At 34.3% G+C, this 72089-nt stretch overlaps 1 protein-coding gene and 1 pseudogene across 1 annotated transcript; both read right to left on the bottom strand.

Moving 5' to 3' along the window:
• Positions 1 to 18719: 18719 nt before the first annotated feature.
• LOC140804581 (acyl-coenzyme A oxidase 3, peroxisomal-like) lies at positions 18720 to 26457 on the bottom strand. Its single transcript, XM_073160639.1, has 13 exons — positions 25830 to 26457; positions 25194 to 25311; positions 24974 to 25081; positions 24691 to 24863; positions 24510 to 24609; positions 21519 to 21593; positions 21268 to 21398; positions 20704 to 20839; positions 20507 to 20626; positions 20245 to 20391; positions 20060 to 20164; positions 19861 to 19962; positions 18720 to 19217 (listed from the first exon to the last, which is right to left on the bottom strand). Exons 1-13 carry the CDS (start codon positions 26294 to 26296, stop codon positions 18966 to 18968), a joined length of 2034 nt encoding a protein of 677 aa, XP_073016740.1. The 5' UTR covers positions 26297 to 26457; the 3' UTR covers positions 18720 to 18965.
• Positions 26458 to 26875: 418 nt separating this feature from the next.
• LOC140804909 (UDP-glycosyltransferase TURAN-like) lies at positions 26876 to 33171 on the bottom strand (annotated as a pseudogene).
• Positions 33172 to 72089: the final 38918 nt, after the last annotated feature.

Consider the following 72089-nt stretch of genomic DNA (forward strand, 5'->3'; position numbering starts at 1 on the left):
CTGACATATTCACGAAAGCATTAGATTTCGAGAGATTCTCCAATCTCAGGAAATCTCTCAGCATGTGTTCTGCCTGATCATTCATAGATGTTGCCCCAGATGTTATAACATCTCGGACAACACCTAAGCTGCATGTGCATTTTTAAGACTTAGGCATACTGCATTTCATTCATACAGTGATATGCTGTGTTGAAACTATGTGGCAGAAACTTCTGATGCATGTACGATCCCTTATTTTCCTTTAAATCTTCGCACCTATACATTTGAACTTTGTCACAAAGAACTTGGAGACTGGCCACTTGACTCTAACCAATGTGTCAAGTCACCTAAGAAAATTGAAAAATAAAGAGACGGGTCTGTGATTAGAAGGAAAGATGGTAAAAGCTACCTAAAAGAGCCCAATGAAGGCTGTGCTTTTAGTGTGGGAGCTACCCCTTCTAAAGATTAGCACAAATATAGGAGAAAATGGAAACAGCTACCTAGGAGAGTCCAATGAAGACCGTTCTCCTAGTGTGGGAGCTACCACTCCTATGTTCAGAACGTGGATAAGTCACCAAGTGTGAAGAAAATTCAAATTTGTTTTCTGGAATTATACTTGCTGTCAAGAGATGTTGCCAACATTTGTATCAACACTTCATCTGTACACATACCTCATATTTGCTCTCATGTTTCTATTTATGTTACATTCTGTTTTAGGCATATGTAAGTCATGCATAAACATCTCTCCGTGAGTATTGTTGTGTCACAAGGATATTAATACTTCAACAAAGGAAAAATTCGATGAAAATTCTGACTGTACGAAAATGTCGAATCTATGCGATTCTTGCTGTCGAGTGGAGTTAAATTCGATGTGGGTTTAATTCTGGAATATTTGAAATTGGTATTGCTCAAAATTAATTCGGTAATCACTGGACATGGCTAACGGCTAGTGGTTCATATCGCCTAATTACCGTTCGCATTGTTACCGTTGGATCAATTAGTTACTAATTTAGTGTTGCACTGTGATTTCATGATAATCTTATCCTCTCTACACCGCCTTTCTCACTCGCATCCCTTTAAACCCTCGAATCAGTTTTATTTGTACTCTCTTACTTTTATCTATAATTTCTCTCTAACAACGCCAATTTAATTTCAAATTCACCGTCCATGGCAGGCAAGGGTTATGATCCTCATGATATTCGAAGTGAAATGGGACACACAGAAGATGATGCCCCTCACGAGCCAACACCTACCACGACATCCACTGGCGCAACGCCTCTACCGCTGGTGGTTTCGGCTGAAGAACCAATGCCTCTGGAAGTAATTGCCCCTGGTGAACCAGGGAATGCCTATGATGTTGATAATCCTCCGATTATCCAAGTGTTTGACCCTCCGCGTCAACCAGTCCGTCGTTCCAAAAGACAAGCAGGGTATAACCCTGACTTGACCACCTCGAAGCGATTTCGTCGCAAAGGAGAGGGACCCAGCCGACCATGTCTGGTCAGTAAATTCCCTGCTCATCCCGCCAATGTCTCGGCTGCCAAACTCACTTCCTTGTACTCAGTACTTCACAAGGTCGCAGCACGCAACTGGACCCCAACCACTAACACCACCGTAGTTACAAAGTCTCAGGCCCTAACTCTCTATGCCATTGGCAACCATACTCATAATTTTGGACGCATTGTCTTTGGTTTGGTTCTACAATATGCTAATGGGGGTCTCAAATTATCCAAGCTCCTGTTTCCCTCTCTTATTTACGGAATCTTGGAAGCACAAGGGTTCATCAAGGATATCACAGAACCATTTACTCAGCCTAAACAGTTACTAAAAATTGTTCCAGCCCTGCTTCAGGGACCTCGAAAGATTGACCTCCCCTGGTCTGAGTCAGCTTCAGAACCGACGCCAGGACCCTCTCAAACCGCATCTGCCTCGGTACCCCCTTCTACTAAGCCTTCTACATCCGTTCCCTCCCCGTCTGGATATGTGAAGATATCAGTCACTGGTGCTCAGCGTTTTCTTGATCATGCCCTTAAGAAGATAGAACAAGCCAAAGCTGATTTGGCTTTCTATGAGGATGTGGCTATTACCATCCAAGTACTGTTGGCAGTCGGCGTCTTTCATGGACAAAAAAGAGGAGATGATGATGCTGGTGCTGGTCCCTCTGGAACTAAGGATGACAATGATGAAAATGAGGAGGATGATACTGATAGTGATGAGGTTGATGAATGAGGGTTACTGTTGTAATGAGATATCGGCTCGCTCTTCTACTATTCTGCATTTTCTCGTATTTTACATTTTCTCGTTGTGACTAGGTTCTTATGTCTTTTACTCCTTGTGTAATCAAAGAATTGAGGCAGGTGTTGTTCTGAATGTTGCCAACATTATTCACAACACTACTACTAACAGTATTTTATTTAGGGGGAGACAAACAGTCTTGAATTCAGGGGGAGTTGTTTTGAGCTGCCAAAGGATAAATGGGATTGATCTCGTTTTGTCCAAGAAAGGAAAAAAGGGGGAGATTGAAGGGAAATAATATTGTCAAGTATAAAAGAATAATAGAGCTAAATTATTTCCCTAACTATATCTTTTGATTTAAATTAAGTATGATTATGTTATGTGGTTTTGCCTTTCTTAGGATAACGAGATAATTATGAAAATATATTTGAGCACACAGTTAAGATCTTATATTTATGCGGATGATTTGATAAGATATGATATCAATGTTTAATAGAGTTTATTTCTAATAAAACTCTCACTTTCCTTGATTAATAGGTTTCCTTGTGAGATAAGGCTCCCATATATATATATATATATATATAAAAGGAAAACCTAGGACTGAGGTGTGTGGCCGTTCAGTATCAAGTATAATACACGCTCTTTGCACGCAAAAATCAAAAGGGAAGAAGAGTGTCAACGTTGCTGCTGCTGAGAAGACTGCCGATAGCAAGAGTTGCCTTGAATGTTGGGAAAATCTGAAGACAACATCTGTGCAGAAGTTTGCTGAAGATTGTTCTCGTGGATTTCCTTTTTGGCATCACGTTTTGCTTTCTTTTCTTGATTTTTATTTTGGTCGTTTGGTTTTAGAAAGCATTTGTTTTCTCAACACGTTGAGAAAATTGATTTTGGTACAATAACTAGTGATAGGTTTTGTGTAAATAATGTGGTTTTCTAGTGATTAATTTTTGTCATAAGGCACCGCACAAGTATTTATACTTGTGCATATTTAATCGTGTCCATCTATTTATTTCAAATCAATTTGTGTTATAAAAGTTAATTTTCCGCTGCGTGTAGATGTTGTCCGAGATGTTGTAACATCTGGCACAACATTTAATTCTGATAAAACACGAATTTACTATTTTACATCATATTCAGATATTTTCATTATTTTCAATATCTGTCGGACAAAATAAACCTAACAAGAGGGATAGCCTCTTTGATTTCCCTTCAACAAAACAAATATGTTGAGCACTACAAATTCATTAAACTGGAGGATTATGTGAGATTGCGTCTGGTTTTTGCGTGCTTGTGATGTATGTGCTGGTTTTGATCGATAATTTCCACATATGCTTAGTTATTCATGTGAGTTTCTGCCATGTCTCGCTTATGTATTGCGGCTAAAATTTAGAGATGTTGGAGTCAGACTTTATTGTCGGCAGAAGAATTATTGGTGATAGACAAAGAATTAATTATAGACATGCTTTGTTGTAAATTACGTAGTGAAGTATTAATGAAGGTTGACGAAGAAGAATAAAAAAAACGTGGTTTCACACCATGAAGTTCTGCTATAAATAGATGCACCAATTAATCATTTCCTTCCTCGAGTAATATATCATCTTATAGTTTGAGTGTTTAGTTCTATAATATTTATAAGGTGTTTGTTCTCTTATATTAAAAGAGTGTGTGTTCTCTTTGAAAAACATAGCGAGTGATTGCACACCATAAAATATTATAATGAATTTTTTTTTATTATGTTCATGGTTTTTGACTATAATAATTTTTAGAGGTTTTCCTAGTAAATCTCGGCATCCAATTTATTCTTTATTTTCATATTTATTATCTCAAATTGACACATGTGAGATCAACATTTATAAGATAATTTGGGATCATGCGACATGACAACGTAAACGAATTTATTTTTAAAAAAAAGTCATTATTCTCATTCCTTTGCATTCTTACATTTGACACAACAAAAAGTATACCCATCATTCTCGTTTACTCGGCACTCTCCGGGATTCAATCCTAGCCATGCTAGTTTTTGTGCTCTACCTTAGATGATTGGTCGACAAAGGTTGCGACGGCTCGAACCCGGAGCGCGGCATTGGCAATTCGAAAACATTAAACATCAAAAGACGTCTTTTTAGGAACATGTACGTTTTAACGTTCAAATGTTGAATCATTCCTTGTATAATGGTTTCTTTATTTTAACACATTCGCACTGAAATATTATGATTAATACCTGGTTTAGTCCTCATATTTTGGTCCAAAAAAAATTGCCGATTTAGTCCCTTTACTTTTAATTGTCCTGATTTGGTCCTCTTATTTTTAGTGTTTGACCCATTTTAATCCAAATCTCAATTTTACCCTTGATTATATTTTAATTACTTTTTTTTTCATTTTTTCCATAGCTTATCATGCTTCAGTAAAATAAATAAAACATCATACATTTTGACCAAAATGTTGTCGGGTTGTGTCTGTCGAATTTTACAGACTTCTCCTCACAGCCTAATCATACAGTTGAAACCAAATCGATTGCTGTAACAGATTTCTTCAACACCATCTAATACAACTTTGTTTCGTTTTCTACCTCAAAGTGTAGAGTAATATATTTAAATATATTTTTAACCATATAAGTGTTCATATGACATTGCATGCGTTAAAATTATTTTGATGTTGTGTTAGTACTATCAGTGCCTCGTGGAAAAATGATGAAATTATAAAAAAAATCAAAATAAAAGATAACAGAATAAAGTTAAAATTTGGTAACGTGGAGAAAAAAGTCTCAAAAGAGTAAATAACATAAATTATATTTTTTCTTATATATATTTTTTAATTATTTTTTATTTGAACTTAAACAAAGGACCCATTTCTGACTTACCTCTTGAGGTTCTATGAACAATAGATACAACTTTGTCTTTCACTAGTAAGTGCTCCTGTCTTTTTGTGGTAATTTAGTAACATATCACATGTTTCTAGTGTTTCCAGAATCGGATTGGAGCAGTCAGTTCGATTGGTTTGACACGGAGCGCGTTGCGGGTCCGGGCCGGACATTGTCCCAAAATCACTTTATTAGTAAAATCGGTTAGACTGGTTCACAATTTTTTATTTTTTTTATTTTTGATTTTTTTATATGTATGATTATTTGGATTTTGAACTTTGTTAAAAATATAATTTTAAGAGTATTAGAACTTATTTTATTTTTTAAACATTGAAAATTATGTTTTTTTATAATTTTATATGCACATATAAGATGTTTAGGATTTAAAATATAATATTTATTATATTATATTTTTACTTTATATAATATAACAATATTCTAGTTCGACTGTCCGGTGGAACCAGTCCAACCAGTTGAACCGCTATTTTAAAGTGGGTCGGTTCAATCATCGGTTCGGTTATGAAAATATGCCATGTTTCTTTATTTCTTTCAGATAATATTTTGTTTTTGAGGTCCAGAGGAAAATGCTTTTTTTATGGTCCTTCACCAATTTGACTTGTTTCTGCAAGATGTTGTCACTCAGTTATTTTCAAAAACCTTTTCTCGGATTCTGATTCTTTCTGGTTTGTTCATTCTGAGCATATCTCTTGTTACCATCTTCCTATATTACATAATTTTTGGCGACTCTCTTTAGTCCCAGATAGCTCGTTGTTCCATATAAGATTTCTTTTCTTTTTAAATATTTATTCTCAAACACTGTAGTTTTCCCTATCATGGTATTTGTAGGACCGAGTGCTTACCGCTTTATCAAAAGCTATAGCTAGTAGTAATGGTGCAACTCAAATCTTTTAAACCGCACAACAGCTCAAGCACCACGGTTCGATCGCTTTATCAAGCAAGGACAATTATTTCACCCAACAATCTCCCTCCCAATAATTGCACTCCTTACAATCAATGGGAATCGAACCCGTGACCTTGGCTCTGATACCAATTGTAGGACCGAGTGCTTACCGTTTTACCAAAAGCTATAGCTAGTAGTAATGGTGCAACTCAAATCTTTTAAACCACACAGCAGCTCAAGCACCACGGTTTGATCGCTCTATCAAGCAAGGACAATTATTGCACCCAACAGTATTTAACAGAAAATAACATTAACTAAATTCGGGAAAAATTTGAATGGAAACTTTACTTTGTCCATCTCTTTGAGACAAATCCATATTCAACATGCTTTTTTTTGTGAAGATGTCATATTCAATGAGTGAGCATCAAGGATTGTTTCACTTACTGGAGGATTCTTAATGAATTTATGAACATTTATATATGGCCTCCTGAGCTTGATGAAATGGAAAGCCTAACGTGAGCCTTTTTTCAGCCGGTTCTTGTGCTGCACTAAAGAAGTATAGCTCTAGAATATCCCATCTAGAAAAATAGTAATTATTCGTCCATGTTTAATAAACATCTTTCTAGATCCATTTTGGTAGTGTTGGTATCCCTAGGAAACAGGGTTATGATATAGATCAAGACAAGAGCCCCAAATTTATACAATGACTTGACCTCCTTAGGATGGGTATTGGGTTTCATTCACATTCTTGGATATTTTCCTTCTATATCAACCCGACTTGTTGGTGTGCTGATTCCTGCTCTAGTTTTAAATTTCTCCAAATTCTATTGATATACCTGGAATAGAGAAATTACAAACTCATTAGTATCAACCTTAGATTTTCTCTTGTGTTTATGAAGTCTAAGGTTGATCTCTCCCACTTTAATCCTCGAGGTGAAGTATAGACTATCAACTTGAAATAAGAATTTGAAACCTCAATTTTTGCTTGTGCCGACTCATCTAACGATGATTCCGATTTAGCACTTGTGCTAGAAGTACTTGAATCCCTTGCTCCATTTATAGAGCTTTGTACTCAATAACTTTTATTTTGATAAGCCAGTGATTTCTCAATAGCCTAAATGATAGACTTTGCAATATAGACTATAATTGAGTATAAGCCTATAAAAAATCAGTAACGCGATAAAAGAGAGTGTTCTTATCAAATTGTTGTAGCTTACCCGCAACTTTTACATTTAGGACAAGCTTGTTGCACTCGTTTTGAAGCATTTCAAGGTGTTTTCTCAAATACCTATACATTTTCTTGATGACTCGACATCAACATTGTCTATCTCTTGTTAGAAAATCTGCAATAATATTTTCATAAGATTTAATAACTAATTGTAGTAACCAATAATTTGAGGAACTAAGTGCAAAAATAAAATTCTAATGGACTATTTTCGAATTTACCAAATTTTAGGATTAAATTTTGAGTTTTGAGAATTTAAGGTTTAAAGAGGCTAAGCCGAAAATTTTAGGTGGACAAAAATGCAAATTTCGAAGAGTTGTATGGCCAAAAATGTAATTTTTGAGAACATTAAGGGCCACATTGTAAATTCTGGAATTTTTGAGGATTTAATTCGAGCTTTAGAGGAATACTTGGGTTAAATTAGTAAATTTTCGATGTTATGAGAATTGATTTTGGGTTTAATAAGCTTAAAATTATTGAACTTTATATTACGAGAAACATATAAAATGAAATTAGGAACGCCAACAACTTATGAGTAATTGTGGAATTTCGAGATTTAGGACAAATTGATTAATGTTTGAGGAAATTAAGAATTAATGTTGCAATTGATAAGAAACTTGGGGACTAGTTTAACAGTAAATGAGAATCGAATGATTTAAATGACAGGAAATTTTGTTGATTTAGGTTTGAGGGGATATTTAGAACCGTGAGATATCTGGGTTATGATGTTATAAATAATAGTAATCAAGGGCATTGTAGGATGAATCAATACTAGGCTTGAAAAACTAAGTGTTAATAGAATAATGCTGTAGAAAATTTAAGAATTTATAGTGGTAACAATTTAAGATAAAATTAATCAATTGGTCAATTTACAAGATTAGACATTAAGTCAATTTATTTTTGGGGACTTAAGGTTTGACATAGCATAAATTTTAATCACGATCTTAGGAGTTTAAAAAAAAATTATATCTTCACTATAGTTAATTTTTTCTAAAAAGTTGGGCATGACTGATGGTTAGAGTATTTTGTAGACGCAAAGGGGATTTTGTCCGAACACTATTGATAAACCAATCTGATTCTGATTTCGAATTGGGAAAGATTAAACACAAGCAAAATATCCAAAGGGAATGGGAACATGTGAATAATAAGGCCTATTTTTTTGTTGACCCTCATAAGTAAAAACGGAAAGGGAGAAATCGCTAAAAAAGATAAATCACTATCTAGTACAGACCTCTATTTCCCCTAATCCATACCCCCTTTCCCGATTATCTCTGAGGGGTAGGAGGCTTGGCTAGGGGTTATCGAAAAAAATTCTTTCTTTGTAAGAGTTGAGGTAGACAACTTGTTTTGAGAAATTTTTTGAAGTTATTAAGAAATTTGGAACTAAGCGTATATGTGTGTTGGAGTTATACTATCTATTACTAATTGGGTTGAGTAAGATTGAATTTCAAGTTTATGAGATAAGTATTTATACAAAAATTTTGGGTGAAATAAACAAAAAGAGAATTAGTGATTTATTAGAGTTAGCCTAAACTTATTAACCTAATGACATTGTTTTAGGACCTATTAAGAGTTTTTAAGATATGGTAAAAAGTCGGGAAAGTTTCGGTTTAGTTTTGATTCGATTCGGGTTAAAATCGGGACCTTGGTCCAAATTTTAAAACGAATCAGTTAAGTTATGAATTTGGGCTCGATTTTACGTTTAGGAATACTTTTAAAAATGTTTTGGATTATTTTAAGGAGTTTGGTAAGCTTCGGGTCAATTTTAAAGGTCCACGGTTTTATAGATGGATCTATCGAATAGAGCTGATACGATAAAGCTGATAAGAAAGTCACAACTAATGAACTGAATTCAATTAAAGGAAAATGTATACGTTTATGATGACATGAGATGTCATGATTTGACACGAGATGATTTTACACGACACGTTTACGTTATACTTTTAAGTTCATAAAATATATGTGGAATATGATATTTTTCACTAATGTGTGCTATTATGTACTTGTTATCCTGGTACAAGTGTGTTGAGTCCTTAGACTCACTAGACGTGTGTGATACAGGTGAGATTAATGATGAGGGGACTGGAGGTGCCGAACTCTGAGTGGGCAGACCTGGTGCGGTGACACGATCCGAGGACCACATGTTTTCCGCATTATGTTTATGAGATTTGAGAGGAGATGAACATTTTATGTACGCTGAGGACGTTACGATTTTTACTCCGTTACGTTTACGTTTGATGTTGCTCATTTTAAAATGTGAGATTTTTATTGTCAAATAAAGACGGTTATTTAAATGTTATTTTGTAATGGCGAGCTTTAAAAATAAAATAAAAATTATTTCCGCACTTTTAAAACGAGTAGACGTTTCAGTTGGTATCAGAGCAAGGGCCCTGTATAGGGTTGTGTCACCGCCAGCTTCTGCCGCTCAGCCTTCAAGCCTCGAGTCTGTAAACTTTTATAATTTAAATGTTTTTAATAATATCACCTGTATGTTTACACGATATACATTTTATGGGACATGTTTATCTGTCATTATGTTTTGAGATTAGATGCTTTAAAAAATTTTATGCATGTTACGACTTGAAATGAGAAATTATATGATTTTCATGCATGCTGGTTTTGTAGTGGAATTGGACATGATTAAGATTATGGCTAATTGGGCATAGGGAAAGGTTGAGAATGAATTGACTATATTAATTTTTGGGTTAGTAGTACTGATTTTCTACTCATGAGTCATAAGTTAATCTTGAAAATTATGAATGCTTTTGGGACTTGTAAAACTTCTAAGAAATTATTGATGGTTCATGGTTGCTAGTTGAATTAATTTTTGAGGACATATAGGGATTAATGATTCGAAGACTACGACGATCTTTGGAAGTATAAAAACGTATAATTTATTTAGGATGCATGCTCTACCTAGTTGGATTTAAGGATTGAATAAATATAATTTTAACATAAAGTTTGTCATCTTAATATTCTAGCATTCTCGCATTTAGATTTAATTCTATTTTTCGAAAAGCTATAATATGTGTATTCTAAACTTTCCAGGTAAATTTTTTAGCAAGTAAAAATAATTATCATTTTTCAAAAACTTTTTTTACTACATGTAATTCATTTTCGTTGATGTGTCATTGTATGACCTCTGTATATGAGAATAGTCTACTACAATATCTGCATAATTGTTCTGTTCTATTTCTGATGTAAGCTTTGTAAGAACTACTGTTCACCTAATGATCACTAATATATGCGTATAATATAATACCATCTTCATTTAGAGAAATAACCATTTTTGAAAATTATGCACCATATCCACAATGTGTTATGGCAGAACTATTCCTGACTCATCTATTTTTACTCTAAGGAATTCAATTTTTCTCGTAGCGATGACTGCCTTATTTTCAGATAGGACCAGTCCTTTCTATTTTCAAACTTTAGAAAAAAAATATCAAAATGTTTAACATGTTCATACATATTTTTATATGCTAATAAAGTATTATCAATAGAAACAAATATAAAATCTAGATAATCTTTCTATAAATTATCTATCTTTCTTTGAAATATATAAGGTGCATTATCCAATCTCATTGATAATACTTCCCAAATATAACGACCTTGTGGTATGGAGAAAGCTGTGAAATTTTTATTTTCTTCTTTCTTCTGAATATGATAGAATCCGAACTTAAAATCAAATTTAAAGAACATTTTAGCATTACCTATACAACGGATTAAATGATCTTTAATATATATTCAAGAACCAAGCTATTGTAGCTCAACGATTATCCCCTTAACCGATTAATTAAATCGAGTTTGATTTTCAAACCAAGTAGAAGACACTCGAAATAATCCTTCGTAGAAATCGATTAAATATTTTGTTAATCATTTAAAATATATGCAAGTTGAATGAGTAAAAATATTTTGGTTGAAACATTTTATCAAACACTTGGTATCTAATATTTTGGTATTTGAAGAACACATAAAATGCTTTAACAATGCATCTTTAAAACTATGGAAATGATAAGTAAATGCAATAAAAAAAATAAACACGAATTTGTTTATTGATTCTTGGAGACTTCAAATGCTTCTACGTCACCCCTTCTTCTCCTTGGGAAGGATCCACTAGAAGACTTTGATTTATACAATACCTTATACAAACCCGCTCCAGAAGGGCATATCCCAACTAGAACTCCTAGCACTCAAAATTGCAGGCACCATCTCACAATCAACATATTGTTTAATGTCTCATATGTAAAAACTACAAACACATTATTTTATGTCTTTGTGTGAAGACTCACTCAACTAATATTTGAAGTTCAACTCTCTTGTATATGTGTGAGTGATTGTATGTGAAGAATTTATCTTTTGATAGTGTACATCTCAAATGTATCCTCACACAAGGGCTTGTGCTATCGACTAGCTGATTTCTTCATTCTAACTGCTCATGCTTTGAATTTCCTTCAAAAGCTTTTGTTTGATCTTCAAGATGTTATATTTATAGGTTCCAACAATGATATATACGTTAGATACAAGAATATGACCGTTTGAAAAGTTCCTGTATTGTTTCTGATATTGCAACAGTCAAATTCGGCTTGCTGGACATTTTCTCGAGTGGTAAACTATGGTCAACTAGTTCCGTTCAACTGGTCTGGTTCAGTTCAGTTCAGTTCAGGTGGTCTGGTTCAGTTTCAGCTGGTCCGGTTTAGTTCAGTTCTGGTTTGGTTCAGTTCTGGTCTAGTCCAGTTCAGCTGGTCTGGTTCAGTTCAACTGGTCTGGGTTAGTTCAACTGGTCTAGTTCAGTTTAGCTGGTTCAGTTCAGTTCAGTTTCATCTGGTCAGGTTCAGTTCAACTGGTTTGGTTCAGTTCAGTTTCAGCTGGTGTGCGAAATCAGCCTAATTGATTTCAGTTTGTGCAGAACTAGTAGATTCATCGTCATTTATCAGCATCTTAAGCTTCGATTCAGTCTTTGACTTCTGTATGTGATATGTAGATCACCGTATTATATTTAAAACGTATACTGAATTGCTTCATTCTAATAACCAAGCTGAGAGATATGACCAAAATAAGGCAACTGGTTATACCCAATTGATTGTTTTTTCGTGTAATCAATTCGGTATATCAGTGATTAGTTAGTCCTTGATAAAATCTGATTTTTCCTAACTAAAGTGAAATACAACTTGTTACAAATTGTGTTTTCTGATCAGTCAATTTGGCGGATTGTCATTTGAATCATCCAGCTGAGATATATCATCAAAATACTGAAGCTCTCCAGAAGTTCAGTTTGGCTATATTCAGTTTCAGTTTGCTTAATGTGTTTGCAACTTCACACATGAGTAAATATGTTAGAAATACAATAACAAGTTTTTTTAACATCAAAATCAAGATTGCGAACATGAAATATTCCAACATAATCCTCTACTTCCTTAATTTTAAGGATGGGTTGGAGTTGGTTATTTTCCCTCCATGCCAAGAAATATTTATCATAATTTTATTTGATCATTCTCTTGACATATTAGATAGGCTAGTAATAGTTTGCATTTTTGTTGACATATTTCTCATTGTTGTCATTTACGACGTGCTTAGTTGATACACTTTTGTGTTCTTTTGTTGTAAGATGAATTTTTCTGCTCTTGGGATAAATATGAGCTAAGAAATGTGATTTTATATCACATTTAAAGTTGTCAATATCAACTTTGTGAAAGATTGAAACAAAAAAAATTCAGAAGTGGATTTTCCACAAGGCGTGATCACGCCTTGTGACTATTCTTCTGTTGTATATAAAACTAAAGCTGGTAAAAATTCGAGGAGTGAATCTCGAAATTTGTGAAGATTATGCCAAATGTTAGAGTTCTAATCATGGATTTTGACTTAAAAGTTATTTTTGGATAGAGAAGTTGTTATTGAGATAAATAGATATTAGATAGAGTTTGCCTTTTTCTAGATATTTCAAACATTAGGTTTTCTTTTAGTTGATGAGCTTTTCTCTTTGGCTCAATTAACCATCTATATGTGAATAAGAGAAGGATGCATACACAATTGAAAAAAATAGAATTTCACTCTTTTCTCTGTCACACTCTTCAATGTGAAGAACAAGAGAAGGCGCAAGAATTTCCTATTTTCTCTCTACAACTCTAGGCTAAGTTTTTATTTCTGCTTCAAGGGATATTTTTCCTATTTCAATTTATCACCGTGAGACATTTTGCACTTCAATTTAATATTCTTGTTTGTTCAAGTATTTGTTGGTTTATGATTTATTTATATGAAAGTTGTACGTTAATTAATCTGGCAATTTAATTCGATATATAATTTTATACTAATATCCATGAATTCAGTGATTCATAATTGTCATGAACGATTGAACATGAGTAGTACTAGATTTGATATGTTGTACTATTATAATATATTTAATATAAATAAATCAACGAAACTGGATCTATCGATTGCAACTATCTCGGTTGTTAGATTTTAAGATTAACTATTTTCACAAAACGAAAATGCTATTTTTAATTAATATGGATGCTATCGTGCCCATTATTTATTGATAAGTTTTGATTGAATGTTAGGTTTGGTCAATTAAATAAAGAAAACACAATGATTTTAGCGGCTATTCCTGTAATTCTAAGGTTAATTCCTATAATTCTAAGGTTAATTACTTGTAAATGCATGAATAAATAATATGTTAACCGATAAACATTGATTCAATTGAATAGTGGAATCTTCTTGAATCAGAGCTTGGTAACATTAAATTTTACATTTAATTAATTATTGCTCTTGATTAGTTATTTCTTCTTGCATGTTATAATATTTCTAATATATATAATATTTAGTTTTTATAAAACAAAACCCCCATTTTTCCTCGAAAGAAATAAATATCTCGTTACCTATGGATTCGACTCTACTCACTATTATACTAATTTAAATAGATAGTATTAATTTAATTTTGGTGGCTCAACGACAGCACACCAATAATTCTAAGGATACTTTTGATTCAAGCTCTACATGTTTCTGATGTAAATCTATCTTGATGAATTTCATTTCTTTTAGTTGGAGGTTTTGTTTTGTTCTTATTTTGATAATTGTTTCTCCAATCCTTCTAGAATCCTTTATTTTTTAGTGTAGAAATTTTTCTACAACATCACGCTTGCTGCAAAACTTGACTGATTTTTTTATTTTTTTTTTGTAAAATGCATATCTTAGTCTCAGGTCTATGATTTTGTGATCACATGATGTTGTGAACACTAATCTTCTAGTATATCTTTCTTGTGTATATGAGCTAAATATTTGTAAGAAATTGTTTCCTAACAAGATGTCCGCTAACAAAGTGTTTATCCTCACATTTGATTATGATTTCTGCTTCTTAATCTATTTGCATAAGATTAAGATCCGCTTTAAGAAATCCGGTCCAGCTATTTGATGTAAATCCTTGTTTCGTTGTACAAATTCCGGCTCCTGAATCAATATTGCAACAAAGTACTTTGTTTTCTTTTGTTTGAATAACATTCTTACGGGGATGTATATCTAGAATGTACTAGTTTTCATTGCATTTTCCCTATCCGCTCTTCTGTCATGAATTTTATTCCATTCTCAAATCATTTTCAAGGTTTGTGTTCTCGAGAAATCTAATCCAAGAACCAATTAGTTGGGTTTTTTTTCTTGGAATTACTTTGATATGAATCTCCAAATATCCAATGCTTATCATTCCTTAGTAGGTTTTTATCATGAGTTGTTTCCAAATAGTATATGATATTACAAGATAATTGATTTTTTGTCTAGTAATATTAAATAGTATCTCTAATTCTCTCTATCCTTCCGGACATCTAATCTTTCCTATTATTGAAAAGCTTTTTAGTTCCGATTGAGTTTTTTGGACACATTTTTTCCCGACATGTGACTTGTTATTCTATCTCTTTGGAAATGTAGTATTTTTGGTTCCATCCAAGGACTTTGATTTCTTTGTAAAATCGATTTGTCTTATATCTGGATATATGTTTCTGTATTAAAGAAAACTAATGGATAAATTGACCGAACAACTTTTCCAAATATTTGTGGTGTTTAAATTAACTCAATTCTAATAAACAATTCTGAACTTTGTATAATAAAAAGAGCATATGAAACCTGATAGCTAATAGAATGTGCTGTATTATATTCTTCAATCAAATTTTTCCTTGAAGTTTTGATGCAACATCAAATATTGGATGAAATCTCGATCTGTCATGTTGTAGGCAGTTATTGGATAAATTTTTCCTACAATTTTCCTGCACATAGATTCTCTGAGATATATCTAAATAGGGAATTTTGAAGATTACCCATTCAGTTATAACATATATCAATATCAATAGGTGAATCCATTCATACATTAAAATTAACTTTTATCATGATCTGGACTCGATCTGACTCTTTTTGATTCAAGAATTCTTCTTCTTTATATATACTTTCGTATGAGAGAATATCTTCAAACTATTATACTTGAAACATATCTTGATAATAAACCACTTCTTCGATATTTGGAGTTGATTGAAAGAGCCTTATTAATATTCTATCATTTTCTGGACAGTTGGTCAAAATGTGACCTCTTGCTCCACATGTCCAGCAGTTACAATCTTTATAACTTTTATTAGCTCTGGTGTGAGCTCTTCTGAAAGTTTTTCTTGTTGGTGTTCGTCTTATGATTCAAGACGAGTTTGATGATTTGGATGAGATTCTACTTCGTGATGATCCACTTTTTTTGTTCAAATTTTAAGATATAGCTTTTTTCTAGACCATATTTTTCTTATTTTACAAGAACTACTTCCACTTTTCATACTTATACATGAGTATGGGATCTAAAATTCTTCATCTTCTGCTTTTTTCATTTACTTCTGATAATTGTTGGAATATCATTTTTTCTGTAACATAATGGAGTATATTTGTCAATAATATTTTGTAGTTTTTTTGTTATGATGCCAAATGACACTATTCTGCTAATTTTCCTTTACAAAAAGAGGCTACAAATGTCATTTAATTCAAGACTATACAAACTTGAATATATTTATTTTTCTTTTCTATATATCGACTTTTGAAATAATCCAACCCTATAAATTGTGCCTTAAATAGGGTGACCATTCTTCCGGCTATCTCACTAATAGATTCTCTGGCTATGATAGACTATTTGATTTATGTCGAAATAATGTCCCAAGTGCTTTTGACTGATCTCACAATACTCATTTCTAAAAATTTAATGATTCCTTCTTTACTGAGATCAAGAGTTCATGATGCTCTTCTCATAGCTGATGTCCAGTTGTCTATAAGATCTTATATGTTTTTGAAGTCCAGTACATCAAAATTGAGCATAAATTTGTAAAGATGTACGAGTTTTAAAACAGTCTTCCCATAGTGTGTTTGGTGCAAATGAATTTGATTTCTTCCTAACCGAGTTCCCGCTAAGTGTGATTCCCCTCCAACTTGGAAGTCAGTGTGGTTTTTTCCTATGTTTGTATTATGGGATCCACACTTTCCCCTATTGGTGGTTCTTGGGAAATATTCCTTGGGGTAATCAGGGATTAATCGCTCCCAGTTATGTTCATTTTCACATTTACGACTTTTAGATTTGTAAAAGATTCTACAAGATCTTGAAGATGATTGAGACTACTAATTTACATGGTTGTCAATATGTTTTTTTTTATTTCCTGATATATTTTTGATAAGATTGATCAATTTTTCTTCACCGGTTAGAGATTTTTGCACCAATTTTGCTTTCTCCTTTTGGTGTAATAAGGATTATGTTAGTATCAAAGATAGAGTTTGATGGGAGTGAATAAATGCTTTAAAATTTTCTTTAAAACTTGAGTTGGTCATAACACTTATTTGTTGTTAATTTATTTCTAGATCGGATAGATGCATCTAGACATTAAAAATGGTTTCTCAAGTGCAAAAAGGTTAAATGAAACAATCTTTTAAAACAAATACCAGAAAAATAATATCAAATATACAAAAGTTAAATGACTGAAAATAAAGAACACAAAGTAAATGAAAGTTTGAAGGCACTTTTACGTCTCTCCTTCTTCCACTCAAAGAAGAAATACACTAAAAGATTTTTTATTTATACAACTGCTTGTACAAACCCAATTCATTTAGGACTTATCATATTCTTAAATTGAAACTCTTAGTATCTTCTATACAACAAAACTCAAAATCTATTGAACCATTGGTTAAGACAAATACAATTCTTCAATTAGGCTGCTTCAACAGCTAGAGTTAATAAGACATCATAATTTGATCTCAAATGATCAGATTTGAATATTGTGTGTGGTATAGAGCAGCTTGAAGATAGATAAATAAAGAGTGCTCAAGATATTTAATGACATATTGAGTGAGCTTCAATAGTCTTTTTCAGTCTTGAATCATGTCTTTAAATAGATGAATTCCTTCAACGGTCATACCTTCATCAAACAGATAGTTGTAGTGATTGTCGACACAAAAACAAGTTGTCTTTTGTCTTCTTCCGTTTCATAGTACACAATAATTAACGCATGTTCTAAATGGGTTTTAGAATCTTCTTCTTTGAATTTAAAGTATATCAAATGAATGTTAAATATGCCTTCTTTAATGGTTTATTAAATGAAGAAGTATATGTTGAACAACCACCTGATTTTATGAAACATATACATCATGATAATATGTTAAAACTAGATAAAACATTATGTGGTTTAATGAAAGCTCATCAAGCTGGAATAATACATTGTTTAATTTTTGGTTGAGACAAAACTTTATTTAAGCTCGCCAAAGGTGAACATACTCTACTTGTTCAAATCTATGTTGATAATATTATCTTTGACGCTATTAATCTAAAATTGTGTGAGAAATTCTCTCCAAGTTAATGCATGAAATTTTTGAAATGTCCATTATAGGATAATTAACTTTCTTTCTTGGACAGCAAGTCAAGCAGCTAGACAACGATATTTTCATCAACCAGTACAAGTACACAAAAAGAGTTGTTAAAGAAGTTTAGCTGGGGTCTTGGCCTACCTGGTGGTCCTTTAATTTTCATAAATATTGGAATAAAACCTGAAAATAATAAATATCAAACATATGTTCGGATCCATAATGTTGAGTAATATATCATTCTCAGACAATTTAAGTAACACAACAACAACCACAATAATATAATATGTTAGAATTTTTCAATCGAGGCTCTCATACCATTTTCTGGGCCAAATCTAACTTTTATCAAACCAGGGTTATTTTGACGATTTTTGAAATTTTTTAGGCTGACTAAATTGAGCCAGCTGCAGGAAAATCCCGGACTAAATTTTAAGAAAAGTGATTGAATTGAGAACCTGGCTCTAGCCTTTATCACACCAATGTTACTTTGGGAATTTTTGAAAATATTTAAGCTGCAAGGCTGCTAGAAAATCCAAGGACTAAATTGGGAACATTCAAAGAAGAGGGATTGAATTCAGTTAAACTTTAGGGACTAAATTAGGCTTCTTCCCGAAATATTAAAAGGTCATTTATGGCTAACTGATACCAATTTTATAAAATTAATCTCCGAGAGAAATATTTTCCTATATATATTCATGGTTATCGTTTAAAATACCGAATGTTAGATTCTTTGATAACATTCTTGACAGAAACATTGCAATGCGTGAAAACTAAGCCTTTTATTCCTTTATTTATTCCAAATAAACACTATAGTAACATAAAGTCCATTAACGCCTCTTGGACCTTGAAGCTATTTGACACCATCCTTATATCTCCTTCAAGAAATACCATCAAGAAAGTATAGGAAAGAGCTAGCTAGTCTCAACCGCAGACCAAGAATTTGCTGCAACCCAGTCAAACGCGACAGGACTCAAGAAAGCATCAGGTATGCCGAAAGCAGTGACCAAGGCGAGTGCATAAGGTCGTATCTCACTGCAAAGTTTCGAAACTTCCTTCCTAATCGTAGCAGCATGCTCTGTGGATAAGTAACCATATCGGAGAAATGCAGCATCTTCGTCTAATGTAACCGAGACGTACATTGATCTCATAAGTCCCAATATTTTCTGCCATGTAGAAAAAACATCCAAGTTAGAGAAACATTCTTTGATATTAACTTCCATTTGCACACAATAAATATTGATCCAAGTAAGAGTATTCGTCTATTGTCAGATTGTTGTCACTGGGGTATTCATATCAGAGCTTATGAGATCTGCGAAACACCCTCTTAGTCCGAGGTATTTCAAATCTATTTGATTGTTTGAATGAATTTATATTATGTTAATTTCAAATCCACCATTTGTTAGTTTAATTAAAAACATAATGACAATTGAGAAAGATTTGAAATATATCCAAGACTAGCGTTTTTTCAAATCCATTATTCAAATTATTCCCAAAATCAAATGTATAATTTATAATCTTAACTAAAAATGAAATGAAATGAAATGTCCAACATATGGATATCCGGGGAAAATTTTTTAAAAAAAATATAGAGGGTTGTTTAGGAAATAAATAAAATCTACGGCGAGGAAAAATAATGGTTTTGCTCAAATAAGGACAACGTAGTTTTTCTTTTATGCATCATATGTCCCACTACAAAATATGCACATTTCATACTACTGATACTATGTGTAGTTGTAAGAGTTGAAAGGTAAGAAATATAGCAGGTATCATTATATAAAAGTAATGAAAGTCGAGATTGCCACAAACCTTGAGATGGGTGTCTGTTGTATTGTTCTCTGCTTCTATACATGTCTGTAGAATTGTCCGGTCAGAGAACGCTCGTCCTAAATCTTCCGCAAGTTGGTAATTCTGAGGAAAAATGAAATGTAAGAGTGGAACAAAAAGCAATAAACTAGGACATTTTGCAAATAATTTCGGTCGAATTCATATTTCACGATGCCATTACCGCATTAAAGGCATACTCTTTGCTTTCTCCTTGAGATTGGAAGTTAGAGACTTCTTCAGCAAAGCGGTTCAGTAGATCTCTCTCTCTCAGGCAGAATACATCATTCTGTTACGGGTGAAATAAATACAAAATAAAACAGGAAATCTTAAGAAAGAAGAAACTGGAATAGCACGCTTTAACTTTACCTGAAACTGAACACTCCGAATGGTGGAACCCGTTAGCTGAGAAGGAATTGTAGGAGAAGATTTATTCATATGTCCAAGTCCCAATTCTTTATACGGTTTGTTTCTCTTTCTAGCCATCACATACTCTGCAAGCAGAGCTTTACTAACCTATAATGTCAATTTTTCAATAGGAATTTTGCTGTGATGCTAAAAGTTATAACTGATAATTAGACTATATATTTCAAATATTTTAAAACGTACATAAAAAAAAAATATTATATACCTGCTGCATAAGGACATTGTTATCACCCTCAAAAGTAGATTGTACATCATATTCGCCTTTCAGCTGGCCAATACGATTTTCAGTCTTCAATCCTTGTCCACCACATGCCTCGCGGCATTCCTAGATCAAAATAGCCCAAATATGTAAGCGGGGAAATTATTACCACCTGAAATCGCAACTACAATCATACATGGTACCTGAAGAGTCCGCATGTTATGCCATGTAAGAATAGCCTTCAATGCACTAGAGACAACGTGAATTGTTTTAATTAACTGAGGAGTTCTCTTAATGTATAGCAGCTTCAAGTAGTTAGCAGCGAAGCTCGATGCATATCTGCAACACCCGAATGAGCAGCTCTAAGACGATGAATATTTACTAAGAAAACTAATAGATGTAGCAATTTAATTATTCCATTGATAAACTTTCATTCTATGGGATATGAATGTTAAACACGTCATAGGGAAGACATGTATCAAGTCATGTGGTAGTTATCGTCAATCAATGTTGATTTCAATTCTCAAATATAAATATCTTCTAAAAGATTGCCACTTTCCCTTCCACAAAAGAGGAGCAGCACAACCAAAAAATTGTGGCAACTTAAACAAAAACTTGAAAAGTTAATAGAGAAAGTAACACCAATGATTGATAAGTTTGTAAGCGTGGTAAACTGAACAATTTCATTCTTCCAAATGATTTGAATGGCATTAACCAAAATATAAACGATAATAAACAGCAAGCAAGTTAGTTAATGGAATTCTCACGTTTTTGCAAGTAGAGGAAGAAGACGTCTCTGATGACTTGGGTAATCAAGCAAAAGAACTTCATCATCTTTTGGTGCAACAGAAAATGCCCTTCTGGTTAACGAATATCTGATAGCAATAGCTAGGCTAATCTGATGAGAAAACATAACCATCTTAGTACATAAACTCCGAAGCGAAAATATCATGCTTATATTATATTTCTAAGCAGAGTTACTAAAAAAATGCAACACAAATCTCCAGGCGTTGAGCACCTTTGCTGAGTAAATTGCACTGACTGCAATAGTGACGCGCCCAGATGTCAAAGGGGCCATGAATGCACCAAACCTCTGGAGTGAATTAAAAAAAAATGTCAATACAATTAACAAAACTTTTGGCAAAAATTTTCGTCAGGAACATATGAACAACAAAATTTCATTTTTAAGCATGTAATTCTGTTAGATTAAAGTTTTTGTGGACATAAAAAGTTTGAGCTGTCGTTTATTCCATATTCTATTCGTGGAGAAGTCAAGTCCAGCACAAACTCGGCAAAGAAGAAAACTACAAAGAGATTTCTAGTAAATCCATCATACTGTAAAGAGCTTAGTTGGTGAAGTTAAATCAATAAGGGTCGAGGACTGAGATGTTCCGTTAAGGATAAGGAACAAAGCTTCAAGTTGTATAGAAGTTATCTAAAGAGCTGTACCAATGCTAAATGTTTTGGCCAAGGAAATCCAGCAGGGAGAATCTGGAAGATAAGTTGAAGCGGTAAAGATATGTTACAGAAAAGCAATATTCCTCCTTACCCGATTTACCAAGTTAACATACAAAATTTTTAGCAAGAATTTCAATCTAGGTATATTACATTCCTATTAATACCAGACGAAATGAAAAAATGAATGGAATAAAATCATTTTTAAAAATTTTAAATAATATAGTAAAAAGTTGTTTATTATATCATAACTAGTCTTTAAAAATTATTAAAAATTAATTATTATAAAAAATGAATAGATATTAAATTGAAAAAAAATAATATAATTATAAAAAAATAAAAATAAGAATCTACTTTTTTAGCTAATTTTGAAAAACTTTCTTAAATTCAACCTATATGAATTAATTTTTTTGGCTGATAATCACTATCATATGTCAAATTTTTAGATTGTGCTAGCCTAAGGAGACGACATTGTGCTTATCGTGTTGAGTGTGTTGATGTCAACAACAAACCTAAATACATATTTAATTCTTTAATTTTCGAGAAACTATATATATATTATTATTTTTTAACATGTGATAAATAAATATATTTATATCAAATTCAATAAAATTAATGAGAAATAATTTTTTCAAAATTCAGTAACTTCGTGTAAATCCCCATTCACAAACAATTTTGTGACATGGTACGTGTTCGACACATTTGAAGAATACCAATTGCTTCATCAATATCTTCATCCAAATAGATTGTTATTTTATCTACAAAATATCTCCATAATGTACACAAAAGCCTATTATTCCTAAATAAAAATGAAATATGTGATTCTAAGTAAATTATGTATAAACCAAAAAGTTATTTTATTAACATTTTCTATGTGTATTCCAAAACAATGCCATAAATTTTATAAGGTGCCCTTTAATAAGATGCGTACTTCTTTTAGAATTGGTTTAGTCATTTCCATTGTGGGACATTTTATACTACCATGTATCCGTGAACTTTGTAAATAGAAGAAAATTATCACATTGCAAATGTGTAATAATTAAAATTTTGTACAAATAGGAGAATGATATTTTTTACTTCTCGATCATGAAAGACATATTCCACACTTAATGTCTCATTTTTCTCGTTGTTTCCATATGTAAGTAGTTCATAACAACGTATAAATCTAATTTAAATGTCCATTGTATCTTGGAAAGATTCATATATCGTGCTGAAAAGATGAGTCATTTCAGAAATCCATTTTTGAGTACATAAATTTAGTAAGATAAATATAATAAAATTGTTTCCAATATAATATGCAACACTGCATTATTTATAATTTAAAATTCAAATAAGACAGCCCAATAGACATAAATTATACATCGGGTGCTTTTCTCATATACCATGCATTTAACTCTTTCAAATTATGAAAATCTCGAATATTGCATTCTGATTATTGAGGGTAACAGATATTTTTATTGAGGTTAATTTAATGTTTATTAGAAACCCTTTTGAATCTCTCTCTTTTAATTTTATTGGGCTCTCTTATTTGAATTTTAAGAAGACTGTTCAAGAGATACGATATACACGGATATGACACGCGGATACGTGTATCGAATACGGAAAAATCCGTGTCGTTGACTTTTTTAGGTTGGCCAGTCAGACACGCCGTGAACACGTTTTTCGGACTCGTTTCGGCAAAAAAAATTGAATTTTTTTTTTGTTTTTTCTTTTCAGATCACTGTTCTGAAGATGTACATTATATATATTTACATAAATATGTATAAATATTTCTATAATATATTTATATAAATATTTCTATCTCTAGATTTTTTAATTTTTAATACTAAATTTATATATATATATATATATATATATAATATTTATATATTTTTTTAATAATTGTTGTATCCTAACCGTATCGTGTCTCTTATATTTTCAAAATTTGTCGTATCGCCGTATCAGTAACGTATTTGATGTGATACATGTACCTGTATCCATGCAACATAGGTTATTTGCTATTATCGTAATTATGGTTACTATTAAATGATTAATTTTATTAATATTTGTTATTATTATCATTATTATATTTTATTTATTTATTAATAATTATTATTATTCTATTTATTATTATTATTATTATTATTATATTATTATTATTATTATTATTAAATCACTGTCCTTTCATAATTATAATTAATATTAATTTTTTGATATACATTATTACTACTATTCTTCTAGTATTACTATCAACTAAAATTGATAATCGAACACGTAAAGGACGTAAAGTTTTGTATTTGCACAGCTATTAGACATAGCAGCCAGTGAAAAGCTAGGAGCTATAAATATGTTAGATGAAAAATGTTTTTCAAAAATCATTGTAGATTTGTAGATCAAGAAGAAATATTAGAAAAAGCCAAGGAAGCCACCATGGGGCAACATCACTACTCTATCCAAGAAGAAACCAAGAACAAAATAAATCACATATGAGCCCGTAATAAATCATAAAACAGTTTATCTGTGCAATTTTTTCTGTTGAAAAACGAAAGAACATGGTATTTGAAGAAGATTAAACCTGGTCAGGGTCCTGTATCGCACTCAGATATTTTCCTTCCGGAGAAACATCAGCTACTGAATTTAATATATTTTCTCTGGGAATACGAACATTGTCAAACCTGAAAGTATTAAGTGCTGAAACTTTCAGATGAACTTGAACATTAAAATTTCTAGCAAATTCAAAAGTGATAGCTGTATACCAGATTCGTCCATTGTCAACACCATTCAAACCAATCTTATGACCACAATCAGCGATACGTATATTGGGACAGATACTTCCATCTGCATCTCTGATCTGAGTGATAAAAGCATGGACACCTTGATTGTTTCCATCAATGTGAAGCTGTGAAAAAACTACTGTATGCGTCGCATGCTACAAAAACATTCAAGAATTAAATCATAAGTTACTATCAGTTCTTTGAGCAAGACTTCCAAGAATAACCACACATTCATTTGCTCAAAAGGAAGATAAGAATTTATTACATTAGCTGCACCTCCGATCCAATACTTCTGAGCTGATTCACACGGAGTGTTGATCACAAATTCTCCCGTGCCGGAATCATATGTTGTTACAGTTTCAATTCCTCGAACCTGACAACATTGAATCAAAACCCTTGCATAAGATTGCATGAAAAGAAGATGATCTCAAATCATAGAATACATTTCTAGGGTAAATAAAAACTTCAAATGAACTTTTATATACATTACTTCCATGCCCCAACTCTGTCATTGCAAAGCAGCCTTTGATCAGGTAATTTTCAGTGGCCCTCAACCACTTATCATGGTGCCGGTTTGTCCCAAAAAACTGGATAGCACCTCCCCTGAACAATAACAATTACAATTTACATGTGTTCACCAAACCATATTATTACTTCAAGAACTTGAAACATACAAAGATGAGAGAGGATCGAATTCAATCAAACAATTTAAAGTACCAACTAAAAAGAACACGTTTGTAACAGATTAACCAAACACAACTACATTAAAAATCTTCCCATCATATATTGCTTAATGATTCGCCAGAAGATTTCAATAAACGTTTACACATATCAAAACAAGTGTACAGCCCCATTTTGCACAGGAATGGTCACCCAATCTTCAAAGTTTCACAAATCATTAACATCACAAAAAAGTAAAAGTTCATAAAGAAACAACTTTTCATGGAGGCTGAAGCTACGGTAATCAGCAGACAAACACTAAAATCGATCGAATAAATTTTTAAAAATTATCAAAAGCAAATGCACAACTATGTTGAAGCAAGAGAAAAACCCAGTGAACTAAAACTAATAGCTCATGAAAATAGCAACGAGAAAGCTCGCGGGGAAAAAAATAAGCATACCACAAGAAGAAATGAACACCGACTTTAATAGCGAGAGAGTGATCAAAAATCTCAATGACTTCCAAAAGAGCAAACTTTCTCATCTCCGCTTCATAGCCTTTTCCAGTAAGCCACCCCTCGAATACCCCATGATCCAGTAAGTACTGAATTCTCTTCATCGTGATCTCCCTCTGCTGTTCCATGGTTTGATTATAATCCGGCACAACAAAGACTTTTCCTCCCCTCGACCTCGGATTGAAGAGGTTGCTTTGCACCATGAGGTTGAAAAGCCAATCCCTGTCCTCCAAATTGTGGCCATCCATCAATTTTCTCATTGAATTCACGTCGAATGAAAAGGGTTGCTCGTATACTTCCGGCGGAGTGTAACTCAAGCATGGTGAGGCGGAAATGGCGGCGGAGCTACCGAGATGGCTGTGGTTTTGCAGGTGTCTGGATAAGACACGGGTTCTGAAATTCACTTTTTCCATTCTTGATTGCGATTCAAGAATGATGATTGGAATGAAATTAATTCAAAAAGCTAGGTAGTCTGGATCTTTATCAAGCCAAGTTTCTTGTCGTTGGGATCCGTGATCGAGCGGACCGAGGAAGAAAGATAAATTAAAGTAAGAGAAAAGTCAATTCCTATTTTCCTAGTCAAACGACGAAGTTTTGTCAAGGAAATCAGCAAAGCTGAACTTCATCCATTAACAATTTTTAAATTTAAAATTAAATAAAATAAAATCCAAATATATATATTAAATTATATATATATATATAGAAACAATTTAAAAACTCTGTACACGTCCGAGATTAGTCGACACCAATATTACTCAACAATCACATTATTACTAAACAACGATGAGATTTTACTCGAAGAAGGCATGCACAATTGTTGGACCTAAGTAACTTTGAGATGACATGTTCTATCAGTATCAACCGACGATCAACGATCAGTAGTGACGTGGGCGTTCTGTATGTTTATTACTTTTTCCAATAATTATTTTATTTTAGAATTATATATTAGAAATGAATAAAAAATTTAAATGTCAAAGGGAATATTCAGAAAGAAACAAGAAATTCAATACACCACCAATATAATTATTGTATCATTCATTAGCAATAAAAATCAAATTTGTTCCTAAAAAGAATCCGTACAATGAACTTAAATTTTGAAAGAAACAGAGTTCATCCTTTCCAATTCTGGCATATCAAAACTGCTTTGCCACCAAAGGGGATCTGCGCAAACGAGAAAAGCAAACATGAAAATTCTTTTCATAAATAAATTAAAAAAAAAACGTGTAATTGAAAAAATTGTAACAATATTTTTTAAGGTTGTCTAACTAAATAATTGGCACATAAAAATCTTCATGTTGGTAAACTATGCAGACGTAAAGAATTTTGCTAGATGAAAATGCATCGAAATCTTTGAAGATGATTCGATGGACATTGGACAGGGAAGAAGCGAGAGATCTAGGGCTCAAGAAATCGTGTGATGTTTTCGAACAAATATTTTATCAGAAAAATTGAGGAAAGAAAGCAGAAAGCAGAAGAAACAGCTTGAAAACTCTTATTATCAAATACAAGTGTATATATAATAGGCTTCAAAACCAAATTTCTACCTGTAAAAGCACAGATTTTTTGCAACTCCAAAATTCAGCCTATTCCTATGGATGCTCAGCTAGAGTTCTCAGAGATAACCTGAAAATTTTCATGCTACCATCAGAATTAGTTGAGATCCTAGCTTAAGTACATTTCCTTGCAGAGAAAAATTAATTGATGTTACCCGATGTATCAAGGGCTTGGCATTCTCCTCCCATTCTGTTGCCCACCTAGATGAAGATATCCTTTCCATCAATTTTTCTGATAACATCTGTCAGGGAAACCCTCAAACAGCATCTGTAGTGATCGAAACATAAATTTAAGGAATTTCCCACACATTAATTCAGCCATTCTGCAGTAAAACTAATTACTACATTATGCAAGTGAAGAATTCTTCCACAAAACAAGTTTCAAGACCCATTCTTCTTTTCTTTCACATGATTTAGTTTGTAACTTTGATGTTATTGCCTCTCCCTAAAATGGTCTCTCCACGATGATAAATCCCTCAGAAAGTATTTCATGACTTGCGAAATGATATGTGACACAATTGGTCATATTCCACACCAAATGCTTCTTTTGGTCTCAATCTGGACAGCATTGGTTCACACACAATACCAGGTAAGATGGTCTATATTCATAAGCAAAAGTGCTGATGCAAAGGCTTTACATATTTATTTTTTATATGGTGTTTTGTTTTGGACCCCTACAAGTAAATAGATACAAAAGAAAGGCCATTAGGTGGGAAACTAGGCTAAAACAACCAAAATAAATAGCAGTCTTTAAAAAGGTACCAGTCCTGACCAAAGAGGGTCAATCCTATCTAACAAAATACGAGCACAAACATCTGTTTGAGAAACTTCACCAAAAAAAGTAACCAGGTTTCTATCACAATAAGCCGAGTTGGCGAAATTGACAACAAAACGACAAAACGAGCAGTAAAGATGAAGATTAACAGGCATACTTTTAAAAGCTCAAGACGTCTCAAAACACAAAGATATAGCTCAGCGTATATGTGACTACATCAACAAGGTTAATGATTTTAACCAAAAATAGGGAACAAATGAACAACGTTAAGGATCACATTCCAGAAACTTTTTAAGGAATCACATATGAGTTGCAATTTCAGCATATTCATGAAAGTTGGTAAAATCAAGGCATACTTCAGAAATATAAGCAGATTACAAATAAGTCAGTGCACATATAAACCAAGAGTTCCAAAATCAAAGAAGATGTAAATCTTAGCAGTCGTATATTTCACAATTTTTCAGATTCTTATGCTAATTTCAAATAAAAGCTAGGGGAAGAAAAATAAGGGCTCAGGCATGTGTTCCGTCTTGGCACATAGGAAAGGAAAAAAAGAACTAAAAATCAGATCAGGAAGTGAAATAAAAGAAAATCAGAAAAGAAGAGAATATGAGAAAGAGGAAAGAAGAAAAGAAACAAGATGACGGTATTGTTAAAGACTTAGCAATTTCCCTTGAAAATATCAATGATTGAATTTGAGCATATGCATGTGCCATCAACAACCACGATCAATAGATATTCTGTATCCTCCGATTTAGAATATAAGCTGGTTCATTAGAAAGGAAGAAAGAGTGTGAACACGGTTGCATGCTCTACAACTTGTTAAGCTTACCATGAGTTCATCAGCAAGTTCTGAGGATGACGAGAAAAGGAGGCCATTCTTTCCGGTTTCTATACCAGCTCCTTGATGCTTGACGCAGATCAAAAACAGTTTGTATAAATAGTATTCGCAGTGGCACAACAATACAAAAGAGTTATATACTGAATCTTACCAAGAGTAAGAAACAGCACAGACTGGCAGTCCACTGCCAAACATATCCACAACCTAACAAACAAAAATTCCTAAGAATGAGATCACTTACCCCAAAATGTAAAAGGAAAAGTTTCTTAAAGAAGAAGATATTTTTTTCAGGGACGTCGGACTAATAAATACCGGTACTTCGCTACTACAAAATGGATAAGTTCAAAAAACAAGTAAACCTTCATGGGTAGATCCAACCCTGATGAGGACGTGTGAGGCAGACACCTAAGTCTGCAGAACCTGCAAAATTAGACAAGGAAGATATAAAACTGTTCTGGTGGAAGACAACATATTAACAACTTAGATATAATACCTACCAAGAAGCAACGCATAATCCTCTGCAGACAGCCACATGGTACGGAATGCTACACGTTTGAGACTAAGTTTCTTTAGTTTTTTCTCATACTTTTCCTTTTCAGGTCCTTTACCTACGTGTATTTAAAAGTATTCAATCCTCAAATATGTTATTAAAATTTATTGTAATGACTCCGAAAATTTTGATAGATATGAAAGAGAAGCATATACATAAAAATCCTCTTACCAGTGATGATAAACAACAACCTAGGGTAAGCGAATCGCTTTCCAGAATGAATTTCTTCCCAAACAGTTTCATCTCCAATTGAGACGTCCTCATTTAATTGTGCTGCAACTCGCCTATCATACATAACAGCAGCTTCCAGAAGAATACTAAAATCTTCATCCGGAGTCCTAAAAAGTCGTCAAATATTATCGAATCATGTTTATATGAAATATATGCTCATCATTTTCCATTCTAATGATTCTGGTAATTATAGTGAAAAACAAACATGTATCAGAGTCTAAATTTTCTGACCTGTTAAAATAATGAAAAAGGCAGTGGATTGAAGGAAAGTACAAGTAAATTAAAACGGCAAACATTTAATGGATATGATCTAACCAGCTTGTACTACTAACAATTAGAGCAGGTCTGTTTTCCTTCAAGGAAATATCACTGTCAATCTGAGTTGTAAATGGAGCCGTATTAAGATAATTGCTATCTGGTCCTGCTGATCCTGCCATATATGTGAATGTCTGATTAAAACTAGTAAGAACACTCCTGACATTAATTTAAGAATGAATTATAAACACTAATGTTTCGCTCATGTACCACTAACTATGCAATCTCGGAGGCCATATGGCTGATTGAGGCTTTTACTAATCCTGCAAAATAACTAGATCATAGCAGACACCTAAGTTTGCTGATTCAATGTATTCTTGAAGCTTGTGATGACAATAGACTCACATCATGCCTCTCCTCAAGCAAAGCTGGCCGGAAAAATTCAGGAGGTCGATCATACAAAACTGTGGCCCTACAATACAATAATGAGGCTAAAATGGCTAATAACATATGAAATGCCAGCAGGTAACAATGCATGGCGGATTTAACATATCGTGCTCTTACTTTATACCCCAGTTCTGAGCCAATTCATGTTCCATAGCTCTAGTCACACACAAAGAACCATGGGCCATCTTGCCAAAGTGCTTCTCTATCCTAGGAATAATCAGATATTCAGTCTACAAACAAGGCCAGAAATTCCATTTAATGAAAACACAATGATATTTTATCATTGATATACAGCTACAAAGTAACTACTCCTTCCAAGGGACAGGGCAAGTAGTGTGTATCCAAAATTATGCCAATCCACAATGAATGTGGAATGTCTCAACCAGGTAGCCCACTTCACAACCACTAGCGTAGGAACTGAAGGTGGATTCTGCAGCAAAAATGTAGAGATCATGATTTTAGAACATATTTGCACAATATGAATACAAGAATAATAATTTGACATTCAAGTAGTCCTCCAGCGAACGTAATCAGGTCATGATGTCCAGGAACAGTAACAGATTATTATGCCGATCACTACAATATAAAAACAGAATAATAATTTGACAATCAAGTAGACCTCCAGCAAACATCATCAGTCCATGATAACAGGAACCAGTAACAGATTACTATGCCAGTCACAACAATATAGATAACAAAATAACAATTTGACATTCAAGTAGACACCTCCAGCAAACATCATCAGGCCATGAAGCTACGGACCAGTAAGATTATTATGCCAGTGGCCAAACCATCCAACACATAACTATAGTTCCCAGTAAAGTAACAAAACTCTCAAGAAGCCGAAAGAATACACATATAGGCGTATAATATGCTTTTTCATATTGATTTTCATTTCTATAACAGCAATGTCAAATCAATGGAAGAAATAATTGAATATTTTAGCAAAAGAAAAAAAGTAGTGTCCACCATAAACCAATAATTGACAAACCATCCTTTACCTCTCCAAAATTGAAAATTTGAGAAATTTCAAATAGGAAAATCTTGAACCCTCTACAGTCATGTCAAGCAACAGACTAGTTAGCCTCGAACATTTTCATTTTTTCATTATTGAAATGTACACCAATCTACTCAATACACCTCATCCTCCCATCAGAAGTAAAGAAAATAAGGACTGCATGTACAAAAGACATAGCTCACCTGCACAATGAAAACATCAGGGGCTGGTATCTTTATACAAAGATACCACAGCAGCATGAGAAATTGAATAATAGGCTTGAGAATAAGTATCAGGGGACGAAGAATCTTTGGAAAAGTTTGAGGAACTGTAGACCATTGTGGCTGTGAAAAGCAATAAAGTATTGTCCATGACCATCCATTTCAATGAAAATTTAGTCTAGAAACAATGTACTTAATTGTACCATTTTGTGAATATGGATTGATTTGTTCTCTAACAATGAAGTGTGGGGAACCGAACCTATCCAAAGGATGAACCCGTCAATCAGTAAACAAATTAAAACTAGGAAAAAATATGTTTAAGTAAATGCATTATGATTTATGGGTTCGTGTAATACACTCAGTTCTAGAGATTTACACTTGAAAAAATACCGATCAATCCAACATGTTTTAAATATGGTAGTTCAACAATTATGAATTTTTACTCAATTCAAAAGTATAGCCCGATAACTTAAGAGTAAGAATGACAACCGGTTATACCTAATAGATATAAGTCTAAACTAAACTGTACATGCAATTTAAATTGAATCTTTTTGTTTACTAGACCGGATAACTTTTTACTTACTCGAGGAGCAACATGAATGTAAAATGATGCCTGGCCAATAATTGCAAATCATGACACTAAAATCAAATTCTCGTGGAACTATCTAAAATCTAGAAGGTGGTGTAGAAAAGCAGCGCAGAAAACAAGCATGCAACAAGCCACCTAGAGAACTAAACTTTCCATTTTCCAGTCCAGCCAAACAAACCTAGCTCCAACAAAGATATTAGTTACTCACAGCAATGAGAAGGATTGTGAGAGCCTAAACAAAGCCATACAACATAAAATTAATAATTAAGCAAATAATAATTTTCTTATTTTGGAACCAAATTGAACCAATAAACGTTTTGATGGCAAACAAAGATCATCCATGTTTCAATATTTCATCTTTCTATGTTCACGCAGGAGTTGAATCCAGCATCCTCGGAGTACAAGAACCTACTTCACCCCAACTTGTGATCCTGATATTTTAAAAACATTAAAGTTTGACCAAAAAATAAAAGGAGCTTTGACAATACAATGGAACATGGACACCATCCATTTTCTCAGTTGTGCCGACTTGAAGCCAAATGGAAAAATCACGATATGAGAATTTGTGAGTACTTGTGGAAATTATTGAAGAATGAAGATAAAAAAGAAGACCCGAATTTGAATTCAGTCATTCACCATAACCTCCAGCTCCAGTATATTAGATAAAACATGAATTTCAAGTCCACAAAAATATGGTAATACCGCGAAAGCAATGAAAGCTTGCAATGCAGCGTTGTTACTGGTTGCATGACGCAGAAATAATTCAAAAGTCCATGGTGAAAAACCTGAAACTCTAAGTAGTAGAAACAATAATAAAATGCAACAGTACCTCCGAAATTACAGAGCAATATATATATACTCACCTCGAAATAGACAACAAAGTCTCCCCCGAAATCCGCGAAATAAAGTTCCAAACCAACGGTGTTAACACGGAAATAGAAACCTGGGCTGAATTAAGTTGTTCACAGTATAAAAATCGTCAATCAAATTTATGTTTTTTTTATATACTAATAATTAATTAATGTAATAAAAATATAGGTACATAACAAAACAAAGGTAAATTAGTTTAAAATCTTCGGTCATTCATTCATATTTTATGAATCAATCTGCCAGCTTTTCATATTAATGACTTTCTATTGTCAAAAAATGACAACGGCGTCTATTCAATTCAAAGTTTTGATAATTTTTTCAAATTATAAACTTTTATGGATTTGATAGATTTTTTTTTATTGATTTTTACAGAATCTTACAGATTTACAAACAGATTTATGTGGATTCGTGTAAACTTTTTTGTACGGTTTTTATAAACTTTTGTGAAATTTTTTTATATAATTTTGTACTTAATTATAATATATTATTTTTTATTAATTTTTTTGAACCAATAACTAATTGACAAATATAACATATTCATTTTGAAATATTTTTTCAATATTTATATTAAAAAAAAATTACTTATTTAAAATTTCAATCATTTAATCCTTACATGTGTATATTATATGTGTGTTTGTATGCATATTTATAAATTTTTAAAATACATCAATTAATTAATTTGTAATCTTATTTTTGAATTGATAATATACATGTGAAAAAAATATTATTTAACATTGTGTGGATATAATTTTGTATAAAAATATCATAACTTACATATTAATTGAAAATGCTAAAAATAATTTAAAAAATCATGATTGTTGCGAGCCTATTCAATTATTAAGAATTAAGCGACAAATTTTTGGATCATATTTTATTATTATTGAATATTATATTAATTTATATAAGTCATAAATTAAAAATTACAAAATCAATTCTTGGATTCAAAATTTCATATGATATTAAAATAAAAAATTATTAAATGGACAATCAATCATAAAATGAAAGATGAAATTACATATAGAGACACACTTCAAAAATTTGAGAGAGTGATAGAGATAGATGAAATGAGAGAAAATAAGAAGTGAGGTGGTGTAAAGCGACAGAGAGAGAAATAAACAGTTTGTGTACGATTTAGAAGTTTTAAAAATCCATCCAAATCTTTGGATTGAACCAAATACAATTTTTGACAATTTATTGTTGAACCTTAGGGTTTAATGTTTGTATGTTAATGAACTCCATGAAGTTATTAAAATTCTATTGAAAATTTGAATACATTTACACTTTTATAAAGTTTTTAAAAGTCAGATATCTCTCATATCTAATCGAGGGTTTCATCTTTATAAAGCGGTGAACAATTTCTCCTTCCAACCCTAGGTTTTCTTCTTCTAAATCGGCGATAAACTTCTGGTGGTTGTTTCTAGATCGGCAAGGCAAACTTCTGAATATGTCTAATAAATAATAAAATTCATTACCCTACCAGTAACTAATTTAATCTCATTAATAATAAAAACCAGATCATGAGCTTCGTTTTGGATCTGTGAACGACAAATGAAGGAGGAAAACACGAGAAGATATTCAATCAACGACCTGTAAATAATTTAGTCTTGGATCGACGACATGTTAATGTATACATTTGAGCTTCATTTTGCATATTTGAGCTTTGTTTATGCATATTAGAGTTTTTTTCAAAACAATTGTTGAAATACATGCATGAGAAATTTTTTCTTTTTGACATATCTGTTTTAGATATTTTTCGAAGTTTGGTGGTTGACGATTTGACAATGATGTGCATTTTGTGTGTCATCTTGATCTATAATTTTTCGAAATTTTCGATTTTTTTTTTTTTTAGATTTTAGCTCAATATTTTTGTGTGTGCAAGAGTTGATTCGAGAGCTAGTTCATCGAGATTAAACGATACATTAAGCCCTTAAGTTTTAAATTTTTTTCTTGTATTAACCATTTTACATTAATTAACCATCCAAGATCATGTTTTCCTTCCACACTAACCATCAATATCTATGTTCTCTTCTCCGTCGATTCTCCTCTTTTGGCATTGCACTCTGACGACCAGCGTCCATAGTAGAATATTTCTATCGCAGGTCCAACAAATTTAAGAGAGTTTGGAGATATCTCTCATTTCCAGCCGAAGGTTTCGTCTTCTTAAGCGTCAAGCCATTTCTCCTTTCCAACCGAGAGTTTCGGCTTATAAAGTGGCGAACCAAATTTTCGGCGGTCCTTCTGTGGCGACCCCTTTACATGGAACTATCAGAAATATTGCAACATAGACAGTATGATTGCACACATTGTCAGCACCATCCTAATAGACGAATATGGGTGATTGAAAATGGATTTAGAGGGATAGAAATTATGACATAAGGCATGTTTAGATGGAATTGGTGGAATTACTATTGTATTTTTGTTGAATTTATAAGATATTATGGTTGATGACAAGTTTATTTGTATATTAACTATATTGGTACCGCAAAGAGGCCTAATTGTACCATATTTTGATGCAACGTAACAATGCAATTGGTTTTGAACATATGTGAACGAACCAAGACCATGTTGTTACACATATATGTAGACTATACCAAATTTTAACTATATTAGTATTGCAAATATGTCGCATTGTGCCATAGTAGTATGGTTAAATGAATGGTGGTACTTACAATGATATTTTCTTTCAACTCCTCCTTAGATGATTGTACCCCGAGCATTTACGCCAATATTTACTTATTGACAAACAGTGTTAGCCCTATCCTGGTAAGATTCATGATGATACAAATGATTATTCATAACATGCACACAATTCACTACTTGATTTGAATTTTCACTGTCATTCTCTTGAGTGTTCAAGTGTGTCTTGATCAACAGATTCATCCCATCTATCTGGTGATGTTTCCTCCTGGTTAGGGAGTATTGTCTGTAGGCGGCGAAGATCACCAGCCTTAGAGGTTCTTGACATCTGACCATGAGTTTTAAGTTGGTTACTCCTTTAATTCACCTCTTTGTCCTTTTTCTTCTCGGATTTGATGAGATTATTTTCCAAAACTATTTTCACTGTAAGGAAAAATAGCCTTTGAAATGGCCTTGGAAGCATCTTCAAAGAAATCGTCTAATTTCTTTGTACTTGATTCTTTTGTATTCATTTTTAGAACATGTTCATATCTTACAGAAGTCTCACCTATTTTGTTACACCTTCCCCTTCCGTGGATTGACATTCTCTTTCTTTCTTGCGGCATATTTCGGGTTCCACCAAGCGTGCCAATTTTTGTTTGCACAAATTTTGTAGATTACGAGCGTGTCAGCTGCAAGTGCACCAAATAGAGTAAAAAAAATTAAACTCCTAAACACAAAACGACTATGAATCTCAATTTGATTGTTAGTTCTAATCTCCTGATAAAATATTACGTTAAAAACAAATGAAATAGTCTGAAAATCGAAGAAACAAACTTATGTCCTGATTATGCATGTACAAATCACAAGGAATTCACAAAACATGAAAAATATAATAAATTTGGATAATATGTAATTGAAAAGACGCAAAATGCTTAAAGTAGATTAAAAGATGAAAAATATTTGAAGATGAAAACTGAAATTTTGTACTGTTTGCGAGTGTTGGGAGTGTTGCGTTGTTTGAGTTGTCTTTTCTTTCTTTCCTGTTTTGTTCTCTGTTTGAGCGGTTCTCCTCACTCCTCTCACTGTCTATCATCTTTTCCCAAGATTTTCAATGTTTCACCTCGCTGCACAATATGGACTTCACGATTAGTTGTGTGAGTTGATACTTTGTCAACCTTTCAACCAATTAGCTGCTCAAAATATTTTATCCTAATGTGCCAAAATTTTTTTCCTAACTTGTTAGGAAATAATGATCAACCTATATATTATTTGCCGCAACCTAATATTTGATATTTAAGTTATAAAATTTTTTCCAAACACTAAACTTTCTCCCAGAAAAATGTTAAAAAAACATCAAATACTCACACTCGCACTCGCTGTTAGTTTCATAAATGCAACTTTCTTCCCACGGTTCCAATATTACATCCTTTTTCCTTTTCTCTATGACTTTGCTTCTGCAGAGCATTCTTCGTTGCCAGTTCTTCCTCTACTCCCGATCGAGACACTCACCTTCTCCATCCCAACGTTCACCTCAACGCGTCTTACAACATGCAGCTGCATTGGAGATTTCGTGTAATTTTTCTTTTGAAGGCATCTTCTCAGTTCACTAAGCTTCTTATTTGCATTTTTATGTTGTTTAGAACTATCAGACGGTGCCTGCTCGGGCAAATATTCATTTTTTTCGACTTCCTCTTTATCTGATTGAATTTTTTGAAACATATTGCATAATTTTTTCAGCACCAAAAAATGAAATTTTTGGACAGTTAAAGTTTTAGTGATTGACAAAATAATTTAAGACGGCCGAACTAAGGCTAACTGACTATTTAAAAGAGTCCAACCAAACTAAATTCTCGAATGGAGTTGATTTCTCAAGAGATCTATTATAACAGACTGAGTCAATTAGGCACATGAAACCTCACTAAATGCATAGCAGTTAGACTATGAGTCGTTCGAATTTTATTCTTTAAAACATCAGAGTTACATTCTTCAGCCAGACTTATGATATCAGAAACATATTCTTCGTATATAACACCTTTGAAACCTTTAAGTTTCATAATCCATGTCTACTATCTATCGGTACTATTTCTGCAAAAGACAATGACATGTGACTAAAAGATGTCATTTTTGGTAAATGATAAATTTGATTCAAAAAGAGTTATTCAGATTTGAATGTTGAAGTTCTTTAGAAAAAGGGCATTTTTTTGAATTATCTGTCTCAACTTTCTTACTTCGAAGAAGTTATTGAATAACTAAGTTTGTGAAAGTCGTGCTGATCAAGAGCTGCAGAAGCACACACTTAAAGTTTTATTTGATCATTGTGAGGATCAAATTGTTCTAGGTTATTTTCATAACTGCTTGCAAATTGACATAAAGAGTTTTTTTATTCAGATTTTTTAGTTGAGTGATAGCTAGGATTTTTAGTAGGCCAGAAATAAGTCATGTTGAAGTGGGTTTTTCAAATTGCTTGTAACTACTAATGAAACGTCTGCTTATTCGTTTTCTTAAAAAGTGCTAATTTTTTTTTAACTCTCACTTTCGGCCTATACATATATATATACTTAAAAATACCTTCGCACCATTTAAAATAAAACATCCAACTAGTATTAGTAAATCCAAAAGGAATAGTCAAAACATGAAATCGTAAAATGTTTTACCAACCCTAAAAAGCAATAAATATGAAAAGTATAGCACATACTAAACCTCTCAAAAATTCCTCAAAAGCGTAAATAAATAGTCTTAGAATATTTAACGTAAATCATAAACTTAAATGCGGAAAATAGAAGCGTCGGTCCTCGGGTTATGTGCACCGACAGTCCAGCCAAATCACTCATCAAGTCCTCCCACATCATAATTATTAATATTACGTGCATCAACACACCTAGTATGTCTAAAGATTCAACACACATATTCTTGATAACGAGTATACATATAAAACTACAAGCAACAGTGAAAAATACTTCTACTTAAAATAACATTTTCATGAGAATGCATAAACTTTTAAAACATTTTCATATTATCATAAACATATACATATCATCATCATCATATACGTATTCATATTCATGTTCGTGTTTTGTTGAATTCAGATCGTTGATTGTGACTTTCATATACGTGTTAGGCAATGGATCCATCTACATATAACCACAGTACTGGGCGGCGGGGGACACCAGCAACACTCTCACCGGTCAACTGGGCCCTGGCCTTACGTATTAACATATCATCGTAAACGTGTTCATATCCGTATCCAAGGAAATACGATTGTCGGGCTCCCACTGGGATCATAACCCTCACGATATCTTCAACATATCATCGTGTTAGTCACAATCCTTTCGCATCCTTCAACATGTTATCATCACTTAATAAAAATCATGCATATAACATTTTTCATTTTAAACCAAGCATGCAACATGTCTTTTAACGTTATCGTTTCATCATAAAAATCCATAGACATTTAAAATGAACATTTTAACATTTTAAATCATAAAAATCCATAAACGTTTAAAATCAACATTTTAACATATTAAATCGTAAACATTTAAAATAAACATTTTGACATAAAAATCCATAAACATATAAAATTCCATAATCATTTTAAAATAACATTTTGGCATATGAAATCATAAAAGCATCCATAAACATTTAAAATAATCATGTTAGCATATAAAACAGCCTTCAGGACACTGCCATGACGTTTACTAATTTCTAGGTGTAAAATGACTGTTTTATCCCTAGACGTAAAATTTCTCGTTTTTGACATTTTCTTAATTCCATTGACTCTAATATGTCCCAAATAATTATTTAAGCCTACATTAATTTTTCATATTTTTATTTAGCTTAAATCAATGACTTTTAAATTAATCTTTAAATGTAACATATTAATGTGTTTTAATCCCGAATTAAACCAAACCTTAATATAAAATTCCCAAATTAAAAAACTAGACTTCTAATAATTATTTGAACTTAAAATTAATTTTCCATAATTTTATTCCGCATAAAACTAGTTGTTTCAATTAATTTGTTAATTAGCGTTTCGTGCGGCGATTAAATCCCAAATAAATCCAAAACTGGTTATTTTGCCCCCAAATTTTAAACATAGCATTTTTATTATTTATTATACCCATTCAAGTCATGAGCCACACCCGTGGACCCATGGATTCAATTTTTGCCTTTTAATTTTTGAAATTGACACCCTAACGAACCACCCGAGCCATCTCCAAATTTACTCAAGCCACGCCCGAGCCGCCTCGAGCCAAACCCGATCCAACCCACCTAGGGACCCTACTGACCATGCCCAGCCCGAACAACCAGCCCTGGTCCGCTCAAAAACCTCCTAGAACTTGACCCAAAAACCTGCATGTGTGCATGTGTGACTCCTACACTTCACCAAGACTCCTAGCCAACTAGGACACCTCCAGCTGGTTAACCCTCGACCCAACCTGACCCTAACCACCCTGGACCATTCCCAGACCAAGCCTAGACCAACCCCAAGCTCCAAAACCGAAGCCACCTCTCAGCAGCTTGTCATGGCCGAGAAAACCCACATGCACATGGACTCTTGTTTACACTCCTAGGACTCTAGCCGACCGAGCCACCCCTGAACCAGCCTGTTGTGCACTTACCTAGGACCCAAAAGAGTCACCCTAACCCAGCCTAGGCCCCCTGGACCGAGCCCACCAGCCCCTGCAAGCCTGCACAAGCCTGCGCTTCTTTGAACCCTCGGGTAGGAGTCCTTGCTGGTATGGACTCCTCCCAGCCCCCCTAGCTCGAGTCCTAGCGTGGCTAGGACTCGACCCTTGACTCACCCATGGCCATGGCTAGCCCTGGTCTCAACCGAACAAAGCCCACCCCCTTAACACACTAAAACCGTGAGCCTTAAGTCTACCCGCCCAAGGATGATCCCAGCTTGCGCCCTTCCTTTTTTTTCTTTCTTTTCGTTGTGCAGGGTTTTTAGGTGATGATTTAAGACCTTAAATTCATGTAAAACAATGCTTGACCAATACCTATATCATGGCAGACCTCAATCAATACAAAAACATGTTTTTTGGATCAACAACCAAACTTTAAAAGTGCATATTTATGTAAAAACGAAAATAAATCCATATACCACTTGTTTTCCAACTTTTCATGCATAAAAAAAATAATATGGTGTGATGATGTTTTGAAAGAAAGAAATATGCGTGCCTTTGCGTATTTAAAGAACGAAAATCCGTTGACGCTTTGCGAAGAACAGACAAGAACCTTGGTTTAAATTTCCCTTGGCTTTTCTCGATTTTTCCTTCAATAATTGGTGTGTGCCGTGTCTTGTGTTGTTGAATGGAAGTGTTTCTGAATTGATGGGGGTGTGGGGCGTGTGATGTGATGAATTGGGGTGGGGTTTTGTACATTAAATACTAATTAAAATTACTAACAAAAGTTTAGGCCCACTAAGAAGTTAATTAGGCCCAATTAAACTCATTAATACTTACTTAAAATATTAAAAATAATTTTGTTTAATAAAGTTTGTGAATTTATTAGCCGGGTTGCCAAAACGTTCGAGTTTTTGCTGAAAAACCAATACCGATAAAATTTACGTCCCGGCGTATAAAATCACCTAAAAACCCCATATTTTCAAAAATAAGAAAAATCATCACCCATATTTTAAATAATTAAAAACAATTAACAAATAAAAATATTTTCTATTTTTCAGCCATCGGTCTCCGTTCCTCGATCGCAACTTGAATAACCTTTAAAAAATACGTTTTAATGCAACAATGTAGAAAAATATATTTTAAACATGTCAAAATGCACAACAAATTAATCCATGCAATTAAAAGATTTAATTAAAATTAAAAAGGAATTTAATAACTTATATGCATGTGGTTCGCGTGGACCTTTAAATTATCGGGGCATTGCAACCAAAGTTTTCTAGTGAAATTCTTTTGACAACGATATAAGAGGAGATGTAGAAAGATGTTGAGGATCGGGTTGAGTTTAGAAGGGGGGTTGAATAAACTCAACGGCAAACTTAATCGATTTTTCAGAATGATGTGCTAGAGTCCTGTTAGAGATACTAGCGGATTCTTGTTCAAGTTTAAAGATCAGCAGATCACAAGATAATGTGTGGAAACGATCTGTTGGTTAGTGGGTGAAAAATAGTGAAACAGAAAGCAGTAGATGGCACAAGGTTTGTTTCTGGAAGTTCGAAGATGAATCTTCTATGTCTCCCCTTCTTCTGTTTCCAGAAGGTATCACTAAAAGACTTTGGTGAATACAGTACAACAGTTGTACACACCCAGTTCAACAGGACTTACCCTTCGCCTACTGAAACTCTTAGTTTTACAACTCAACTACTTGAAAGATCTTAAGTTCTGGAAAGAACTCTTTTCCAGTTACAAATTCTTCTATTTATGAAGTGAATAGCTTAAGAAGAGACAAAGAAAATAGCTAGCACAAAATGATCTCAAATGATCAAGTGTATGCAATGAAGCGTTTGCTGCTTTTTCAGTGTTGAGCTTTTTAGATAACTGAAAGTTCTAGCGATGCTCGAATGATATTTTTTGATTGAGATTCGTTCACTTCTCTTCTTTTTTTTTTTGAAAAGTGCTTCGTCTCCATATATAGGCTTTATCCAACGTTAAAATCTGAACGGCTCTTTTGACTTTTCAGTGGTTCAGCTTTATTACTGAAAATGGACCTTGTAGAATACATTAAAGCAATTAGTCTCAGTTCATACCAAAAATGGTAAGCCGTCTTAAATGTTCTCGTACAACATTTAATGGCATTAAATGAAACAATAAATGCTAGTATCACGTTAATAGATTAATGGTAATATTTAAAGACTTGAGTTACGCAACAATCTGCTAATGTCTATTTTGAGTTTGTATTTCTTCTAGTTCTGGTTTTTTGCTTATTTATATCTACTGGTTTTGTACTTAAGCCAGCATCTACTGGTTTTTATTAGCATCTCCACAACAAAATTAAGTCTAACAATTTCCCCCTTTGTGGTGATGCCAAAACCTAGACGAATATTGGTGATTGAAAATGGGTTTAGAGGGATAAAAATTCTGAGATAAGGCATTTTTAGGTTGAATTGGTGGAATTCCTATTGTATTTTTGTTGAATTGATACGATATTATGGTTGATGAAAGGTTTATCTGTATATTAACTATATTGGTACTGCAAAAAGGCCTAATTGTACCATATTTTGATGCAACGTAACAATGCAATTGGTATTGAACATATGTGAACGAACCAAGACCATGTTGTTACACATATATGTAGACTATACCAAATTTTAACTATATTAGTATTGCAAATATGTCGCATTGTGCCATAGTAGTATGGCTAAATGAATGGTGGTACTTACAATGATATTTTCTTTCAACTCCTCCTTAGATGATTGTACCCCGAGCATTTACGCCAATATTTACTTATTGACAAACAGTGTTAGCCCTATCCTGGTAAGATTCATGATGATACAAATGATTATTCATAACATGCACACAGTTCACTACTTGATTTGAATTTTCACTGTCATTCTCTTGAGTGTTCAAGTGTGTCTTGATCAACAGATTCATCCCATCTATCTGGTGATGTTTCCTCCTGGTTAGGGAGTATTGTCTATAGGCGGCGAAGATCACCAGCCTTAGAGGTTCTTGACATCTGACCATGAGTTTTAAGTTGGTTACTCCTTTAATTCACCTCTTTGTCCTTTTTCTTCTCGGATTTGATGAGAATATTTTCCAAAACTATTTTCACGTAAGGAAAAATAGCCTTTGAAATGGCCTTGGAAGCATCTTCAAAGAAATCGTCTAATTTCTTTGTACTTGATTCTTTTGTATTCATTTTTAGAACATGTTCATATCTTACAGAAGTCTCACCTATTTTGTTAGAACTTCCCCTTCCGTGGATTGACATTCTCTTTCTTTCTTGCGGCATATTTCGGGTTCCACCAAGCATGCCAATTTTTATTTGCACAAATTTTGTAGATTACGAGCGTGTCAGCTACAAGTGCACCAAATAGAGTAAAAAAAAATAAACTCCTAAACACAAAACGACTATGAATCTCAATTTGATTGTTAGTTCTAATCTCCTAATAAAATATTACGTTAAAAACAAATGAAATAGTCTGAAAATTGAAGAAACAAACTTATGTCCTGATTATGCATGTACGAAGCACAAGGAATTCACAAAACATGAAAAATATAATAAATTTGGATGATATGTAATTGAAAAGACGCAAAATGCTTAAAGTAGATTAAAAGATGAAAAATATTTGAAGATGAAAACTGAAATTTTGTACTGTTTGCAAGTGTTGGACTGTTGCGTTGTTTGAGTTGTCTTTTCTTTCTTTCCTGTTTTGTTCCCGGTTTGAGCGGTTCTCCTCACTCCTCTCACTGTCTATCATCTTTTCCCAAGATTTTCAATGTTTCACCTCGCTGCACAATATGGACTTCACGATTAGTTGTGTGAGTTGATACTTTTGAAGGGATATATAATTTCCATATTAAATTTATTTCTCAATATATATTTTTCCTTATTGATATGATATTTAATATGTAATTATGGTTTTGTCTTTCTAGATAATTACGTTAAGATTTTATTGTGATATGATTTCTTCCTTGAATTTAATTTCCTATTGATAAGATTATGTGGAATATTGGGTTTTACTTTTCTAGATATTATCTTTGTGATAAATATCTTCTAGATATAATATTTATGATAATGATTTACATGATATGATATTATTGATTTGTTTCTGATAGAAATTTTGTTTACCATATCTTATAGATTTCTTTATGGAAGATAAACTTTAGGAGAGATAAAAGCTATACACAAGAGGTTATCAACGTGAGGCGATTGAGGGTGAATAGAGAGAAGAGTGTAGAGAGAGAGACGAAGAAAAATTCCGAGAGCTTTAGTGGAAGAGATTTTTCGTGGAAGAGATTTTCGTGGAGATAGTTTTTCGTGGAGGTGATTTTCGTGGGAGTTCTTTGTGGGAGATTTTCGTGGTGGTCTTTTCTCTCGGTCAAATATTCACTCATGTGTGCACGTTCAGAATTTCAGAGAAAACCTTATTCAAGAGACGTGTTGTGATTTAAGGAGTTGTGATAGGGTGTTGCTGTGAATGTTGAGAACATCTGCGGACAACATCTAGGAAGAAGTTGGCCGAAGATTGCTTCTTGTGGATCTACCTTTTTGGCTCACATTTTGCTTTCTTGTTTTAGTTTTTATTCTGGTTATTTGTTTTTAGAAAGCTTTTGTTTTCTCAACTTGTTGAGGAAATTGATTTTAGTGACAATCACTAGTGATAGGTTTTTGTGTAAACATTGTGGTTTTCTAGTGATTAATTTTTGTCATAAGGCACCGCACAAGTATTTATACTTGTGCATATTTAATCTCGTCCATCTATTTATTTAAAGTCAATTTGTGTTATTAATTTTCCGCTGCATGTAGATGTTGTCCGAGATGTTGTAACATCTGGAACAACACTTAATTCTGATTAAACACAAATTCACTATTTTACATCTCATTCTGATATTTTCATTATTTTCGATATCTGTCGGACAAAATAATCCTTACAAGTGGTATCAGAGCCTACTCTTGATATACTAAGTGCTGATTCTGATTTTTATTTTGTTTTGACAGAAATATTAAATGGACACATCACTTACAGATGGAGAACTTCGACCACCAGCTCCTAAACCTCCTGTCCAACAACAGTTTCGACCAAGGAATAAATAAAAACGCTGGTTGCAAGTGAATCCTTTAGGTGTTGCCACACCTGGCCGCAACATCTGCAAAAAATAATTATGTTTGAAATCCACAACTTCTGGAAATTTGAGTGGAGATGATGAATCAGAAGATGATGATGAATGAATCACTCTTGAGGGTGTGCAAAAGCTTTATGAAGAGCTGTTTGAAGATTGGACCAAAAGAAACAAGTTGAACTCAAGTCTCATGAAGGAGAACGTTGAACTAAAAGCCGTAGTTGCCAAACTTCAGGTAATTTTGAACAAAAAGGATTTGGAACTTGGTAAGACCAAAGAAGAACTTCAAAAGGCAACTGAAACCTTGTCCAAATTTAATTCAAGCACATCCAAGCTTGAAACCATACTTTTAATGGGAAGAGATGACAAAAATGGCTTAGGTTTCAGAGACAGCGTGTTTGAGATTGACGAATGTAATGCCCGGAAATTAATCACTGTAATTGATGATTGATTGATTAATAATGTCATGTGATTATGAATGGACCAATCGGGATACCGAGAAGAGTATTTAAAATGAAAGTAGGGATTTTTAGTGCGAACCAAGACCGTACCCGCGGTCCCTACGACACAGCACCCGCGGTGTAGATGATGAAAAATGGATAGGATTGCCGTGGGGTGACCGCACCCGCGGTGCTTACGAGACCGCACCCGCGGTGCAGGACCGCACCCGCGGCGCAGCAACGACCGCACCCGCGATGTTGCGTGTTGCGCGGAAAATGAGCCACCTCTTAGCATGCATGCAAGGATATATATAAACCGTTCTTTCCTTCGAAATTAGTAGGAAAAGAATAGGAAAGCTCAGGGGAGGTTTGCGAAATCCTTACGCCTTTATATTTCAATCCGTCCATCTGATTTTGATTCCGACTTCGGTAATGAGTTCCTAGCGACGTAGGCTACAACTTGACGTAAGTTTTGCTACGTTTTGACATGCTTTGAAATTATGCTATTGTCAGAATTGAATGGAATTCATATATGGTATTCTTGATATGTTAGACATCGTAGAATCGAAGTCAGATTAAGAAATAGACTGATTATGGAATTGTTATGATTTTCTGATTTTAATCAGTTGATACCGGACAGATTTGGATTATGGATTGATTATAGATTGTATTGGATATGAGTTATGGATTGTAACTGTTATCTGGTGATATGGTATTGACGGGAATATGGAGATTGTATCGTTATGCCGTTGATTTTGAATTAAATCAAGATTTATCAGATTGTTAGTGATTCGAGTGGTATATTGACATAAGCTTATTGATATTGTCATTACCAGACAGACTGTGAATTCAAGACTTCGACTGAGCAGGAAACCGAGACTGGAAAGAAAAGTATAAGTCAATGTGGTATTGGGAGATGGACTCGAGTCGGTTTAGACTTGGGTTTCCCTAAATCACATACTTTATTTTATTGCATGGATATTTGCATTATATTGAGTAATGTACTTGTTCTCTTGAATTTAGATGACAGGTATTAGACGAGTTATCTTGTGACAGAAGTGCCGGATAGTGGTGGTATCGCCACGGCACATTGCACGATGTCTCAAGATAGGATGCTAGCGATAGAACTACAGTCCTTGACGGTTAGGTCAGGACACTGGATGTATGGTTATATCGAGTAATGGAATCCATTACGGAATTCGATATAGGAACACCATATTTGGTTATATCGAGTAAAGGGGTTGGAATTCTTCTATTACGGAATTCGATATAGGAATACCGGGGCACTGGTTATATCGAGTAATAGAGATTATGATTCCATCCTTTACGGAATTCGATATAGGAATACCACATCTGGAAACCGGGATCCCTAGACTAGGATTGAGTCTAGTCTGAATTGTAGATCTACGAGTATTGTCGACAGCATGATATTGATTATGTTTCAGATTTGTTACATATTCTGTTACCTGATTACATGCTTTATATTTGTTTATATGATTGCATGTTTCGTTGATTTATACTGGGATTTATTCTCACCGGAGTTATCCGGCTGTTGTCTTGTCTGTATGTGTACTTGACAACAGGTGGGACAGGTCCAGGGTCGAGGAGATGAAGAGCTAGATCGTGATTAGAGTGGTGGCACCGGACTTGTACTAGTTGTAGGGTTAAACATTTGACTTTAGTTTTAAACCCTAGTTTGAATAAATGTTGAAATACAGGATTTGTATTTTATATACTGATATGTATACATGTTGTATGTCACTACGTTCCGCATTTTAAAAAAAAAATTGGACCCTGTTTTAATTGATTAATTAGTCCCAATGATGATTAAGAACTTGATTAGCGTCCGGGTCCCCACAACAGGTGGTATCAGAGCGATAGATCCTTGAGATTGAGATAGGAGCTAGTGAGCGGGGTAGAATGTGTTTTCTTTCCTGCTTTTGATTGCTAGCATGATTTACTGCTTTATAATGCATGTTTATCTGTTTATCTGATTTGATTTGAAAACATGTATTATTGAGATTGAATCAGAGCCGATTCTGGATCAGCAGTAAGATGATCGGAGGAGGACTGAAATAGAACTTTGGGTTGGGATTGCTAATCCTTTTGATTTCAGATATGCCTCCGAGAAGAATGCCAGAACAGGGGAGTACCTCGAATCCTCCCATGGATGTGACACCTACAGCAATGGAGAAATTGCTGAAAAGGTTTCAGTCATTTCATCCACCGACTTTGAAAGGAACGGAGAACTCAGTGGAATGTGAAAGTTGGTTGGACGACATTGAATCACTGTTTGAATCTTTGGAGTATACTGAGGAAAAGAGGGTGAAACTGATAATACACCAGTTGCATGACGTTGCTAAACACTGGTGGATCACGACTAAAAGGGCATTGGAACAGCGAGGTACGGCCATTACCTGGAATGTGTTCAAATCTGAATTTTATCTACGGTTCTTTCCAGTTTCTTATAGGAAGGACAAGGGAGCCGAGTTTGCAAACCTGAAACAAGGCCAGTTGAACATTGAGGATTATGTGGCTAAGTTTTCGACATTGCTCCGATTTGCTCCCCACGTAGCTGAACATGACGAGGCCGTAGCAGATCAGTTCATAAATGGCCTAAACCCTGAGATTTTTATGCTGGTAAATACTGGGAGGCCCAACAACTTCACCGATGCCCTGAACAGAGCCAAGGGAGCCGAGGCAGGCTTGATGAGGCAGAGAGAGGCTTCATTTGTGCTTCCAGCACCGGGACAGCAACAACCACCTCCTCGATTTGAAGGAGACAGCAGCAGTAGTACCGGGAAGAAGGATTTCTTGAAGGCTAGAGGGAAGCAATTTAAGAAATCAGGGACTACTTCGTCCAGTTCGAGTGGCTCTAGACAGACCGGTCAGAGCCAGAGTTATGCAGGACCGTACTGTGGTACTTGTGGAGGGAGGCATTCCACAGATCAGTGCCGAGGAGTAGTTTGCAGCTGTCGTATCTGTAGACAGCAGGGACACTTTGCCCGAGTGTGTCCACAACGAGGTGCCCAGGGATCCCAGGCAGCTGAGTCATCTGGATCAGTGGCTCAGGCAGGTAGACGACCATCTGCCGTTCATTCCTTTCAGCCAGTACCGTCTCCTCTGTCACAGCAGAGGCCAGGAGAGGGCCAGACCGCGAGTCAGCCTCCTAGACAGCAGGCCCGATTGTTTGCTTTGACTGAGGAGCAAGCACAGGATGCACCTGATGATGTAGTTGCAGGTAACTGTTTTATTTCGGGTTATCCTGCATATGTACTGATTGATACTGGTGCATCACATACTTTTATGTCTGAGCGATTTGCTTTAATGCATGCATTGCCTGTTGAGTCCCTAGCTACTGTAGTATCTGTCACGTCTCCGCTAGGAACAGGTTTGATATCGGTGAAATCTGTGAAATCGTGTATACTGCAGTACGACGGGCATACGATTGATTTAGACTGTATTGTTCTTGGTTTATCTGATTTTGATTGTATTGTCGGCATCGACATGTTGACCAAGTACCGAGCTACAGTCGATTGTTTCCACAAGATAGTTCGATTCAGACCTGAGATGGCTGAGGAGTGGAAATTTTATGGTAAGGGTTCTAGAGCTAGAATTCCTTTGATATCTGCCATAAATATGACTCGATTATTGCAGAAGGGAGCGGATGGATTCCTGGTATATTCAGTTGATTTACTGAAGACGAGCCCATCATTGGCGGACTTGCCAGTGGTGTGTGAGTTTGCTGATGTCTTTCCAGATGAGATTCCTGGATTGCCTCCGATTCGAGAGATAGACTTCGGCATTGAGTTAATGCCAGGAACAGTTCCGATTTCGAGAGCACCTTACAGGATGGCACCGATCGAGTTGAAAGAGTTGAAAGAACAGTTGGAGGATTTATTGGCCAAGGGTTACATTAGACCTAGTGTATCTCCTTGGGGTGCTCCAGTACTGTTCGTGAGAAAGAAGATGGGTCGATGAGACTTTGTATCGACTACAGGCAACTGAACAAGGCAACGGTAAAGAATAAATACCCATTGCCTCGTATTGATGATTTATTTGATCAGTTGCAGGGTTCATCGGTATATTCCAAGATCGACTTGAGATCTGGATACCATCAATTGAGAGTCAGGGATTCTGATATCTCAAAGACAGCATTCAGAACCAGGTATGGACACTATGAGTTTATTGTCATGCCTTTTGGTTTGACGAATGCACCTGCGGTATTTATGGGATTGATGAACCGCGTATTTCAGAAATACTTGGATGATTTTGTTATCATATTCATTGATGATATATTGATTTATTCAAAGAATATGATTGAGCATGCTAATCATCTGAGGACTGTGTTGAGAATTTTGAGGGCAGAGAAACTGTATGCTAAATTGTCGAAATGCGAGTTTTGGCTGAAACAGGTTGTGTTTTTGGGTCACATTATATCGGGAGACGGTATATCAGTTGATCCTAGTAAGGTTGAAGCCGTGATGAGTTGGCCGAGACCTATATCTGTACCAGAAATTCGCAGTTTTATGGGTTTGGCAGGATATTATCGACGATTTATTAAAGATTTCTCGAGTATTGCCAAACCGATTACGCAGTTAACTCAGAAGAATGCTCCATTCGTGTGGACAGAAGACTGTGAATCCAGTTTTCTTGAGTTGAAAAAGAGACTGACCAGTGCGCCTGTGTTGACGATTCCTTCAGGCACTGGTGGATTTGTTGTTTATTGTGATGCATCTCACCGAGGATTGGGTTGTGTTTTGATGCAGCGAGGGCATGTGATTGCTTATGCCTCAAGACAGTTGAAACCCCATGAAACTCGTTACCCAATTCATGATCTTGAATTGGCAGCCATAGTCTTTGCATTGAAGATATGGCGGCATTATCTATACGGTGAAAAATTTGAGATATATTCTGATCACAAAAGCTTGAAATATCTGTTTTCGCAATCAGAGCTGAATATGAGACAGCGGAGATGGCTGGATTTACTGAAAGACTTTGATTGTGAGATTAAATATTATCCAGGGAAGTCCAACGCAGCAGCAGATGCGCTGAGTCGAAGGATATGTGCACTATCCTTATCGACGATAGGTGTCTCGAATTTGATAGAAGACTGCTGTTTGTCTGGATTAGCTTTTGAGACGGATTGTCAGCCTCTAAGATTATATGCAATTCGAGCTGAACCAGAATTGATATTGAGAATCAAAGAGGAGCAGAAAATTGATCAGAACGTACAGAATTCGATTGCGATGGTTAGATCTGGACATCAATCGAAATATCAGGTTCGTGACAATGTCTTGTATGTGAATAATCGTCTTGTTGTGCCAAATGTTTCAGATTTGAGACAGCGGATATTGACAGAAGCGCACAACAGTCGTTTTAACATTCATCCTGGTGGCAGGAAAATGTATAATGATTTAAGGACACAGTATTGGTGGAAACAAATGAAATCTGATGTGACTGAATTTGTAGCCAAGTGTCTGAATTGCCAACATGTGAAGGCTGAAAGAAAGAAACCAGGAGGATTGTTACAGAGTCTGTCCATTCCTGAATGGAAATGGGATCACATTTCCATGGATTTTGTGACACAGTTGCCGAGATCCTCCCGAGGTTGTGATGCGATTTGGGTCGTGATTGATCGATTGACCAAATCTGCATGTTTTATTCCATACAAAATGACCTATAGATATTATCAGATGGCCGATATCTATGTCCGAGAAGTGATTAGATTGCATGGAGTGCCGAAGTCGATTTTTTCAGACCGTGATCCTCGATTCACTTCGCACTTCTGGCAGAGTTTGCAGCAAGCTCTTGGTACGAAATTGCATTTGAGTACCGCATATCATCCACAAACTGACGGACAGTCAGAGCGTACGATCCAGACATTGGAAGATATGTTGAGAGCTATAGTGCTGGATTTTAGCACTAATTGGCAAGAAGCATTGCCACTTTGTGAATTTTCGTACTACAATAGTTATCAAACGAGTATTGAGATGGCACCATTTGAAGCGTTGTACGGAAAGAAGTGCAGATCCCCATTATATTGGGATGATATCTCTGAAGTTCCTGAGACTGGACCGGATATGATCAGAGATATGACCGAGAAAGTTAAATTGATTCAAAAGAAAATGAAGGCAGCTCAGGACAGACAAGCCAAATATGCCAACCTTCGACGACGACCGTTGGTATTTGAGACTGGAGCCCGAGTATTCCTGAAGATTTCTCCTTTCAGAGGTGTTGTCAGATTTGGCAAGAAAGGGAAATTGTCTCCAAGATATGTAGGTCCATATGAGATTCTTGAAAAGATAGGAGATCGTGCATATCGACTAGCATTGCCGCCTTCATTATCTGGAATACATGATGTTTTTCATGTATCGATGCTGCGGAAATATCTCCCTGATGATTCACACGTGATTCAACCAGATGAGACCGAGCTGGATGAGACATTGAGTTATGTCGAAAAACCGATCAGGATTATTGATCGTAAAGAAAAACAGCTCAGAACGAAAATGATTCCCCTTGTGAAAGTTCAATGGACTCGTCATGGTGTTGAAGAAGCCACTTGGGAGACTGAATCAGATATGAGACAGGAATTCCCAGCATTGTTCCACTGATGTAAAGTTCTATTACATTTCTGTATATACTCCTTACTGATATGATAGATTGCTTGTGATTTCGAGGACGAAATCGTATCTTAGGGGGGGAGGAATGTAATGCCCGGAAATTAATCACTGTAATTGATGATTGATTGATTTATAATGTCATGTGATTATGAATGGACCAATCGGGATACCGAGAAGAGTATTTAAAATGAAAGTAGGGATTTTTAGTGCGAACCAAGACCGCACCCGCGGTCCCTACGACACAGCACCCGCGGTGTAGATGATGAAAAATGGATAGGATTGCCGTGGGGTGACCGCACCCGCGGTGCTTACGAGACCGCACCCGCGGTGCAGGACCGCACCCGCGGCGCAGCAACGACCGCACCCGCGATGTTGCGTGTTGCGCGGAAAATGAGCCACCTCTTAGCATGCATGCAAGGATATATATAAACCGTTCTTTCCTTCGAAATTAGTAGGAAAAGAATAGGAAAGCTCAGGGGAGGTTTGCGAAATCCTTACGCCTTTATATTTCAATCCGTCCATCTGATTTTGATTCCGACTTCGGTATTGAGTTCCTTGCGACGTAGGCTACAACTTGACGTAAGTTTTGCTACGTTTTGACATGCTTTGAAATTATGCTATTGTCAGAATTGAATGGAATTCATATATGGTATTCTTGATATGTTAGACATCGTAGAATCGAAGTCAGATTAAGAAATAGACTGATTATGGAATTGTTATGATTTTCTGATTTTAATCAGTTGATACCGGACAGATTTGGATTATGGATTGATTATAGATTGTATTGGATATGAGTTATGGATTGTAACTGTTATCTGGTGATATGGTATTGACGGGAATATGGAGATTGTATCGTTATGCCGTTGATTTTGAATTAAATCAAGATTTATCAGATTGTTAGTGATTCGAGTGGTATATTGACATAAGCTTATTGATATTGTCATTACCAGACAGACTGTGAATTCAAGACTTCGACTGAGCAGGAAACCGAGACTGGAAAGAAAGGTATAAGTCAATGTGGTATTGGGAGATGGACTCGAGTCGGTTTAGACTTGGGTTTCCCTAAATCACATACTTTATTTTATTGCATGGATATTTGCATTATATTGAGTAATGTACTTGTTCTCTTGAATTTAGATGACAGGTATTAGACGAGTTATCTTGTGACAGAAGTGCCGGATAGTGGTGGTATCGCCACGGCACATTGCACGATGTCTCAAGATAGGATGCTAGCGATAGAACTACAGTCCTTGACGGTTAGGTCAGGACACTGGATGTATGGTTATATCGAGTAATGGAATCCATTACGGAATTCGATATAGGAACACCATATTTGGTTATATCGAGTAAAGGGGTTGGAATTCTTCTATTACGGAATTCGATATAGGAATACCGGGGCACTGGTTATATCGAGTAATAGAGATTATGATTCCATCCTTTACGGAATTCGATATAGGAATACCACATCTGGAAACCGGGATCCCTAGACTAGGATTGAGTCTAGTCTGAATTGTAGATCTACGAGTATTGTCGACAGCATGATATTGATTATGTTTCAGATTTGTTACATATTTTGTTACCTGATTACATGCTTTATATTTGTTTATATGATTGCATGTTTCGTTGATTTATACTGAGATTTATTCTCACCAGAGTTATCCGGCTGTTGTCTTGTCTGTATGTGTACTTGACAACAGGTGGGACAGGTCCAGGGTCGAGGAGATGAAGAGCTAGATCGTGATTAGAGTGGTGGCACCGGACTTGTACTAGTTGTAGGGTTAAACATTTGACTTTAGTTTTAAACCCTAGTTTGAATAAATGTTGAAATACAGGATTTGTATTTTATATACTGATATGTATATATGTTGTATGTCACTACGTTCTGCATTTTAAAAAAAAATTTGGACCCTGTTTTAATTGATTAATTAGTCCCAATGATGATTAAGAACTTGATTAGCGTCCGGGTCCCCACAGCGAATCTTCAAAGTCTACGGTATTTGTGAAAGAAAAAACTGAGACATGTACACCATCACAAACTACATCTTCAACCAAAAGCTCTCCACCAAAAAGACAACATGCTGCACCTATTCCTAGGAAAAGAAAAGAAGGTACGTATGTCATTACTGCTTTAAGCCTGGTCATATCAGGCCCTACTGTTTTATACTCAGGGATGACTGCATGAATCAAAAGTCGAGCAGGATGTTGCCCAGAATGTTGTCCAACACTTTCCGCAACACCTCCCACCATCGACCTACAGTAAGACAAATTTGGGTCCCAAAGGTAAAAACTCACTGTAAAGTTGTTTATACCTCGTTAAAAACTAACATTGCAGGTCATTGGTACTTTGATAGTCGAAGCTCCCGTCACATGACTGGATCACAAGAATATCTCACCGATTATGTTGAGCAAAAATGTGGTAGAGTGACATATGGAGGGGGAGCTAAAGGAAAAATTGTTGGGAAGGGTACTTTGAGTGTTGAAGGACTGCTAAAGCTCCACAATGTGCTTCATGTCGAAGGATTAAATTCAAATTTGATAAGAATAAGCCAATTCTTTGATGATAATTTGCATGTCAAGTTTGATAAACATACTTGTGAAGTTTTTGATGAAACTAACATGTGTATTATGACAGGTACAAGGTCTTCGGATAACTACTACCAAATTGGTGAGGAGCTTTCATGCAAACATGCACAAATCAGTTAACTCAATCTTTGGCATCAAAAAAACTCGGTCATGTAAATTTCAAGACCTTGAAGAATTTGAGTAAGTACGATGCAGTAAGAGGTATGCCTAATCTCTCTTCTGAACAGACCCGCGTGTCGCATCCAGTGTTGCCAACATCTGGGACAACACGCTGTCTGGAATTACTACATATGGACCTTATGGGTCCTATGGAAGTTGAGAGCCTCGGAGGTAAGAAATACTCTTTTGTGTGTGTTGATGATTTCTAACGCTTTTCATGGGTTAATTTTATTAGAGAGAAGTCAGATACTTTCGATGTATTCAAAATTTTGATCACAAGAATCACCAACTTCCATAGCCTGAAGGTAAGAAGGATCAGAACTGATCACGGTAAGGAATTTGAAAATCTTTCATTCTCATCCTTCTGTGACAGGAAAGATATCTCTCATGAATTTTCAGCACCAAAAACACCACAACAAAATGGCATTGCCGAACGTAAGGACAGAACTCTGCAAGAAATGGCAAGAGTAATGCTAACTTCAAAGAACATTGCAAAGCGTTTTTGGGCAGAGGTCCTTAACACGGCATGTCATATTTCAAATAGGGTGTATTTAAGGAATGGTTCAACCATGACCTCTTATGAAATAATTATGGGAAAGAAGCCTAACCTTAGATATTTTCATGTTTTTGGCTGTGTATGTTACGTTTTAAATGACAGGGATCAACTTGCTAAGTTTGATTCCAAGAGTGATAAGTGTTTGTTTTTGGGATATGCAACTAATAGTCGAGCTTACCGCATGTTTAATTTAAGAACTAGGACTATTATGGAATCCATTAATGTTGTTTTTGATGACCTTGCAGATCTCAAAAAGAAAACAACTGAAGATGATGTGGATGAGTTTCTGGAAATTCCAATATCACTGGAAAATGCAGATGTTGCAACATCTGACACAACACTTGACACTGAAGTCACTGAAGCTGATGACGAAACGAATAACGATGATGGACAGAATATTCCAAGTAAAATTCAGAAAAATCATCCATCATCTCAAATAATTAGAAGTATGCATGAAGGTGCCCAAACTCGAAAGAAAGAAAAAGTGGATTACCGAAAGATGACTGGACTTATTTGCATGAGCTCCTTATACTCACAGATTGAATGAATATCTACTGGTAATTGGCTTCAAACGAGGTGAGGTAGAAAAAAACTCTTTTTATTCAGAAATCTAAAGGTGAAATTCTTATTTTTCAAGTCTATGTTGATGATATAATCTTTGGTTCCTCATCTCAAAAGCATGCTGATAATTTTGTTTCTTTTTGTGTCACTTTCAACTGCTGAATCCGAATATGTGGCAGCAGGAAGTGGTTGCACTCATCTTTTGTGGATGAATCAAATGATTGAATACTATGGACTTACAAGTGAAACTTTAGTTGTGTACTGTGATAATTCTAGTGCAATAAACATTTCAAAAAACCCAGTACAACACTCTCGAACCAAACACATTGACATTCGTCATCACTTTATTCAAGATCTAGTAGAGAAAGGATTGATTTGGATGGAATTTGTTGATACAAATAACCAATTGACCGATATATTCACAAAAACATTAGACTTTGAGAGGTTCTCCAACCTTAGAAAATCTCTCAGCATGTGTTATGTCTGATCATACATGGATATTGTCTCAGATGTTACAACATCTTAGACAACATCTAACATGCATGTGCATTTCTAGGATTTATACATACTGCATTTTCATGCATTCTGTGATATGATGTGTTGGAATGATGTTGCTTAATCTTCTGTTACACTTAAAATTCCTTATTCTATCTTAATTGACACACTTGGATATGGTTAACAATCTGATTAAATCACAAAGTAGTGGAAAGATGATCATGTACTCCGTGACATTGTCTCATACGAAAAGTGACTTGAAAAGATTGAGTAAAAAGCAAAATCAATCATGAATATGCTCTGTATCAGAAGAAAAGATGGAAAAAGCTACCTAAAAGAGTCCAATGAAGCCTGTGCGTTTAGTGTGGGAGCTACCTCTTATGAATTCAATACAGAAAGGAAAATAGAAGAAAATGAAAAAAGCTACCTAGAGGAGTCCAAAAGAAGACCGTTCTTCTAGTGTGGGAGCTACCACTTCTATGGTTAGAAAAATAAAAAAAAAAAATCTCTAAGTGTGCAGAAAAATCAAAATTATTTTCTGGAATTGGACGTGTTGTCAGAAGATGTTGCCAACATTTGCGAAAATATTTCTTTTGTGAACATATCTCATATTTGTTTTCATGTTTCTATTTCTGTTACATTCTGTTATTAGGCATAAATAGGCCATACATAAACATAACATTGTGAATATTGTTGTGTCAAGCGGGTATGCGTATTTCAACAGAGAAAATTCGACGAAAATCCAGATTTTGCTAGAAATCTAATATTTGTGATTTTTGATGGTTCAGTGGTGTTAAATCGATGTGGGTTTCAATTCTAGAAATTTTTTTGAAATGATTTTTGACGCAATTATCTCAGTAATTTTGGATAGTGATTACGAGCTAAAGCTAATCTTGTCTCCTATGAGAACTTAGTTTCTGACTATCGTCTGGCTATGGAGGTAGATGTCCATTCTGGACAAAAAAGGGGAGAAGATACGACTCAAACTCAAGGGACTGTGAATTGAAAGGATCCAATGATACCATCTATCTGATACCTTTGCTTGATTTCATTTTTAATGTTCTGTTTTGTTAAGGTTCTGCTTCTCTGATGTGTTTCTGTTTTAATAAACTGTTAATGATTTTTGCAGGTGTTGTCTCAGGTGTTCCCAACACGACGAACAACACCCGTACTAACTTGATTTTATTCAGGGGGAGAAAAATTCTCATATTAAGGGGGAGTTAATTGGAGTTTAACTGAGAAACTGAGTTTGATTTGATTTTGTCCAGAAAGGCAAAAAGGGGGAGATTGAAGGAAAATATAATTTCCATATTAAATTTATTTCTCAAGATATATTTTTCCTTATTGATATGATATTTAATATGTAATTATGGTTTTGCCTTTCTAGATAATTATGTTAAGATTTTATTGTGATATGATTTCTTCCTTGAATTTAATTTCCTATTGATAAGATTATGTGGAATTTTGGGTTTTACTTTTCTAGATATTATCATTGTGATAAATATTTTCTAGATATAATATTTATGATAATGATATACATGATATGGTATTATTGATTTGTTTCTAATAGAATTTTTGTTTACCATATCTTATAGATTTCTTTATGGCAGATAAACTTTAGGAGAGATAAAAGCTATACACAAGAGGAGATCAACGTGAGGCGATTGAGGGTGAATAGAGAGAAGAGTGTAGAGAGAGAGACGAAGAAAAATTCAGAGAGTTTTAGTGGAAGAGATTTTTCGTGGAAGAGATTTTCGTGGAGATAGTTTTTCGTGGAGGTGATTTTCGTGGGAGTTCTTCGTGGGAGATTTTCGTGGTGGTCTTTTCTCTCGGTCAAATATTCACTCATGTGTGCACGTTCAGAATTTCAGAGAAAACCTTATTCAAGAGACGTGATATGATTTAAGGAGTTGTGATAGGGTGTTGCTGTGAATGTTGAGAACATCTGCGGACAACATCTGGGAAGAAGTTGGCCGAAGATTGTTTCTCGTGGATCTACCTTTTTGGCTCACGTTTTGCTTTCTTGTTTTAGTTTTTATTCTGGTTATTTGTTTTTAGAAAGCTTTTGTTTTCTCAACTTGTTGAGGAAATTGATTTTAGTGACAATCACTAGTGATAGGTTTTTGTGTAAACATTGTGGTTTTCTAGTGATTAATTTTTGTCATAAGGCACTGCACAAGTATTTATACTTGTGCATATTTAATCTCGTCCATCTATTTATTTAAAGTCAATTTGTGTTATTAATTTTCCGCTGCATGTAGATGTTGTCCGAGATGTTGTAACATCTGGAACAACACTTAATTCTGATTAAACACAAATTCACTATTTTACATTCCATTCTGATATTTTCATTATTTTCGATATCTGTCGGACAAAATAATCCTTACAACTTTGTCAACCTTTCAACCAATTAGCCGCTCAAAATATTTTATCCTAATGTGCCAAAAATATTTTCCTAACTTGTTAGGAAATAATGATCAACCTATATATTATTTGCCGCAACCTAATATTTTATATTTAAATTATAAAATTTCTTCCAAACACTAATCTTTCTCCCAGAAAAAGGTTAAAAAAACATCAAATACTCACACTCGCACTCGCTGTTAATTTCATAAATGCAACTTTCTACCCACGGTTCCAATATTACATCCTTTTCCTTTTCTCTATGACTTTGCTTCTACTGAGCATTCTTCGTTGCCAGTTCTACCTCTACTCCCGATCGAGACACTCACCTTCTCCATCCCAACGTTCACCTCAACGCGTCTTACAACATGCAGATGCATTGGAGATTTCGTGTAATTTTTCTTTTCAAGGCATCTTCTCAGTTCAGTAAGCTTCTTATTTGCATTTTTATGTTGTTTAGAACTATCAGACGGTGTCTACTCGGGCAAATATTCATTTTTTTCGACTTCATCCTCTTTATCTAATTGAATTTTTTGAAACATATTGCATAATTTTTTCAGCACCAAAAAATGAAATTTTTGGACAGTTAAAGTTTTAGTGATTGACAAAATAATTTAAGACGGCCGAACTAAGGCTAACTGACTATTTAAAAGAGTCCAACCAAACTAAATTCTCGAATGGAGTTGATTTCTCAAGAGATCTATTATAACAGACTGAGTCAATTAGGCACATGAAACCTCACTAAATGCATAACAGTTAGACTATGAGTCGTTCGAATTTTATTCTTTAAAACATCAGAGTTACATTCTTCAGCCAGACTTATGATATCAGAAACATATTCTTCGTATATAACACCTTTGAAACCGTTAAGTTTCATAATCCATGTGTACTATCTATCGGTACTATTTCTGGAAAAGACAGTGACATGTGACTAAAAGATGTCATTTTTGGTAAATGATAAATTTGATTCAAAAAGAGTTATTCAGATTTGAATGTTGAAGTTCTTTAGAAAAAGGGCAGTTTTTTGAATTATCTTTCTCAACTTTCTTACTTCGAAGAAGTTATTGAATTACTAAGTTTGTGAAAGTCGTGCTAATCAAGAGCTGCTGAAGCACACACTTAAAATTTTATTTGATCAATGTGAGGATCAAATTGTTCTAGGTTATTTTCATAACTGCTTGTAAATTGACATAAAGAGTTTTTTTATTCAGATTTTTTAGTTGAGTGATAGCTAGGATTTTCAGTAGGCCAGAAATCAGTCATGTTGAAGTGGGTTTTTCAAATTGCTTGTAACTACTAATGAAATGTCTGCTTATTCGTTTTCTTAAAAAGTGCTAATTTTTTTTTAAACTCTCACTTTCGGTCTATACATATACATATACTTAAAAATACCTTTGCACCATTTAAAATAAAACATCCTAGTATTAGTAAATCCAAAAGGAATAGTCAAAACATGAAATCGTAAAACGTTTTACCAACCCTAAAAAGCAATAAATATGAAAAGTATAGCTCATACTAAACCTCTCAAAAATCCCTCAAAAGCGTAAATAAATAGTCTTAGAATCTTTAACGTAAATCATAAACTTAAATGCGGAAAATAGAAGCGACGGTCCTCGGGTTATGTGCACCGACAGTCCAGCCAAATCACCCATCAAGTCCTCCCACATCATAATTATTAATATTACCTGTATCAACACACCTAGTGAGTCTAAAGACTCAACACACATATTCTTGATAACGAGTATACATATAAAACCACAAGCAACAGTGAAAAATACTTCTACTTAAAATAACATTTTCATGAGAATGCATAAACTTTTAAAACATTTTCATATTATCATAAACATATACATATCATCATCATCATATACGTATCCATATTCATGTTCGTGTTTTGTTGAATTCAGATCGTTGATTGTGACTTTCATATACGTGTTAGGCGATGGATCCATCTACATGTAACCACAATACTGGGTGACGGGGGACACCAGCAACATTCTCACCGGTCAACTGGGCCCTGGCCTTACGTATTAACATATCATCGTCCAAGGAAATACGATCGTAAGGCTCCCACTGGGATCATAACCCTCACGATATCTTCAACATATCATCGTGTTAGTCACAATCCTTTCACATCCTTCAACATGTTATCATCACTTAATAAAAATCATGCATATAACATTTTTCATTTTTAACCAAGCATGCAACATGTCTTTTAACGTTATCGTTTCATCATAAAAATCCATAGACATTTAAAATGAACATTTTAACATTTTAAATCATAAAAATCCATAAACGTTTAAAATCAACATTTAACATATTAAATCGTAAACATTTAAAATAAACATTTTGACATAAAAATCCATAAACGTATAAAATTCCATAATCATTTTAAAATAACATTTTGGCATATGAAATCATAAAAGCATCCATAAACATTTAAAATAATCATGTTAGCATATAACACAGCCTTCAAGACACTGCCATGACGTTTACTAATTTCTAGGTGTAAAATGATCGTTTTACCCCTAGACGTAAAATTTCTCGTTTTTGACATTTTCTTAATTCCATTGAATCTAATATGTCCCAAATAATTATTTAAGCCCACATTAATTTTTCATATTTTTATTTAGCTTAAATCGATGACTTTTAAATTAATCTTTAAATGTAACATATTAATGCGTTTTAATCCCGAATTAAACCAAACCTTAATATAAAATTCCCAAATTAAAAAAATTAGACTTCTAATAATTATTTGAGCTTAAATATAATTTTTCATAATTTTATTCAGCCTAAGACTAGTCGTTTCAATTAATTCGTTAATTAGCATTTCGTGCCGCGATTAAATCCCGAATAAATCCAAAACTCGTTATTTTGCCCCCAAATTTTAAACATAGCATTTTTATTATTTATTGTACCCTTCCAAATCATGAGCCAAACCCGTGGACCCATGGATTCATTTTTTGCCTTTTAATTTTTGAAATTGACACCCTAACGAACCACCCGAGCCATCTCCAAATTTACTCAAGCCACGCCCGAGCCGCCTCGAGCCAAACCTGATCCAACCCACCTAGGGACCCTACTGACCAAGCCCAGCCCAAACAACCAGCCCTGGCCCGCTCAAAAACCTCCTAGAACTTGACCCAAAAACCTGCATGTGTGCATGTGTGACTCCTACACTTCACCAAGACTCCTAGCTAACTAGGACACCTCCAGCTGGTTAACCCTCCACCCAACCTGACCCTAACCACCCTGGACCACGCCCAGACCAAGCCTAGACCAACCCAAAGCTCCAAAACCGAAGCCACCTCTCAGCAGCTTGTCATGGCCGAGAAAACCCACATGCACATGGACTCTTGTTTACACTCCTAGGACTCTAGCCGTCCGAGCCACCACTGAACCAGCCTATTGTGCACTTACCTAGGACCCAAAAGAGTCACCCTAACCCAGCCTAGGCCCCCTGGACCGAGCCCACCAGCCCCTGCAAGCCTGCACAAGCATGCGCTTGTTTGAACCCTCGGATAGGAGTCCTCGCTGGTATGGACTCCTCCCAGCCCCCCTAGCTCGAGTCCTAGCATGGCTAGGACTCCACCCTGGACTCACCCATGGCCACGGCTAGCCTTGGTCTCAACCGAACCAAGCCCAGCCCCTTAACACACTAAAACCGTGAGCCTTAAGTCTACCCCCCCAGGGATGATCCCAGCTTGCGCCCTTCCTTTTTTTTCTTTCTTTTCGTTGTGCAGGGTTTTAGGTGATGATTTAAGACCTTAAATTCATGTAAAACAATGCTTGACCAATACCTATATCATGGCAGCCCTTAATCAATACAAAAACATGTTTTTTGGATCAACAACCAAACTTTAGAAGTGCATATTTATGTAAAAACGAAAATAAATCCATATACCACTTGTTTTCCAACTTTTCATGCATAAAAAAAATAATATGGTGTGATGATGTTTTGAAAGAAAGAAATATGCGTGCCTTTGCGTATTTAATGCACGAAAATCCGTTGACAATTTGCGAAAAACAGACAAGAACCTTGGCTTAAATTTCCCTGGCTTTTCTCGATTTTTCCTTCAATAATTGGTGTGTGTCGTGTCTTGTGTTGTTGAATGGAAGTGTTTCTGAATTGATGGGGTGTGGGGCGTGTGATGTGATGAATTGGGGTGGGGTTTTGTACATTAAATACTAATTAAAATCACTAACAAAAGTTTAGGCCCACTAAGAAGTTAATTAGGTCCAATTAAGCTCATTAGTGCTTACTTAAAATATTAAAAATAATTTTGTTTAATAAATTTTGTGAATTTATTAGCCGGGTAGCCAAAACGTTCGAATTTTTGCTGAAAAACCAATACCGATAAAATTTACGCCCCGGCGTATAAAATCACCTAAAAACCCCATATTTTCAAAAATAAGAAAAATCATCACCCATAATTTAAATAATTAAAAACAATTAACAAATAAAAACATTTTCTATTTTTCAGCCATCGGTCTCCGTTCCTCGATCGCAACTTGAATAACCTTTAAAAAATACGTTTTAATGCAACAATGTAGAAAAATATATTTTAAACATGTCAAAATGCACAACAAATTAATCCATAAAATTAAAAGATTTAATTAAAATTACAAAGGAATTTAATAACTTATATGCATGTGGTTCGCGTGGACTTTTAAATTATCGGGGCGTTGCAACCAAAGTTTTCTAGTGAAATTCTTTTGACAACGATATAAGAGGAGATGTAGAAAGATTACACCACTTTCAAACTTCCATAAACAATTTTTTGTGTCCTTTAATTTTTATCAGTTACTTAGCCAAACTGAATATTCGTCTCGCAATATTATTGTTCAAAATAGTTTAGCGAGCCACATTTTGCATAGTTACTAATATTTCAGAAGTTGTTAACCCAACTGAATTTCGGATATTTTAGGTAGATTGCTTATTAAACCTTCTAATCAATCTTTTGATCCTAATAAATATATTATATCTTTATATATGGAGTGAATGATTGGATGACAAATCGAAAATTTTAAGGGAAAGTTAACTATTGCCTCCCAATACGTGCTCATTCTATAGAAAAAATGGAATTTTAATTGTATTTTTGGCTTATTTAAGTAATGTACACGAGTAGATGACACAAAAGGCATGGTGATCACAGCCTTAGCATTTGCTCAGTATTTTAGGTGTCTCGTTTTCATTAAAAGAAGCGATATAACTGTAAAATAAAGCGAGAAATTATAATTTTCATTTTCCTACACTATTTAGGTTGTTTTTTGATTAATAGATTTTAAATTTATAAATTTCAATTATATTTTTGTTATTTAGATAAATAAGATCATACATTTCAAATTCACTCATTACATATTTATGTAAAATTCCATGTTAATAAAGATGAATTTCAAGTTCACTTAATAATGATGTTATTTGAAATCCACTCTATTATATATTACTAATATGCCAATAAAGTAAGGTGTAAGTTTAAGATTTAGTCTATTGTTTAATTGTAAATAATAAACTAACCGAAATCCATAGATTTCAAATCCATCTTTCCAAGTGCATTTTAACGTTCCAAAATGTCTATATTGAAATATGGTCAGGTCGAGTACATATCGGGGTGAGAAGGACATCCACAAAGTTTGGTTTCTCATCCCATAAACAAGGATTATCACAATAGAATGCATTCTTGGCTAGAATATAAGCAACTTCATTCGCTTTCCGCCACACCGAGAGCTCATGATTTGCCACCATGAGCAACTTACATCGAGCAATAATAGAAGCAAATTCAGATATGTATTTTTCTGTATGTCCAAATGCGTCAACTGCGCTTTTCGAGTCTGATTCAAACACCACCTTCTGATAACCCATATTGCGCATTTAACTAATAGCTTACAATAAGAACATAGCCTCCCCTACATCTACAGGCAGTCTCCCTTAATAAACAGATGAAAGCCACCAGAATCATCCCCTAAGACCACATCCAAACCTGTAACTTCTGCCCCATTCGGAAAAGCCGCATCTATATTGCACTTGACAAACGATTCAAGGGGTGGATGCCACAACTCACAGTCTGCACTGCTATGGCATCAGCTACCACGTGAGACTTCACTGCTATCCACTCATATAATTCATTCATGGTTGTATACACTATATCCGGGGAAGAAAGGTTGCATGAGTTCCACAGTTTATTGTTCATTTGCTTCCAAATGGCCCATGTAACCATATGAAACTTAGCAATGCTCGGTTCTTGTAGCTTATCCAATATTCTAAAAAGACATTCCTCCACAGAATCAGAATCTGAAGCAGTAGAATATATCACGGCATGTAAACCAGCTTTGTGCCAGCAATTCTCGGCAAAAGGGCATTTCACTAGAGAGTGCCAAGTATTTTCTATTCCCGATCCACAGAGTACACAGTTCTGATAGACGATGACACCCTTTCTACCAAGGTTATATCTTGTAGGTAAGCAATCACGCCCCACTTTCGATAAAAAAAATCCTGACTTTCGGAGGCACCCGAAGTCGCCATAACCATTTCCAGTTCCCCTTACAGAAAAATTAATACCATCTTCACTATCCATCGTCACACGGTATCCCCGATTTCACAAAATACATAACATTCTTAGTAAAGTGCCAGATACGAAAATCAGGTCCAGAGCTTTCTATTAACGGTATACTTGTGATAGCATCTGTTAGCCAAATTGCTAATAACAAAAATATAGAAGTAGGGAATGCAAGCAATCTCGTAAAGATATAGACATAGCGGCATCTTCAGGAGCCATCTTTATCTAATTATACTCAATATAGCAATCTATAAATGAAATGCTTTCGAACCACTACCGATGAGTAAGTATATCCATGTTCGGCAGAGGGAATTCATCCTTTGGGCAGGCCTTGTTGAGGTCTCGGTAGTTGACAATCAAAAACAGTATACGAAAATGAGCATACTATTGAAAGTATGAATATTGTGTATAAAATAACAACAAAAAAACAGTAAATCAAACCGAGTTCTGTACGAAGTACAATTTCCTTAAAAAGATTTGTCCCCTCCGACGGTGCTTCGAGGATCTCGACGGACAACTGTTTCTCAGGATACAACGGCAAAACCTTGCAGCAACTTAGCACGAAGTAACTACACAAGCAAACCGAAAACATACCTTCACTTTATCACCAAAATTTAACGGAGGCCAAATGGAAAGCTAACAATATGAAATGTAAGAGAATGCTTGAAAGAGATCTTGAGTATTTGTAAAAACCAATTTTATGCATATGGAATGAGAAAATGAACACACTATTTATAATCCTCAAAATACATACCAAGAGTCATGCAAGATTAATTAACTCAATTAATCTTCCAATTAACTCAAGAATATGATGAGCCAAAAGTATTCAATTAACTCAAGAATGTGGAAAGTCAAAAGACACTTCCACAATAATGAGCCACAACTAACTCAAGAATCTGGAGAGCCAAAAGACACTCCCACAATCATGAGACATAATTTTCATTCAATCTTTAATTTTACTTAAAATTTCCAACAGCAGCAACATCTGCTCATTAAAAATTCCTTCGACTAGCTCATTATCCCATAATGCACAGCCCGTAATCATCATTACACTAGATATGATACTTTTGGAGGGAGCCACACTTGAGATTGATTTGGCCGTTGATAGGCTCGTAATAGTTAGTATTTTTATTTTCATATTTCCCATTATTCCAACCTCCGATATGTTTAATTGATACATTTTTGTGTACTTTTATTGAACGAGGAACTTTTACGATCTTGGAGCAAATTTGAGTTAAAAAGGTGATGTTTATCACATTTGAAGTTTCCAAGATAGAGTTTTGGAAGAGAATGGCCAAACAAGAAGAGGTCATGGAACAAGACGTGGCCACGTCTTGTGATTATGTTTCAGCTGCCTAAATGGAAAGATAAGATTTTGTGTAACAAACAAAATCTTCAAAAAATGAAAGAAAAAAAAAAGGGCCACAAAATCTCATGTTTTTTTTTTGAGGAAAACTTGTAATTTTATTAAGAGATGACAGAGTTTGGATTTACAAGTTTTACTAACCAATAAGGAAAACTCACATTCTTCCAAACAAAAAGGGCCACAAAATCTCATGTTAACAAGAAGAGAAGTAGAGAAGATTTTTTATCCAATTAGAACAAATCTCATTCACGTACAGAATCAACAAGAGGCGGCAAGAAGGAGTTTTTTTCTCCAATCACTGTTCACGAGAGAAGAAGAAGAAAAGACAGAATTTTCTCCCAACAAAATAGTTTGCAATTCTCTATGTTTTCTTATTTATTCTTTTATGGATTTTGTAGATCAAACTATGTTAGGATAATTTTCTTAGTCTGATTCAAGGGATAGTCTGATATTTAATTATTACATTGTTCATCGGTTAACTAATCGTTTATTCATGTTATTCCAAGCAATTAACCTTAGAATAATAGGGATAGCCGCTAAAATTCTTGTGTTTTCCTAAACTAATTGACCGAACCCTGCATCCAGTAAAAACTTACCAATAATCAACTGGGCACGATAGCGTTCCATATTAATTAAAGATAGCATTTTAGTTTCGTGAAAACAGATAATCCTAAAATCTAACAACCGAGATAGCTGCAATTGATAGATCGAGTTTCACCGATTTATTTAGATTACACATGTTATGATAGCACATCACATCTAACCTATTACTACTCACGTACCAATCGTTCATGACAATTACGGATCACTGAATTCATAGTTAGTATTAGAAAATCATACATCAGCCGTATCCATCCCACTATATTTTATATTTATACTGAGGCATTCCATGTAAATATGAAATGCTTATATATGTATTTATTTTGAATCAGTTGTGTACATATATTTATTATTTGATAGTTGTAAACAAGATATTACATTACTAATAAATTCTTTTTGGAGGAATTTGACAGCATTATAATAATAGATGCAGACTCAGCCTTAAGGACAAACAAATTAATGATTGGGCCGTTAAAAGAGGCACCAACGCAACTTGAAGAAGTTCATCAAGTTATTTTCATTTTTCATGCCTTTCCATTCACATGATATGTAGATGTGATTACTGGCGGAGCCAGTGTGGGCCAAAAAAAAAATATTTATATTTTTATATATATAAGCCTTTTGTTTTTGTTTTTTCTTCTGAAGTCACAAATATCATACACTTTGATTAACAATCATTTCAATTTATTTTAATTACTGTTTCATTTTTTATCATCTCTAAAAAAATCTAAAATTTCACCAAATTTTAGGTTCGTTTTTTGTTTTTATCGATCATTCATTTTTTTATATAATTTTATGCTTTTTTTAATCGATAATGAATTCATGCTTATTTTTGAACGTATATTTTATATTGTATATCATTATTTTTTTATATTTCGGATTTTGTACACGTTGTTCGTCATTTTTATGACGTTTTCCCATCAATTATTAATGCTATTGGATGTGCGTAACTTGTGTTCAAACTTTATGACACATTATTTTGAGTGCAATGATTGTTCCTACTTAGTAGAGTGATCGAACCGTAGTGTTTGAACTGTTGTGTGGTTTAAAATATTTGAGTTGCATCAAACCACCAGCTATAACTTTTGGTAAAGCGGCAAGCACTCGATTCTACAATTGGTATCAGAGACAATGTCACGGGTTCGATTCTCATTGAATGCAAGGAGTGCAATTATTAGGAAAAAGTTTGTTCGGCGCAATAATTGTCTCTGCTTAGTAGAGCGATCGAACCGTGGTACTTGAGCTGATGTGCGGTTTAAAAGATTTGAATTGCACAATTAGTACTAGTTATATCTTTTGGAAAAATGACATGCACTCGGTCATACACTTTATTTCTAGCTGTCAATTAATCAGTGTTCTTTTTTTAAGCTTTATTAATAATAATATATTGTTGTCTATATTAAATTAAGATCATGGCTCTGACCTTGGCTCCCGTGAAGAACCATTTTGAGGATAATTGAGAAATACGTTGAGGTAAAGTTTTCCTTGAAGTTTGGCATAAAATCTAATGTTCATATCAGAATTACATTCAATAAATTATTTTGGGCTCACGTTAAATGAAAATTTTTAACTGATTAATTAACTCTAATTAAATTACATATTAATAACGATTAGTAATTGTGAAGACATGCAGAAAGAGAGAAATAAAAATGATATGTCATTTGGTAGATACGTGAATCAATTCTGAATATTTATAGTTAAGACCATTATATGCTTTTGCATAATTAACTTAAAAATATCAAATTAATCATTTTAAAAACTATTATATTGAATAATGAGTAGGTCTCTTGTGAGACGGTTTCACAAATCTTTATCCGTGAAACTGGTCAACCCTACCAATATTCACAATAAAAAGTAATATTTTTAGCATAAAAAATAATACTTTTCATGGATGACCCAAATAAGAGATCTGTCTCACAAAATACGATCCGTGAAACTGTCTCACATAAATTTTTGCCTTGAATAATATCTCAATCTATTCTCTTATGTACTTAAAAATATCAAAATTATTTATTTTTAAAATTATTATGTTTAATAATATCTCTATTTATGCCCTGTTTCAGTATAATAGAGAGAATTTCAATAGATTGGTATGACAACTCTCGTCCAGTCGGCCCTTTTTCTATAATCGACAAATTACACTTCTTTTATGACAAAAATGCAATATTACCCTTTTTTATATATAAATTCACAAACTAATTATAAACTCACCAATATTTTGGAAATTGTCAAATTACCACTCTTTTATATCACAAATGCTATATATTTAGTTATCATTAATTTATATTATATAAAATAAAATAAAATAAAATGTTTTATATAATATAATATTTTTCAACTTTTTTAAAATAGTGTCATGGTGAATATTAATATATTTATTGTCCGTAAATTTCTATATAATTATTATTATTATGTATATTAATTAAAACTTTAAAATAAACATATTTTAACTTGTTCTTAAAAATAATTAAAAAAAATTTAATCAAAATTTATTCATCTAATAAATGACAAAAAATTGAATTTTTTCTAAAAATTATTTATTGTTTAAAATTTTTAATGACAAATTAATTTAAAAAAGGACTACATCTTTCTTTTCTTTTCTTTTCTTTTAAAGGAGATATTCATTCATGTTCACAAAGAAAAATTAATAATAATTATTATTATTTTGAGTGGGGACGAACTATATCAATATAATATGTGCTGTAAACGTCAATTAATTTAATCGAGATAAATGTGGCTGACAAAATTCGGTAGGATCAGGAGAGTTATTAATGTGTGTGGGTGGGTTTATTTACGATTTTATTTTATTTATAAATAAAATAAATAAATATTACTTTGCATAGTATATTGTACGAGGTTAGGTTTGAGATAAAATTAATAAGAATAATTGCGTCTTTTAAAGCTATTCAAATAAGTTTCTGAGATCGAAACGTGAGACATCCCACGACGTTCAACAATCACATGATCGTCAAATAAAAAACCTCGTGTTTATAAATATCATAAAATAATATAGTATTGACAAAAAAACTTTGTGTGAGACGGTCTCACGGGTCGTATTTTGTGAGACGAATCTTTTATTTGGGTCATCCATGAAAAAATATTGTTTTTTATGCTAAGAGTATTATTTTTTATTGTGAATATCGATAGGGTTGGCTTGTCTCACAGATGAAGATTCGTGAGACCGTCTCACAATTATACATGTCAAAACGGGTTGACGGGCAGGGCGGGCCAGCCCACCATTTTGGCGGGCCTCTAAATGGCCAACCCAGCCCAACCCACCTTGGGCCGCGGGTTAGGCGGGCCAACCTGCTTATTATTTAAAAAAAAACTAAACAACATTAAAATAAACATAGAAGAAAAATATATTTCAGTCAAATAGTTTCATAAAAAACTTAAAAACATTGAAATAAGACATTGAAAGCATACAACAATCAACATAATCCATAAAAAAATAAAGTGATTATTCTAATTCACACAAGATTTCATCGTACACATGTACTAAAAATTAATTCATGTAATATCACCAACCGTAAATACAATGAAACCTTTAAATGTGAATTTCAAATCTTTTTTAGTATAGATTTTCTCCGGTTTCTTAAGGATTTGTCCTCACAAGAAAACAAAAATTAACTATCTTAAGGGTTTCGCATAAGGCACCTAGCTCTTACCATCCACATTTTCTTAAAAAATGAGAAACATTGGAAGATAACAGAAAGTCGAGGAAACAGACTGTTGTAAATTTCAAAAAATATTATGTGTTCAACAATACACATAATTACTTTATTTACTATATTATTTCGATAATTCTGGATTAGTTCGAGTTAAACATTAAAAAAAGGGAGGAGACTGGAGAGTATATGTAATGCCCTAGATTTTATATCATGTTAAGTGGAGATTATTGAGTATAAACTAATGTGATTATAGCCGGGCCATTACGAGATCGAATTAAGCCAAACTTATGAATTACATAATGTGGGGACAGAACTAGTGGCGCCCGAGCGGTAGAAAACAACCGCCCGAGCACCAATGTTTCGGTAATTCACGTCACGGGCAGAAGGTTCGGCGCCCGGGCGGTAGATTTTGACCGCCCGAGCGCCAAGGGTGCGCTTCGAAATTATTCGGACAGAGAAGGCCGCGCCCGAGCGGTAAATTATTACCGCTCGAGC

Source organism: Primulina eburnea, chromosome 11 (genome assembly GCF_022965805.1).
Source record: "Primulina eburnea isolate SZY01 chromosome 11, ASM2296580v1, whole genome shotgun sequence".
NCBI lineage: Eukaryota > Viridiplantae > Streptophyta > Magnoliopsida > Lamiales > Gesneriaceae > Primulina > Primulina eburnea.

Excerpts from the sequence above, each read along its gene's own strand:
- LOC140804581 (XM_073160639.1), bottom strand. The coding sequence starts at position 26,296 with ATGGAAAAAGTGAATTTCAGAACCCGTGTCTTATCCAGACACCTGCAA. Across the intron at positions 21,399-21,518 it reads GTGCAATTTACTCAGCAAAG|ATTAGCCTAGCTATTGCTAT; the intron begins GTGCTCAACGCC and ends TTTTCTCATCAG. Across the intron at positions 19,963-20,059 it reads AAGAGTATGCCTTTAATGCG|AATTACCAACTTGCGGAAGA; the intron begins GTAATGGCATCG and ends ATTTTTCCTCAG.